We start from the raw sequence: 72089 nt of genomic DNA on the forward strand, positions 1-72089 counted from the left end.
GTTCAAGTTCACTGAAACATTACAGCAACGTTTGATGCTTTTAAAAAGTGCATGCATTTCCCAATAGCACAATGCAAAACTACATTTTGCAATAATTACAAATGTTTGACAGACCTTGCTAGAGAACTGGCCTGACGTGTCCCAAACAGAGAATATTTGGACAATTTAGATATAAATAATGTGACTCGTTGCCCACCTTAGGACATGTTTGCTGGATGGACAAGAAAAAAAACACACAAAAGGTTTCATGGGCTTCCTAATTCCAGAATTGTTTTTGTGTGTGTGTGTTTCTAGAAGGACTGGCTTCATGTCAAAATGGTAAAACTTTATTGCTCAAACGTGTTTTAGAACTTGTTGGTAACCAAATTAAATAATGTTTACAAAGTAAAACATGAAAAATATTGGACTTATACCATCAGAAACTAATAATTTGTTACATTTCCCATAACCTTTCCTGATTCAGGATTGTGAAAAGTCATGCTGTTGAAGGAACACCTCTATACTGGCCAAGTTAGTTCAAATTTATAGCCTCTGAACAGGAGATCTTCAGAAATTCTGCATCTTTTTTGCGTGTCCTCTTCTCAATAGCTTTCATTTTTCGTTTCACTTTTTTGCTATGACTTATTTTATTTCTTTCATATGACTTAAACACACTGCAGCTCTTTTAGACTATTTCTTTCTCATTTTCCCTTGCAGCATCTGTAAAAGACTAATAGGTATCCTAGCAACCCTCTCTTTTTTTTTTTTTTTTTTTTTTTTTTTTGCATTTTCCAAACTGGACAGCAAAGTGACTCTGTTGCTCCAACAGCCAATAAAACAACAACAATATTATCTCACTGGGAAAAAACATCCAGTCACTTTGTAGCATTTTGCTTGTTTGAGTCAGCAGGCCAGAAAGACAATGGTTGAGAAGAATGACCTGTAACCGTCTGGTCAACTGGGCTGAGGAGAAAGGTTTTTTTTCTGTTTCAAACCCTCCCGCCATTGTGCTAGATGCTTAGAAGTTAATCTGTGGGCTTTACTGTCAGGACAAACACTTCACTGTAGCTGCATGCAACTTTTAACCTGACATGTGAACGTTAGTGTCAGAAGCAGCCTTGTACCTGCACATATTTTTTTTTTTCCAGTTTCATTCTTTCTCAAGAATCCACGTTCTGATAATGTTGTGAGGAATGACGAGAAGAAAAGACTTGACTCGGACAGAAAAGCACAGCGAGTTCTTGCCAGCCGCTTTGGGTGGCCATACTTTTTATGCAGGGCACTTCCTTAAAGCTTCTAATGATGAGTGACCCTTGCGTGAAGGGACTCTTAGAGACTAGGTCAGGCTTTTTAGAGTCGGGGGAGTTCCTAGTGCACCCGTCTATCACGCCTAGAAACCAGGCAATCAGCTTGTGTATGAACAAACCCCATAACCTCACCGTTTAAACCCATGAGGAGACTATTGTTTTTTTTAAAGCAGCATGGGTTATTAAGACTTTATGACAGGCTGATCATTCATCATTAGCCGCTGACAACAGCACAGCAATGTTTTTAACTGAGAAAATTTGTTTGGATGGCGTACACGGGTGCAAAGTGCCTTTTTAGCAGGGACAAAAAGACACAAGTTGGTATGCTGAGAGCAAAACGTCAGGAGCAACTGCTCACACAAAGGAAACCACACTGTTGACATCAACCCATAAATCAAATGGGTCACTGCTTCTTTGAAGATTAGGGGAGGACTTCCCACAGGACTTGCATCAACACCTCAGGTAAAACACACACATAGTGTATATATGTGTACACACCAACATGTACACACCCAGAGAGATATGTTTGTTTTAAATATAATTATTGTGTATGTTCATATTTATTAGAGCAGCATATTTACAAGGGCAACAAAACTATATGATATTTTTTTATATAAACAGAACAAAAATGTTTTTCCTGAATAAAAACTGATCACCATAAATATGTGACTTTATTAGGAGCTGTAACATGAAGATACTGCAGTGAATGTAAGGTTGGTTGAGTTTGCTGTGTAAATAATAAAGACCCTCCAGTCCAAGACAAAAATCATGATATTCAATTAAAAAGAAAGAAAAAAAAAACTGTTGCACAAGCGAAAACTTCTGATAAGTTTCTGGACTGATGTATGAGCTGAAACCTTTTAATAACAAACGTTGATCTACAATATACATTTTTTTTTTAACTTGTTTTTTCTAACGACATGTCATCAACTACTTTCACGTGTTCTGCCCGTCTCCCCTCGCCACCCTGCTTCCTCTGCGCCGTGGTAACACTGGTGTGAGAGCTGCACTGGTTACCACATGGCTTTTATCCAAGTAGAGGCGCATGAGAGCAGCGCGCTCTCAGGGTGGGAGCGCAGTCGCAGGTTCTCCACCGGCTGGTGTAGACTGTGTACCGTCACTCTGCCACGTCTGGGATCATCCTTTATATAGACGCGAGACTCAACTACACCATCTCATTCAGTCCAGATTGTTTTCTTTTACTTCTTTTGTCCTCTCTTCACCCCCCTGATCAGGCTTAACCCTGCGTTTTTTTTTTTGTTTTTTTTGTAGAGCTGATTGTTGACGCGCACAATCGCGGGAGCCAAAAAAGAGGTTTGCCACTTTTCTATAGGAGACTGGTGAGTGTTGCGCGTTTGATTTCACTTTGCAAATTCAGTTGTGTCTGACACTGAGGGGTACTTTTCTGACTCCTTTTGGCTGCCAACGCAAACAAAGTGAGATAGGGCTGTTTAGCATATGTAATTCCTGTGCAGCCGATTTATAAGAGAGAGAGAGAAAAGTTAGCTGGGCATATTAAGAGCAAGAAAAGGGCAATATCTTTTGCAGTATAAAATATTTTATATTCTTGTTACTCTCTTATGCCTAAAGTTATTGAATCACTGTATAGATTGTAGCTTTTGAGGTATTACACCCTGTTCTGTGAAGATATTTCCTAATAAAATGCACAGATGTTTAAAGGGCATTGCAGCGGTGTGATCTACACTAAGTGCACTGCTTTCTCTTAGTTTGAATCTTCACATGCATATTTAAATGTTAGGCAGTTGTGGTTTTGCATTATTTGGACAGACATTCAGATTCAGATGCCCCTGAAAGAGGATTTTTTTTTAGCAGAAGGAAGATGAATCCTGTTTAAGGATTGATGTCAACGTTTTTGTCCTTTTCCTTTTCAGCAGGCTGCTGAGCGTCATGACAGCTGAGAAGAGTGGTCCTGTTATAAACGGTAAACCAGAGGATGGCAGAGACCCAGAAGGATCAAGCTCCAGCCTAGACAATGGAGAGTACAATGAGAGAGGCCACTGGAACAACAAGATCGAGTTTGTCCTCTCTGTGGCCGGAGAGATCATCGGGCTTGGCAACGTCTGGAGGTTTCCTTACCTCTGCTACAAGAACGGAGGAGGCAAGGTTTCCTTTATAACTGTAATTAAGATAAAGAGCATGGGATGTTTTATTTTTTTCTTGGAAAATGGAGCATCATAAAGTCTGTTGCAGGTTGATTAGAAAGGCACGAGGAGGAACTGACAGGAAACGAAGCAAACATAACCTATTACCTTTGAGAGGATGTTTAAGTAAGACATAGTGATGATGTGCAACGGTGTCAATAAAAGAGGCAGGGTACCTTATTAGGCCCCATTAAGCTGCGCAGTGTGGCGCTGCCTTGGTGTCTGAAAAGGTCATTCTGCTTTGTGAATGTGGCATCAGCAGCATGGAATAAGTACTTTCATCTTAGTTTTCTTGAGTAGTTCTTTATAATAAACTCGTCACATAGCTCCATGTAAACAAAGGCTTAACCTGCAGCCATGTCTGACACGTATGTATCAGTCACATATTAAAGTGACTACTATGTGTTTGCCTGTCTGTGCATAAAGGTGCCTTCTTTGTGCCGTACGTCATCTTCTTCATCTGTTGTGGTATCCCCGTTTTTTTCCTGGAGACGGCCCTGGGTCAGTTTACCAGCGAGGGAGGCATCACCTGCTGGAGAAAAGTCTGCCCACTATTTGAGGGTGAGTAAATGCTTACTTTGTATTCTTTTATAGGTGGCTCTCTGGATTCTAATCATTAAAAGAGAAAGTGGGAACATACAGAGATAAGAATGACACAAACAATAACATGAATTACTATGATATTGTCTTATTTTCATGTTATTTCATGTTATTTCTGCAATAAAAAAATTCTTCTTCTATTAATTCTTCTTTTCCTTTTCAGGTATTGGCTATGCAACTCAGGTGATTGAAGCTCATCTTAATGTGTACTATATAGTGATCTTAGCCTGGGCCATTTTCTACCTCTTTAACTGCTTCACCACTGAGCTGCCATGGGCCGGCTGTGGACACTACTGGAATACAGGTAAGAGGTGGCAACACTGTCAGGGTTCATTCGTCTAGTAACACCAAACAAGCATGCACGTGCAGAAAAGAAAAGAGAAAGTATCAGCTATGTATTGTCTTTAAAGCTACACATTTAAATGATTCTGTTAAATAAAGAGGACAGCTTGCTAATTATAACTGTGCATTTACAGAAAACTGTGTTGACTATTATGGAGAGAACGCGACCAACATTACAAACCCAAACGCAACTTCTCCTGTCATCGAATTTTGGGAGTGAGTACACTGTTTTTCCAATATCTTCCTCACATTCCTCTTGTTTGTGTAATCAAAAAGCACATTGTAGAAAAAAGTAATAGTGGTATTTCATCTCATTGTTGGCTGAATGGAGACACCATCTGTTTTCTAACGATTTGAACACTTTCAAAACAACACATCCCAGTGACAAATGACGCATGATTGGAAGGCTTAGTATTTGACAGCAGCCCCTTCTCTAACCTCACCCCCAATAATTAGTCAGCCCCTTTCATATTTGTGTGTCAGCAGGCCATGGTAAGCCGGCTGGCTCCCAGCTAGAGCCATGTGTGTGGCAGCGGATCAGGCCTTGTCAGTGTGTAATGCTGACCACACTTCCTGTCTTGCTGCCAGTAGCTGTGTTTACTCTGTTGGGTCAAATCTAATTTGCAAGCCATTTATGGACTTTTTAAAGGCTAATTATTGAATTCAAAATGCTTATGTTTAGATTTTCATCTGTCTTGATACATATAAATGAAAAACTGAGCAGTGTAAGAGCCAGGAAAACTTAAATTAGCATAGAGACGTAAACCTAACCTCAGAGAGGCTAGCCAAAGAGCCTGGCACCATGTTGTTCGTAAAAAATAAAAACTGAACAAGCTTAGGAAAGTCTTTGCCAGGAGAGACTGGACCATCGGCTGCTGTATACACAGCATAAGCAACTTTACAGCTCTGTCAACCTTCTATTTTTGCCATATGCTTGAAATTTTGGATCTTTATCGATATTCGTGCAATTTGTTTTGTGCAGGTATTCAATTTTTACACTTTGAAATACAAAGCTGGTGTCATAATGTTATATGGCAACATTAGCAGATAATCACATATTTTCTGCATTTGGAAATAATTAACACATATAGGGATTAAAGTGATGAGTACACCTCTAATGGGATGGAAGAAAAACAGTCCATAAAACATGAAGTTTTATTACATGTTTTAACAACTTCATTTTGAAAGTCATGCTTTTTACAGTACATCGACACAACTTGATTTACAATGTCTTGTTTGTTTTCTAGCTAAGCCTTTAAAAACAATGCGATTATATAACTTATAGGCGTGCTAACAGTACTACTAACACAAAACCAAATCCATACGTTACATTCAAGTTATTGAAAAAGCAAAAGGCTACATATATCTAAAGAAAACCCACACAAGCATATTTATGCAAACATTTTGGCCTGTTGGCTGTGCAGGGAGTGACAGGAGGGCTGTGTTGGACCAAGCTTGTGGCCCTTCACCAAGAACATGTCATGATGATCAATGGCTGGTCAGAAGCCCTGAGGGTGAACTCGGTGGCAAAGATTTGGCAGTGCCAGGTGGTTCTGTGGCTCAGAGGCCTGCTTCTCATTCTCCATCAATACTGTTGCCTGGCTATGCTTTAACAAACAGGAAGCGCAGTCTTGATTCAACAAGATCTGATGTCATTATTGCCGATAACATGCCCTATATGGTTCATCTATACTTTCAGTCAAGTCACAATAAGCAATGTTTTAAAGGGGAATGTGAAGAAGTAAGCCTGGACACAACAAGTCTTCCCCGCTCACTAGTTTGGTTTAGCCCACATTTAGCTGTGGTGCCAAACAGTAAAAGACAAAGTAATCAGAATGTTTGTAATGTTAAGACAAGTGAGTTGTTGGTATTTGCATTCTTCCTGATTCACTCTAGCTGGTTTTTTATTGTCAGTGGTAGCCAGAGCTGTTGTTCCAGTAATGATGATGAATGATGGAGAGGACTAGATCATCTTCATTTGCTGATTTATTGTCTGTCAGACCCACAGCCAGTCAGTGCGTTCCATCAGGATGATGTCGCTGACATCTAATGACTAAGCAGCATGATGGTCTGGTTGTTGTAATTTTAACCAACATTATGGGAAGTTTGGACAGTTGGTACAGTTTACTGAGGTCTGCGAGCATTCATAACAGCACAGCTCTCTTAAACGGGTGCTATTGGGGTATTTCAAGTTTTCTGAGCTTTCTACAGTGTTACAGTGTTGAATCCTCATCAGACATGTGAACGGCACCGGTTTTTATCACCTAAACCAGGGGTGGGCAACTCCAGTCCTCGAGGGCCGCAGTCCTACAAGTGTTGGGAGTTCCCCTGCAGAAAATCAGCTGCAGCAAATCAGTGGGTAATTAGCAGACTAGTGTAGTTGGATGTCAGGCTCTGCAGCAGTCTGCTAATCAAGTCTGATGTGAATCAGCTGTGTTGAAGCAGGGAAACAACACTTGTAGGACTGCAGCCCTCGAGGACCGGACTTGCCCACCCCTGACCTAAATGCATGTTTGAGGTTGAGTTTGAGTTCCAGCACGCTCTCCGTTCGGTTTCCATGGCGACGAAAAACGCATCATTTTAGAGAGTTTTTTCTACTTGGAAATCCTTGTGACGTCCCGGGGAATAAGGTTCGGTGATTGGTTACCTTCTATTGGTTAACAAGGGCATGTACAAATACATCAGGCGGGTGGAAAACATCGGATAAAGTTATTTCCAACGATGGCCGGTGAGTGTTCCAAAGAGAGACATCCTGCTGCATTCGTTGCTGTGGGTTGCTGTTTTCCACTTTGTTTTCAGGGTCTGATTCAGGTTCCAACATGTAGGGCTGTTTGCTATGTGTTGACATTGTATTTTGTTTTTTTATTGAGTTCATATTAGCCTAATCCTTCTGTTTATGAGATGTTACAATGACGGCAAAAGCAGTTGTGGTGCGCGCTCCCGATGTAGTGCAGTGGCAGGAGGCGGGGCTTAATGCGGAAGAGTCTCAATCCACTCGTTTTGCCCACAGGCTGATCTGACAGCCTACAGAGAGGGTCGGTCTGAAGTAAATAAAGCGATTTGTGACAATAACTCGATCAATCCCAGCCCTACTGGTCTCAGAAATAAAAATAAATTAGCCTGAAATGCACATAATAGTTCCACGTTAAAGTCCAACCAGAGCATTTCAATTGAGTTGTAAACTTTAAGTCAATGCAGCACCTTGTTGCATGACCCGGTTTCAGCAAAGTTTCTCTTGTCAGACAGATGATCTCGCATTTGACCACATAAGTCATTGGTATACATAAGTGTTCATGGTTGACTCAATGACTGAAAGGTTTCTGAAAAGATTGACAGCTCTCTAGAATGTTTCCCACTTGATGGGCAGTAACTATTGCTATTATACGTTACCTGCATCTAAGTTTCTTGCTTGTTAATATGTTGACAACAGTTAGCACCAGAAAAACCCTCTGCTTTTATAGAGGCGCTCATACTTGCTAATAATCAATTAATGAACTGCATTTGATTGGCAGCAGGTGTCTGTTTTGCTTCATATTTATGAAGAAGCATCAAAATACTGTTTTTTATTTATCTATTTATATTTTTACACTTTGTTTCTGTGTTTTTACTTAGTTTTTTTTTTTTTTTTTTAAAATAAAAAAGACTTGGTTTAATAGCTGTAATTTGCCATTTGTCTGATCTTATTTTTATGTAATTTCAAGAGTGAGCAAGGACAGGGCAAAGCTTTATAGGCAAGGCAAGTTTATTTGTATTGCACATTTCATACAAAACAATTCAAAGTTTACATTAAAAATCAATAGCATTACAGGTATAATGAAAATACAGCACAAATAGCAAAAATCACAATAAAATCAAATAATCAAATGAAAATAATTTAAAGTGAAAAGTTGCCGTGCAGATTTCATACATTGGTGCATGAGAAAAGAAATACTTTTAACGTGTATTTAAAAGTGTCTACATTTGGTGAACGTTAAATCTCCACTGGCAGTTTGTTCCATTTGTTTGCAGCATAACAGCTAAATGCTGCTTTTTCATGTTTATTCTGGTCCCTGGTCTGGACTAGTTGACCTGAGTCTCTGGATACAAGAATTTGTATGTGCATAAAGGTGCTTAATTTGTAAAGTCTTAAAACTGAAACAGACTGTATATTCCTTTCATGTATCCACAAAGTGAGCAGGCAAAGAACAGAAAGCTTAAGAGCTTATTGTTATCCCACTTTTGACCCACTTACTTTTTATTATCAGATGAACAAAAACAAAAAAAAAAAAAAAAAAAAAGAGAAAAATAAACGTAATAAACCAATTACCAGGTAATCCTGCAGTGGTCTGAGCATTTTCAGTAAGAGACAGGAAAAATTCTCAGGGTGTCCAATGGGCTGCTTTGCAGAAGAGGAGCAGTAAATGGCAAATAAGGCCTCTAAAGCTATCATGACACAGGGTGTGGTTTGCTTACATATTACAATAAAAAATATTCATTGCTTCTATATTCAACACACGAACATTGTTATTGTCAAAGGGAAACTGCTACACACAGCAATAATGAAAAGTGAAAGAGTTTAGTTGAGTGGATCCTAGAGATTCACTATCACATATTTCCAGGCATAGTGGCTGACCAGCAGAAGAAATGACATTACTATTTATACCACCAACTGCAGGCATATATTTATTTTTCATCAACCTTCTCCTTTAGAGTAGTAACTTATTTAGCACAGCTAAATGCCTGGAGACTGACCTCAGAGAGTCTGTGGAAGCTGCACTTTATGGGTTTAAGTCTGCTCCATACCAGGTTTTAAAGTTTTAGTGTTAAAAAGTAGTACGACTTCAATCAAATCTTGAATTAGTAATCATCTGTGTTCTCTGGGTGAAATCAGACGCAGAGTGCTGAAGATTTCAGACGGTATTGAGCACATGGGGGGGATGCGTTGGGAGCTGGCCATGTGTCTGGCTCTGGCCTGGTTCATCTGCTACTTCTGCATCTGGAAGGGTCCCAAGTCAACTGGCAAGGTAAGGCCAGGATATGCATCTTTAGTATCATAAATGTCAAACATTCTGTGTAATATAAAGGAGGAATGTGTGTTTTTGTAGCAATGAGTACACTTTTAATTTTATTGTCATGTGTTGGAGCAGTCAAAAGATAAAACACCTTCGCTTCTAATGCTCAAAACAGCACCCTCTTACAAGACACACTATGAATTCTCTCCTACAAGCACAGAACAGAAGGGTGTCTGTACCACCTTCTTTCTTCTTTCCTCCAATCACAAGTAATGTTTTACGTCTTTCCTTGAGCCTCCTCTAAAAGCCTTGAGGAGGACAGTAAGGACTTTCCGGTGTCCTTTGGTTCTTAAACCACCTTAAAACCTCACAGATTCAGTGAGCCATAACGAGTGGAAAGATAGAGATGGAGTTAGGAAAAGCAAAGAAAGGAGTGGAGGTGTGTGAGGAAAAATCAATGGGTTCACATTCTACATGATGGGGGGGACAACCAGGCGGCGATGCCTATATCTCCATGAAGTGCCTTTTGTTTGGTTGTGAAGTAAGAGAGAAGAATGCTTCTCCATGGCTGGGCTTTAGCAGCTAGTCCAAGATTGATTCCTGTATTCACTGGAGGAACGGAGAGTGTTCATGAGGAGCATGCAGAGTATATCCTCAGCCTCCACCTCTGCTGCCTCTCTCTATCTCTCTCCTGCTATGAGAAATTAACCACAGCTCGCTTGTTACAAGAGAGAGATGCTTTCTTTTGTACAGCTCATTCAGCTCAGACTCTGCTAAGCTGTTTGCTTTTGTTGGCCCAGTTTCTCACATTCAAGCCCTCCTGTTAGATTTACGGTGAGGCAGGAGCAAGTTTGACCAGGAAATTTGTAGGGGCTTAAATGTTGACCGTGGTGAGCGGGAAGGAGCATGTGGAGCATCAAAAGTTCATGGAGAGATTGAATATTGTTCTTTTCATCTGCAGAGAGATAGAGAGAATGAAGAAGAAGGTTTAGGATGCGTAATCATTTTGAAATTTACAAATTAAAGGAGGAATCTGCTGGGCTAAAGACAGGTTTTCCCACACTCTCTCTGCAGGCCTTGCTGGGATTAATGGGGCTTATAGTGGATAGCTGCACGCATGGTTACTGTTCAAACAAGGCTTTTATTGGGATTTTGTTCATCTTAAAACTTTCAAATCAGGTTTTAAGGGTTAAATATGTTCAGGACATTCATTCAAGCAAAATGTCTTGGGTTTCTGAATGACTGAGTAAATCACAGCTCCATGCTGCTTAAGTGAATGGAACTTCTGTGGAGTTGGATTAAGAAATTCACCGCATCAATACACACCCAGAAACATAAAAGGAGTATCCATTCATGAAACTACTGCAGTCAGTAGTACAGTGATGTGGCCGTAATGTGGACGGCAACTGCTTGAGCACTTTAATTTTTACGTCGTGAATGGATCTGTGTGTGTGTCCATTTGTGGATGCACACTCATGCAGATCTGTGCGTGCTTCAAAGAGAAGCACATTTTCCCACACTGCCAGCATCACTCCTCTAGGCTTCTCCTGTTAAAGAGATGGGGGCCAGAGGAGCTCTCTTTTCTTTTCAGGCTCCTGGCTAGGCTCTGTTCTGTCCTCAATTGGACTTTGACTGAGTGCCAGAAAGCCAGGGGATGTATGCTGCGCGCCTCTGCCTTCCAAGAGGCCAGAGTCTTTGTTCAAAGAGTCTTGAGATGTTGAGCACAGTTCTGTAAAACCTGAATGGTTTGATTAAAAGAAGAGTGTTGGTTTGAGGGTTAGCAAGTGTTTGCTACTATATGCATGGGGCTCCTAGGTTTGCATATTACTGACATTTATATCATTGCCATAAGCAGAGAAAGTGGAGCTTGTCATGCTGGAACACGATGGCCTTGAAACTAGACCATGAAACAGATGTTGTGAAATACATACCTATGTGATACCTATAAAGATGGGAGAGTAGTGGTTTCGATGACAGCCAATCATTGCAGCACTTTCCTTTGATGCTTTAGATTAGAAATTAAACATTGCTACAAAATTTATTGGAAAAAAAAATCGTTTACTTCCTTTTGTTGTTTGATGTTTAGGAATCTTAGGTTTTGACATATTTCACTGACACCTGACTCAGCTTTTTCATATAGTTAGCTGGATCACAGTTCTGAGAATCCATCTTTTTTTCCTGCACATATTTTGGGCCTGAACTCAGGAATTGGACCCAGTTAGGCACCTATACCGCCATTAATGCATTGGTCTTATAGGTATGACACCATCATCTGTGGTGGCTCCCAAATCTGCTTCACAGATCATTGCTTCTTTGATTACTGTCACGACCCCTGTCATTTATAGTTTTACAGATGGCCCCAATGTGTTGGTTTTTATTAGTTTATTTTATTCTAATTGAATGTTTGCTTGCAGGTCTTGTGGTTTGCATATAAGTGTAATTATACATACCTGACATTAGGTTCTGTTGTAAAAATACAAACGTAAGTACTTCTCTAGTTTGTTTCATCTGGTTAAAATATATGTATGTTTATGTCCCCAGGTTGTGTATGTGACGGCAACTTTTCCTTATGTCATGCTGTTGGTCCTGCTGATCAGAGGAGTCACACTGCCTGGAGCTTTTGATGGCATCAGGTTCTACCTCTACCCTGATATTTCACGTCTCTCTGACCCTCAGGTAGGCTTTCAGCCAATGTACTTGCTTTCTGCTGGTAACTTAGTGAACATAGCCTATTTAGCACATCAAGATTCACCAAAATATAATGTCACAAAAAGAGCAAGTAATAACTTCTCATGCTTCTGTTTTAACTTTTCAGTCCCATGTAGAAATTACCTTGCCTTTTTTCCAGCAATGCTACAAATTTTCTTGTTGTTTATTTTAGATTAAGTCCCGATCCTTTTTTTTTTTTTTTTTTTTTTTTTTGAATAACAAGGTATTGAAAATACACAAAATGTTTACTAGTTACCCATAGAGTGAAATTTTCCATATCTAGACTATATTTACATAAACTGTGATGATTAAAAAAGTTAAAGTAATTCCTTGCAAGTACTTATTTTTTCTTGCAAAGGTTGGCTCTGTTGATAGAAACTGAGAGAGAATTCTTTTCGGAACTCTTATGTTATTCACAATGTGGTGATATGACGCATGATAAGTAATTATATAAACCCTGCTCTCAAATACAGACTATTCCATGTGTTCTGTTGGTTTTTATTATAGATATTAGATATCTAATTATATGTCATCATATAACCCTGCCTCTTGCCATATGGATGACATTAAGTCAAATCAGTTGACCAAATTAGCATGATTGTCCCTACCCATGTAAGATAGAAGGTAATAAAATGAAGCAGAAGGCATTGAAGACACTCCTGTAGACATATGGGGATAAACATATACCTTACCTCACACCCACCTTTTTGGGTCTGAAAAGCTGCCAGGCTGACAGGTGGTGTTGTTGCTAGGGTAAATTAAAAAACAAATACAGTTAGACCATGATATTTAGTCTTTTTTTTTTAATACACATATTGCTTTTACTATTGATGTAAATTATGCAGCAAAAACAGTTTGCTTTATATTAGGTAAAATCTTTGTGGATCGTTTAGTTTGACGTGTTTGGCTGGATTGGTGCTTAGCCCTAGTGGTACTGCTGGTGATGGGAGCATAAACATCAGAACCTGCAGGGAGTAAAAGATCAGGATTTGGGACTAACAGGGGGCACATTAGCATATAATTAGCATTTAATTTATACGAACAAATACAGTCACATATACACACGTAGACAGGCTGAAACTTCTTGACCTCATCCAGAAAAAGGCATACTGCTTGTGTTGCTAAGCAACAATGTGCTTGAAATGTCAGCAGATGCAGTGTCATGACAACGTCATTTATTAAACATGATTAGTTGGAGTGAGAAACAAAGTGAATTCAAGCAGGTAGAGGAACACAGAGGAAAATACCTGCATTGTAATGAAGTTTGACTGCATTATTTTTCATAGACATTTTGAAATCACCATGGTGTCCATAATTCAAAGATTAATTAATGATCATTGGCTGGAAATTAGGAAGTAGCTTTTGGCATAAATCACAATGAGAAGTAGCTGTGAAACTATAAACTTATTTACATATATCATATACATGCCAGCTGAAAGAGCATAGCCCTTCAGCCACCTTGGTGACAACCAAACTGTCAGACTGTTGTCTAAACTGATAAAGTGATTTATTCTGAGCAGCTATAACCTTTTGAAGCATGCAGAGTTTAGCTTAGAATCAACTTAGTTGAGAACATAATCAATATATTCTTTCTCCCACCTTTCCACATGATGGCAACAAGCCTTCAGTTTGACATAATAACGCAGAATAAAATACTAACACATCTGTCTCACTGGGAGTACAAATTTTGACAGAAATTTTTTTAGTTTACATGTTGAAAAGAACATGTGAAGCTCCATATTGTACCGACATAAGCGCTGCATGCACTTGTATATATCCACAGTAGCAGGTAGTAAGTGAAACACCACACAGGCAAGCTGGAAGGAGGAAGTAACTAGAGCATCTGCACAGTAACAGTAAATGCGCTGGAATATTTCCTGACATGTTCACACAATGTTCACCTACTGATATCAGTTCCTGGATAGAAAATTTCTGTCTATTTTTAATTTAAGTGTTCAAGTGTTCTTACAACTCCAGAACATCTCTTAACTCCAATGCAAGTATTACATCTGCACTGGACCTTGGGTCCTTGAGGTGGGAACAGGTTCAGTTTTATTTGTATTTTTTCTTTGAGAATTTACTTCAAACATATAAACAAAATAGGGTACAAATTTTGTAGTCAAATGAAATCAGAAAAAGAACAATTATACATGATACTGAAAATATCGCATTATTTTGGAAAACTCAAGCCTCCATTTGGTAATTTTCTCAGTTTTATACTATCTAGCCTGATTTACACTCTTCATTGTTACAGCCGCTTCACATGATAGAATGGTATAAAAGTAATAGTAAGGAAACTTTGCTACCTCATAATTAAAATTCAATCCCAGATAGTGTAGACTGAGATAAGCCAGTCTGTTTCACACAGTTTAGTGGCAAGAAGAGATGTTTGTCCCTGCTGGCAATTAAACCACCATAAACATCCAATCAGTCAAGAGACATGAGTGAACAATATCACACATTTTGAAAGTTTTACCAGTGTATAAGTAATTTATTTGAACATTTTATTTAATTTAAAACCATGTTTGTGAATTTGATAAAGAAAGAGAGAGATGTAGATAGATGGTCAGTGAGGAAAAAAAAGAAACCAAAGTAGTAAACAGTGGCACAGGGAGAGGGGAAAAGGAGTAATAAAGAAGGGCAGCTGTTTTTTTTTTTTTTTTTTTAGAGGACATTACATCTGACACCAATGTTAAATTGGCTTCCTCTTGGACAATCAGGGCTCTGTTCTGTTCAATAGGTGGTGTAAAGTGTGTTTGGTTGGGTGTTGCCCTTGCTTTTTATATCCCTTTTTATATGCCTTTTTTTCCTCCTGTTTTTCTTTCCCCTGTCTTTTTCTTCTGTTCTTCTTCTGGCAATCTCCCTCCTCACCCTCCACCCTACCCTACCCTCATCCCTATACCTCTCACACTCTTGTACACACTTGCTTTCTTTCCAAACACTACAATAGGGAATGCGTGTTTCCTTATTTACTCCAGTTTTTCCAGCAAAGATAAAATCTTACTTTTCAATGTGAGGTTTGGTTCAACTTTTATGCCCCTCACCTCACCATGCCCACTACACCTATTACATAAGGCGCAGTATTTAACCTAATATTGTTTAACAACTCATTAAAAAACAAAAAACAGAAGAAAGCATCACACATTATTTTGAAAGAGTTTAGTTATTAGAGTACATTTAACCCATATTACTTACCTGATGGTTGTAATACATGACAGCCCATGCTCAACTTGGTAGGAAACAACAGAGACCTTAGCCTCAAGAACATTAACATTAGGGCTCTTCTAACCTAAAAAAAAAAAAAAAATGTCTAACATTCTATAAATACTGGTTCAATATCTGCTTTTGTGCAAAGTGCTTTCACTCTAATCTAGTTTGTAGCAGCTACTTATGTAGCGACAGGTGCTGTTATTTTGCATGAGCATGGCTTCAGTTCCATTTCTGAGGCAGTGATTCTTTATTTGGATCCCAGTTTACCTGGACAATGCTACTTTCTGAAAAGTTAAAAGCTGAGTATAGATCCATTTACCAGTAGGTCCCGGTATTATTGTGTGATGGTTCTTCACATACTTACTATATGTTTACTTGTTATTTCATTGCCTTGCCACATGAGGGACTATTGAAAATATTGTATGAACTCAGAATATATTTCCCACACCCTTCCATTTTTTCTTTTCTTTTTCCTGTTGTTGGCTTTCCTTACCTGTTGGGTACAATCAAATTTTACAAGGGTGCAACACAAGAAGGTGCTCATTGAAACAGTCTGCATGTATAAGGTTGTTTGTCTTGGCGCCCTGCTTATACTTTTGCTGTATTATGGTTCTTGCTTCTTCTGTTCACTGGGTGATCTACAAAAACGCTGTTTTCAGTTTAAGCAAATGTTTTAGCCAAATAGTCATTTAATCACTGCAGACAACATCTCTTTGTAGTTTGCCTCGTGGAGAAATGCATATCTCCAAGAAGCCACTTTTTATAGCGTGGAATTCAATTACATGTTGTGTTGAAGTTTGTAAAGATATCTGACTTTTATTTAAGGCAGGGTGGTAGGTGATTTTTTCCAGGAGCATTTTTTATTGTCACACCTTCACACCCTCATTGCAGCCAATATCCACAAATAAATTAATAATAAAATAATAATAATAATAATGAATCAAATGCTCCAACATAATAATAACAGACTTTGTCAATTGTGGAACAGCCAGGACTAAAGAAAATTACTGTCCAATCATTTCAACTGACTTATTAACTGTCAGCTAATTTCTCTGTTGAGTTTGTTATAAAGGTCATGAGAATTTTAAGGAAGCAGTTTAAGGAACCTGTGGAAAAGGGGTTTGGACTTTTGAATTGTGTATTTTCAAAATGTTTCCTTGTTCAAACCATTTTTATAGGATCTCCTACTCTCCCTTTAACAACAAATGTGACTGGGTAAAAATAAAATACAATCCTACATGGATTTTTGGTCATATATTCTAACAAGATCTCATCACTGTACTGATCAGCCTTCCTGTATTTATTTCCTCTCCATCACCTTTTAAAACCTCCTGCTTTCTGTAGAACTCTTTATTTTGCATTGACATAGAGTTCTCTCTTACAAATGGTAAACCTAAAAGACATTGATAGCAGGAGGAGAGACAGAGAAATTCAGTCTCACGATTGTAAATCTAAACCTATGTTTTTCATTTATAAACAGAAGGACGTGAGAGGTGCAGAGAGTGGTACATTTTGCTTTTACAGAGTAGAAAAGTTTCCTGGAACCACAGACTCAACATAACCAAACACAAAATGGCCAAATTAGGCACAACATCAACAAGTGATTTTCTCTGAGCCTGGGCCTTTAAGATTTCCCTGTGCTGTGCGGCCATCAGCCGGGGTTGAACTAAAGGGAACATTAATGAACATTAGGAGAGAAAGGTCTGTTCTTCCACAGAAACAGTCCTGTGTTTGTGAGGTCACAGAAGTTACCGTGGTTACTCCCAGGAGGGAGCAAAGACCTTGCGTTTGTTAATTGTTTTTCTGTGGGGAAATGAGATTAGTGGCTGAATGGTGATGTGAGAGAGTTTTCAAAGAGCCATGCTGCATTAAGTTTGAATTCGCTAGCACCCCATGCTATCCTGTGGGTTCCTGGTTCTGGGGTTGCTCTGCAAACCATGTTACAATACGGATTTTAATACTTAGGGAGGAATCTTTAATGTAAATAGATTTTTGTGTGTGGTAGATAGACCAAATGTGATATCCTTGTAGACCTGAACAACAAACAATTTTTTTATATGAATTTGACATCAAAGATTTAATCCAAATTCGGTACATTATAATTAGTCACACTTTTTGAGTTTATTAAAATTCATTTCAAACTGCCTTTTGCTGCTTTTAAAGAAAACAAACAAATGCATTTAGGATATTCATGAACAATAGCTGGCTTCCTCCTGAAGTCTATAAGTTATTTAAGTGATAAGCTTATAGCACATTTAAAATTACTAGTTAAAGTGGCTTAAAGGAAATTGACAAAAGTTGAATATTGTGTTTGGTTAAGATTTAAGGGCCCTTTGGGGTCTAAACACGGAGCTGACATCACGTGTTGGAAACATCTGCACAGTCTTTTTTGCGATGTTTGTGTCGGCCTAAGTCTTACTGGGCTCCAATGTTTTTGTGTTTTACTAACAACAACACATTTGTTGGTGTTAGACCTCACTCACAGGCTTTTCAGCATAGCAACTCATCAGTTTCATTCTGAAATGGCTCAAGCAAAGATTGCATGATTTTCATACTATTTTTTAGCATGCTTTGTACTTGTTCATTAAAACTTGTGTTTGAAGGTGCTTGCACAATATTTTGTGCTGAAACAGTGGAGTAATCTGGAATTCTATTGCAATGCTTGTTTAGTAAGATCACTGCTTTTTTATTTTTTATATTGCATCATGGGACTGCAGTTAATGAGACTTTACTCTTCCATTGAGAAAACTATACAAGTGCAGGCTTGTGATTGTTAAGTTTAACAATAGATCCTAGTCTGCATTAGCTGCTTTATTTTTTTAATGTTAACTTAAATTAACCTTGCCACAATTATTACTTAGAAGTTTTTCCTCTGCTGTACATAGTGAAGCATTGTCTGCACAAAGAATGGTGAAATACAATCCAGCGTGCATGACTGGTAATCAAAACTGCTGTAAGCCCTGAAAAAATGCCCAACAAAGAGCCTAAAGAGGTGCAAAAAGTTGCTAACAGCACTAACATTTGCACCGAACAGTCCTCTCACACACACACAAACAGAATAACCCCCCTTTCACTACCTGCCAATCACGGCTCCTCACTTGATGTATCAGCTCGCTGCCGTGACCGTCGGGCTCTGCGATCTCTATGCAGGATCAGAGCATCACTGTGGACAAAATCACTCTAAAAATGAGCCAACGTTAAAGTTAATATAAAAAGAAGAAATGCTGCACATTGGTGTTGCGCTGATGGAGTTCCAGAGATGCTGGAGCTAACCCTACAAAGAGGAGCACTTAGCTTCTCACAAAATTGGGGAAAATCCAGTTTCTGACATTTTGCTAGCACACTGTAGAAAATGTGTTGGCGATGGACACCAGTCTAACACCACACATACCAATGCAGTGCTGTCGACATTTTCATATGGCTTTTCTCAGATTTTTGCTTTGACACAATGCTGTTTTGGTTTTCACTCTGCATTTTGGTCAGTTTCATCTGTTTACATCTGTTGCACAAATATCAACTGATAGAGATAACTTGCACTAGAGCATAAATATGAGAGTTCAAGCAATGTTCCATTTTTGTGGCAGCATATGAAATAAAAATTAGAATAATTCACTGGATCAGTAAAATGTTGCTTTTTTTGAGGGAATAAAAGAAAATTCTGTCAAATTAATTTCCTGTGGATGATGATTTATTGTGAAAACTTGTATTTCTCTCTTTTTGAAAACTCACTGAATCAGACTGCAGCTGCCAGTGACTCATTCATGCAGATTTTTAGCAATTTTAAGAAATCGTTACATTTATTTTTATGACTTGAGTACAACACAAAACACTGAAACTTCATTCTATTGAATTAACAATTACATTTCTACATTATTCATGGTAATGTTTGAAAGAAAATCAGTGGAAAATTGCAAGAAACTGAATCAAAATTAGACTTGACTACCTATCTACTAAATAATTTAATCAAAACACTGATATCATCCAAAGAGAATAAAAAAACAGTCAGTCTCTAATTAATCATCCCATTTTGTACCATTAATCCAAATCAACCAGTATAAAGTGAGGGATAAGTCAAATTTAATATGAATATTTACTGGAAGAGTGTATATTTAGTTTTAGCATTTTAATCCATAATTCATGCTAGTGCACTTTGCGCCTGTCAGAGGAGAAAAACATGCAGCTTAGCTAAGCCATTATTGTATCATTGTCACTGGGAAAATAGAAGAGATTTCATTAAATTAAATAAATTCCCTTCTCACACATCCTAACATGTGACTGTTCATGGAAAATTAGATTGATTTTTAATTCTGCAGTTAATCACTGAATTAAAGAAGTCAGAAAGAAGTGACCCTTTCAATGATAAGATGAAAAGCTTTGATAATGTGGTTGTTTAATAAGCACAGGTTGAATCAATAACAAGACAGCGGATGAAAACAGAGGTTAATAAAACTGTGTTATCATTCTAATGTTCTCAGCCCCCCATGTGGGCTTGCATGATGTCTATATAAGTGATTGCCTTCTGGCTTGGCTGTTATTTAACAAAAATCCTCGTAATATAAAACTTGACGGAACTGCTTTTAATGCTACGCAAATTTATGAAATTAAAAGAAAGCAGCAGTCGAGACACTTCACACAGGTTAAAACATTGATATGAAGAACAGACAATACAGACAGCCTGCCTAAGATCCAGTATAAACGCGTGGTGGAGAATAACAAACCACTTCATCGTCATCATCCTCTTATATTTTTAGGAATTAACTTTTTCATGTCATCTTTTTCATCAAAGATCAAACTGTAAAAAAAAAAAAAACTAAAAAAAAAACTTAGATTCCTCAATATACTTTTTATTCCGTCTGAGTTTCATTGACCAGATGAGCGGCTTCTCCACTGCAACCAACGAAGGGTTTCTTTGAAAAGCTGTGTAGTGAAGTATAATAGTCCTGCAGAACTGAAGCCACGTCAGTAGTTTACTGAGACACACATGCAGTGTTAATTTAGCCTTTCTGTTTACATTTGCGTTCTCTTTAAATCTATTAAACACAAGGTATGGGTGGATGCCGGAACCCAAATCTTCTTCTCCTACGCCATCTGCCTGGGTTGTCTCACTGCTCTTGGAAGTTACAATGCCTATGACAATAACTGCTACAGGTAAGGATGGACATGCAACGGTACTGGATGATAAGGGAATCAATAGAAATAACAAGACCAGCTGCATTTTGTACTTTGCTTGACTTTATGATCAAATACTTTTTTATATAAAAGCCAAACATACAGGTAAGACTCTCCTGATAAAGGTTAATTAAAAAGATGATCAATCATTTATGCATATTTCCATGCACGAGACTAAATAAGGGAGACAGTTTTTGTTTCTTATCATTTAATGCCCAGTGAACACTCTGAGACTGGGTGAGACGTATTTCCTTACTCTTTCTATGTTACTCCCCAGGGACTGCATCATGCTGTGTTGTTTGAACAGTGGCACCAGTTTTGTGGCAGGTTTTGCCATCTTCTCTGTGTTGGGCTTCATGGCCTACGAACAAAATGTCCCCATTGAAGCTGTGGCAGAATCTGGTGAGCAAAATGTATTAAATAAAGTGATTTTACTTTGTAGTTTTCACAAACTTTCAGAGTTCTGATGTGACTGTGCTATCTTGCAGACTGCAGATGCAATAGACCAGAAAACCAGGTTTTTGTGTCTCATCCTTCATATTGTGCTAAAATGGATAGAGTTTGCCAGTTATATAACTCCACACTCCTCATCTAGGCCTTCAGACCACTACATTATGATTTATTTAAATCTATATGAATGATTTAGTGAATGTGACAGAGCAGGAGATTTGAGATGTTTGTCTTAGGCTACAGTAAGGAATGAGTTGAATACATTAGATAATGTGCTTCTACAGAAGTACTATCCCAAAAATGAGTTCTAAAGCTCACAATCGCATCACCTTTTCTTTTGAGTCAGTCAGCCATATAATCAATCCAGAAAGACCTTTATTTTTTTGCTGTTTATTCGTTCAAATTTTTCTTCTGAATTCCTTAAACCCTTTGGAAATTCCAGTGGATGGGAGGAGGGATGCTGAGAGTTCTTTTAAGATTGCAGGAATAATAATATTTTACCCCTCCAATATACTTATGCATAATAATCTATATTGTCAGAGGGGACTGAAGTGTTCAGGTCTTGTTAGCATCATCATCAAAAACTGATTACCGTAATTAACTTTTAAGTTACGCCATGTGCTTACATGATGTTGAACTGTTGGCTTTCTTTAACACTGCTCAGCTGATCCATTGAGAGCAAGCAGCAAGATGTCCCGAACCACATCAGAGAGGACAAACTGACATCGTTTTGTTCTTGTGGCCTTTGTTTTTTCTAAAATACGGTTAGGGTTTAAGGAGTTAAGAGTGCTTTAGCGCTTTATACTCTTACTGTCAAACAGGTAAACAGCAACAGTCACAAAGCAATACATTTATTTGCACGTACATTGATACATCTAATCTTTGGAGAGCACTAAGTGTTGAGCTCTTAACACAAAACTGATATGTTACAGCCCAGGTTCAACCTAAAACCTGACTTAAACCCAGGAACTCTTGTGGTTGAAAGTGTGAAAATTTGCAGCTGTCAACCATTATGAAGGTGCGTCCAGGTAACTTTTCCTCAAACCACCAGCAGGTGCTGAGTAAGCGGAACTAAGAGATGCTTCCTGCTAGGTTTTTTTTTTTTTTTTTGTAAAGACAGTAAAGCTGAGCGGTTTAAAACTAAATAGCTTATGAAAATATGTTCAGGTATTGAGCAGAGTCAGAGGGGGAATGCAGAACAATGAGGATTCATTATGTTTTCATAGCCACAGAGCATCTTTTCACAGTGTGCGTGTTGATGCTGTAAAAACAGTGTGCATCAACACATCAACATCAACAGTGTGCAAAAACAGTTGCTGATGCATTACAAGAAATAAAGGACATCACACACAATTTGAAAAAGTAATGCCACTGTGCCAGGGGACACCAAAGCAATTCAATTCAATTCAATTGAGCTTTATTTGCATAGCGCCAGTTCACAACAATATTGTCACAGGACACTTTACATACAAGAATCAACATACACGTCATTTCAAGCCAATTCATACATATCCTATAATAGAAACCAACTGATTGCATCGAGTCATTACTTCGATCCAATCCCCCATCCTGAGCATGCACGCGGCGACAGTGGGAAGGAAAAAACCTCCCCTTTAACAGGAAGAAAACCTCCTGCAGAACCCGGCTCAGGGAGGGCAGCCATCTGCCTCGACTGGTTGGGATGGAGAGGACAGGAAAGACAGAACAACATGTACAACTGCACTTATTCAGGAAGACCTGTGGAAAAAAGGAGAAATAAGTTATAGATGACAATATTGTCAGAAATTTATACATTTTTACATTCTGTCAGGGATCAGCATGGGAGAAACCAGATAAGTAAAAAGTTTTCATAACAGCAAGACCTTCACAGTTAATTTCTGCTGGCTTAAAGGGAAGAAGAGGGGGAGTGAGGGGTGTTTCAGAGCTACTTGAGTAATTTGTGGATATCACTCATGACTTTTTTCATCTCACAGGTCCTGGTCTTGCATTCATTGCTTACCCCAAAGCTGTAACTATGATGCCCTTGTCTCCACTTTGGGCTTGTCTTTTCTTTATGATGCTGATATTTCTCGGCTTGGACAGTCAGGTTAGTGACACAGCTGGCAGAACACTCCACATGCATGCCAATCATCAATAGCTGAGACACAAAACACCAGCAAACCACGCAGAGTTTCTATCAAGTTGCACAGACTTTCAGACAGATAACTAGAATTATGTCAGGAGGTAGCACTACCGACAACATCTAGCCAGCAGTTTTGCAACTGAAGGATGAGAATCTCATCAAACAATGAAGTAGAAAGAAGAAGCTAACAGCCTAATAAAGATCTACAAACATGTTTCTTGCAAACATATCCAATAATGTTGAATGTCTAATCGCAGCCGATTGTAATACATTTCCCTAATAAATATATATTTCATCTTTTATAAATTCTTTAATTTACCGAGTCATAAAATGTTAAGTCTTAGTTCAGTTTGATACTTTGTAAAATCTAAGCTGCCAATATTTCCGAATGATATTACTTGTTTTTTTATGTTTGTTTTTTTTTCATGTTGGTTGTGTTTCTGTTCCCCATATTTGATAATATCAGGTGTTTATTATTGTTAGTTCCATTGGTGTCATTATGTATTAGTGTTCATGACAGACTATAGTTTATAACCTGGTAAAACACCGGCTGTATAACACTTAAAGAAATAATTGACAGGAATATGCTTTAATAATCCTTTATTATACTATTCTGTATCCTTTAAAGTGAAAATGTTCCTGAAAAATTAAATTTGTGCTTATTACATCTGAGTCCAGATTAACGATGTCCTAGGGTGCTTCTGTCCAATTTCTTAAGTAACTGTACTAGATAATACACATAGTTGTGAATGTCACTGATTATTTTGTCAAAAGAACATAATGTATGGAGATGAATTGTTACATGCATATATTTATGTCTTCTGTTTAGTTTTATTGGACAAAACTTGTGCACAAAGAGAAGCATTTGATACTTTTTAAAAAGGGTTTGCGCAATTGCAGAGATTTTACAGATTAATACAAGACCTTACCTGAAAATTTGGAGAAGATTGGCTCCTCAACCATAATTCGTGTCCCTTTCACTTATCATTAAATGTCACTCATCCAGATCCATTCAGATTTTAACTACTGATTCGAAGTAATTTTATCATTTCAGAAAAGAAAAGAAGTTTCTACTTTTAGGAAAACAGTTTTAATTTCTTGAAGTTGCATTTATTTAGCATGAGAGCAAAAAGTGTCTGTGATCGTTTGTGATATTGTGATAATATTATTTAAATTGATTTATTTGTTTATTCATTTATTTGTTTTTTGCCAGTTTGTATGTGTGGAAAGTTTAGTGACGGCTGTGGTGGACATGTACCCAGACACCTTCAGAAGAGGCTACCGCAGAGAGCTGCTGATCCTCGGCATGTCTGTAGTCTCCTTCTTCATAGGACTCATCATGTGTATGGAGGTAAAACTCAATATCATCGCGGTTTTCTAGCTGTGTGTATTTCAAAACATGTTGATTTTTTTTCTCCAGCTTGCACGTAAACTATTTAAACACAAGCATGTAGAATAGTCTCCAAATATTAAAAAAAAAACATCTGTGATATATTTTATTGCTTCATTTTTTTCTGTTTCACATCAGGATTCATCCTGAATAAATATGTATTCATTTCTGTGCAGGTACTATATCACTGTCATCATGACCATCATCATCACCGTATAATCACGATCTTTGTCATCACCTTGATGCTCATCATCCACTTCTTCACTTTCATTGTTTTCATCATTGGAATATTAGTCTGAAATGAATCCAGACAGGTACATTGTATTCATCAGCATTTACAACTGATAGAAATAATTAAATTACAATTGACTGACTAAAGATAATAAGATTTTGTGATAGCTATTCCCACAACTCCAAGATGTGTAACATTTTTGTTTCCAGGCCTTGAAGTCTGTAAGAGCATCATCTGCATCCCTGCTGGGCTTTTAGTTCTTTTAACCTTTATTTTTCAGTCGTAGAGGAGAACCAAGTTCCTCACTGTATCAAGACTGTCTTTCATCATTACATGTGCTGCACTCCAACCACTCCCAGTGTAAAAGTACTGTACAGTTCTCTCGTGTTTCTAATGGTCATGAAACACAGGAAGAGTTTAACACCATGTGGACATGTTGGACTTTCAGTGTTCAGTCTTTTGGTGGTTTGTCTGTCCACCACTACCCTGGGTATTTTACCCCCTTCCGCTGCCAAACAAAAATGGAAATGAAACAGATCTTTTGGGAGTGAGAATCAATACTTGGCTGAATTGTTGAAACAGAACATATTTTGATGATGTCCTTAGCAGTTAAAAGGACATTGTGATGTCAGATTCATGCAAGGTCTTTAGTAGGATACCAGACCCTACTGTATGTAAACATATGGAAGAACCATTTCAGCTGTGACATTTATACTTTTCTCTGCCTACAACCCAAACTACAAAACAGCGTTTTATAGTTTTATAGAAGGAAAAGCTTAGCTTGAATCTGATGGCAGCAACAATTTTTAAAAATGTCGGGACGGTGCATTGTGTACTACTGTGTAGCTTCTTTTTTTCCTTCAACAACAGTTCATAAATATTTTGGAACTAAAGATGACTCTCTGGTAGAGGAACATTGTCCCCGCCGTGCCTGATGTAGGACTTTCACTGCAGTTCTCGATTTCCGTGTTTTCTTTGTCATATTTTAGATTTGATTATTTCCAAAATCTTTACAGCCGGAACCTGGAAGTGAGCTTTTATTGCTAAGTTCTCAAATTCTCAGATTCGTTTGATGATATTATGTATTCTGATACAGTATAATGAATTTCTTTGTATTTTAACATTGAGTACAGCTGTACTCCACAACTTATAGATTTCAGTCTTTCTGCCTGTCTGATGTGCTCTTATTACATTCATTGTATCTTTTTACTGACCTGTTGCCATTTTTAAAAAAAAGTCTAAGTCTAAGTAAGTCTAACCTAATTAGTTGAAACATTTTTCCACAGCTCTTCAATGTTACCACTCTTACGCTTTTCAGCCTCTTATTGCCTCCTTCTCAACCTTTTTAGATGTGCTGCTGCCACACAAGTCTAAATCTGCTTCTATATTTCATGACATTATAATGTCTTACTTTCAGCATTTTATATTATTTATATATATATATATATATATATATATATATATGTATATGTATATGTATATGTATATATATATATATATATATATATGTATGTATGTATATGTATATGTATATGTATATGTATATGTATATGTATATGTATATGTATATATATATGTATATATATATATATGTATATATATATATATGTATATGTATATATATATATATATATATGTATATGTATATGTGTATATATATGTATATGTATATGTGTATATATATGTATATGTATATGTGTATATATATATATGTGTATATGTATATATAGTACATGGCATAACTCATCATTCAGCAAGTCTTAGAGATAGTATACATGAATAAATGAGGACCTGTTGATTATAGCTTTAGTTAAGTTTTTTTTCCCATAAGGTTAGACTATATCTTCAATGTTTCTTCAGGGACACCCTTTGATCAGCACTAATAAAAGCAGGTTATAAAAATACAGATAGTAGATAGGCTACTGCTGATTATTATGAAACGGAAGGTAGGGGTTTTGTCTAATTTTAGAAAAAAAAAAAAGAACAATCTAGGGAAGTTATTCAAAAAAAGAAAAAAAGTAGACTAAATATTTTATATTAAAATGACTGTCAGAAGTGATAACATAAATATTCTGTGGCAATACGATGTTTTGTGAAAAAAAAGAGAGAAAAAAACCAACTTAATGTATATGAATATGTTTTGCAGTGTTTTTATGCGCTATATTCCTTGAAATCCCAGGTATACATTACCAAGTACACCTGATTAACTTAATCTTTCCTTGTCAAATTATTCTCATGCATATGCTGTGGCAGAGAACTGACACCTGTCCTGTCCCATTAGGGAGGAATGTATGTCTTTCAACTGTTTGATGCATACGCTGCCAGCGGGATGTGTTTGCTATTTGTGGCCATATTTGAGTCCATATGCATCGGCTGGGTGTACGGTAAGACAGTAGTTTTATCTTGAAAATGCTTCCTCACAGGTCAGAAGTCAAAACAGCTTTTAATTCGTTAATATGTCAGTTTAAGACAATTTGCCTTTATTAGCTGCTCAACTGTCATACATGCAAGTTCAGAAATTAGACAACTGTATTAGTTGTATAAAAACTGTGTGCTATGTAATTCTGCCAGTTTCCACTTTGATGGAATAATATTTCTTTTATGCCCTCTGCTGGACAATGGCTACAAACACATGAGCCTTTTAGCAATGAACAAGGCATATGATGGATACGTGGATGTTTTTGTTGGGCAGATTAATAGCAGTTTGTCAACATATACAATTAGCTGGACCATTGTAGCATGAAACATTACAAAATGCCTTTGGGTCCCTTGACATGAAATATCAGACCTGATTTTGTTCACATCCAGCCAGTAGGCATTGCTTAAACTGGCATAAATTGTCAACACACATCAATCACATCGTTATTTTGGCGATAGGTGCAGAAACATTTTACTTTGTTTCCCTTTCAGGTAGTGACAGATTCTATCTCAATATTGAGGACATGATTGGCTACAAACCCATCTTCTTCATCAAATGGTGCTGGATGATCCTAACTCCAGGCATCTGTGCTGTGAGTCCACAGTCAACACAGAAATATCATCAAACAACATGTAGATAAAGACAGCCGCGATAAGAGAAAGATCTAGATTAGTTTACTGGATGGATGAGTTAATGTGGATATTGGGCCTTAAAATGATTGAAAAAAAATGTGCAGCATAGCAGTTGTTTACTCTCTCAGTAGTTTTGATTTGTGGTATTCCTAATGTTAAAAAGTGAGTTGTAGCTATTTGTTTAGATAAAAACAAGGTATCTTAAAATGCAATAGTTAGGCTCATTATGGGTTGTGGTTACTAATGTATGTATTATACACACAACATCACAAATATGTTAAAAAGATTAGGGTTCAGACAAAGACATACCTTACCCCACTTCTGTCTCTTTATTTTCTAATGCCTTGTGTGTGGTGGAAGGCAGGTATAGTACTACTCTACAGCTCTTATAAGCATCAACACTGTGCTAAAATTATTTACAATAAGTTGATTATTAATTAAAATAAAAGTATCCGGGAGAATTTTTTCTGTGTTGTTAGAAAACACAAAATCTGCATGCCTTATAGCTGAAGTCCAGGTCTTTGCTTCACCAGACATGCGACTTCATTAACAGTGTCTTCAGTCACAGTTGCCGAGGTAACAAGTCTTTGATGACATGAAAACTTTAGAAAACTGATGCATTTTACATTTTCTTTTATTTATTTTATTAACAGACTATGCAAACAGCTTTGGCTTTAATGGTTAACAAGAAAAAGCAACAAACATTTAGAACTTGGTAATAACATTAGTGAAAGGGCGTAATGATCTCGAGACAGCGTTGTGTATTAATTTAGCAAATGACAGATTAAAAAAAAAAGTAGAAAAATCACAAATAAAGCTTTTGAAGCTGCTTCCTGTCATTTAATAAAATACCCACTTCTGAGTGGGTTTCATTTGTCAAACTGGGATGCTTCATCCATAATTTAAATTGAATTATGAAATCATTTAGAAAACAGATTATGCCTGTTATATGAATCAAAAACCAAGATTTATTTCTAAACAAAATAAAATGATATTTGCAAACGGAATTTGTCTCTTTGTTTCAGGGAATTTTCCTGTTCTTCTTGATTAAATACAAACCTCTGAAGTACAACAACGTGTACACTTACCCTGACTGGGGCTATGGTATCGGCTGGTTCATGGCCATGTCGTCCATGGTGTGTATCCCGCTGGGGATTATCTGGATGATATGGAAGACTCCTGGCACCTTTTCTGAGGTAAAACCAAAGTTCATTAGAATGTCATAACTATACCTACTATTTGTACCTATAGTAAGTATTTCAATCCAATTTGGACGTCAGTGTTCTGAATTGTCTTTTTGGCTTCCTCTGCATTTCCCTACCTGTTCCAAACTTGAAAAAGTCTTCAATGAAATAACAATTATATCCAACCTCATGACTTTTTTTCCTGTTTGAGAACAGAAAGCACACCAGTTTGCACTCCACCGTGTTAGGAAAGAAATGCTTCTCTGTTTTTTACAGCACAGATCCTGATCATCATGTGCTCCTCCTTTTTGATTTAAAACAATACTAGATATTGTTAAAAAAAATTGGAAACTATAACCTTTGCGAAGGACTCTTCTGAACTCTTCATTACCTTTTGTGCAAAGGCACAGCTCCTTGGATGTGAACAAATCGCTTGGAGATTTCCCTGTGATACTTTGCATTAAATGAGACTGAAGATAAAGCAGTTTGTAATGCAGCTCTTTGATCTCCCACCATTGAAGGAGGTTCAGATAACTAAATTCACTGGATATGGTCAATAGAGGCCTCAGGGTCCAGCAAACCAATGTCATAATGATAAAAAAAGGATAAAATCAGGGCTCGTGGTTGATAGTTGTATTCCAGTGTGATTTCACTGATTCACTTTTGATATTAATGTATTTTTATTGTTTTATATAGTCACATTATTTATATTCATCACATTATATTAATACTGAATATTTGGAGGCTGCACGTTGCGTAGTGGAGCACTGTTGCCTCACAGCAAGAAGGTCACTTGTTTGAGTCTTGACTCAGGGGAGGTTCAAACAAGGGGCTTTCTTTGTGTAGTTTGCATGTCCCATGCAGGGTGGGTTCTCTCCAGGTACTCTGGCTTCCTCCCACCGTCCAAAGACGTGTGTTAGGTTAATTAACAACACTAAATTGTCCCAAGGAGTGAATGTTTGTTTGTCTCTGTGTGTTGGCCCTGTAATTAACTGGCAACCTGTCCAGGGTGCACCCTGCCTCTTGCCCAGTGATTACTGGGAAAGGCTCCAGCTTCCTCAGAACTTTGAATTGGATTAAGCAATTAAGAAAACAGATAGATGGATGAATATTCAGATGCTTATTGTGAAATATTTCTATCATTAATGTCTTTGAATTCATGAACAACCTACTCTCACTCAGCCATTGTTGATTTCCAGATGGAAAGTGACATTATTTAATCTTTTTTAACGAGCTAACACGATGTTATAAGGTCTAGATGAAATGTATGTAATAAGCTTCAGTCAAAACACACTTCAGAGGCTCCTTCCGCTTCTATTAAGGTACTACACTTTTCAAACACACTATTTTAGGGGCGTGGAGTGACCCATTTGACTTCACTCTGCCCGTCTTCGTTGGAATTGACCTATTTTGAGATACATCATAGCCTACTAAATATATTTTCAAACATGTTACATTTATCCATCAACCCACCCATTCTCTTCTGGGTCCAGTTGAGGCGGCAGTCGCCTATAAGCAGAAACTTCCCTTTCTCAAAAATTTGGCTAACCATGTTACAATTATGGTAAACTAAATGTTTTGAAAGCTTAAACAAAACAAAAAAAAAGGAAGAGCAAATCTCCAAGTGAAAATTTCCTGCAATCCAATGAATAGGCCAGCTTTTTTTATCCAACACTTCAAGCAAAGTTTACAAAACGGCTTTCTGATTTAAACAAACAGCAACTATTCTAAATGATCACAGTGGAAATGAAACACATAACACTCAGATACGTTACTTCTTCACATCTTAAAGGTTAGAGCAAACGTATCATCATTTTAAGTCGAAGTTAGGTAAAGATAAAGAATGAAGCTACGTAAAGTAGTTGACCCATTTTCAGATACTGGGTCCAAAAACAAAATCTTAGGTTTATGTTTTTTCTTTGTTTTAAATAAATGGTGTCTTCATGTCCTCCCAGAATATAAAGACAGATATGTTATATGATAAAGTAGCAAGAAAGCTGATTTTGTTGAAGGAGTTTGAGAAGGAGTTACGTTTTTAGATACATATTTTTCCTGGTGGATCATTCCCTAAACATTACGTATCGAAGAGAGAACGTAACATAATTTTCATTTCTGTGACTTCTGCAGAGAATGAAGAAGTTGACCACTCCCAGCCCGGACCTGAAGATGAGAGGCAAACACGCTGCACTCAGTCCGTATGCTGCCAATGACGCAAAACTTAAAGTCGACGGCAAAATATCCACCATTTCAGAGAAGGAGACACATTTCTAACTGCCAGCCTGACTGAATGACCAACTGCTTGTTGTCTTAAAAAAGAGTCCAATAAATGAAAACCACAACATTATCAGCCACTATACAGAACAGGAAACAAATTGGTATTTTTTTCCTTTTTTTTTTTTAAAAGAAAAAAAAAAAGAGATGGGAGGGGGAAATCATGATTGCGTAGTCTGCTTTTGTTTTGCACAAACTTAAAATAACACATTTGTTGTTTTCAATTAACATTGTGACTAAGCAGCTGATTCCATCATTTATAACCATTAATATTTGAAGATGTGTTTGATGACATGCAGTAAATGGTTAAAACTTGTCCTGGTACTTTGTTGGTGATGGTCACACTCGTGTCTGTGCCTTTAAAACAATACCAGCATGTTGTGTTGTACGAGTCTTACTCTGTACATTTACTGGCAAAGTGTTGTGCCTGTTTTAGGTGAGTCACAAGCAATGTTTCGGCTTACCTGTGGCTACCACCCCCACCCCCCATTTGGGGACTGTGCTACATACTTGTGCTTGCTAAGGAAAGATACTGCAGAATGTGTTAATGCTGAGGTGTTAGGAAGGCTCTGAATGCCCCTGCTTGTAAAACTTTAGATGCATACAAAGAATTTTACCATTGAAAATCTCAGATGCAATCTGAACCAGCTGTGACTGTGAATGCTGTTGAACTTTTATGCACCTCTTTAGGTCAGCATGATGAAAAGCTGTGCTTACTAGATTTAAATTATTAGCTCCAGTAGGTTGTAGATTGTCATATTCTTTAAAGATCTGGGTCATTTGGGGGGGTTCGAGATTTCTGCCGCACCACCCATTCTAACTAATTTGGAGATTTACAGAAAAATTAAAGCTCAAATGAAGAGATAGAAGGTTGAGGGTTTAAACTGTGTAAAAAAAAAAAAAAAAAGAAGAAAAAACTAAACAAAGAAACAAAAACATGATTAAAGACATATTTCATTTTGCAGTTTTAGCTACACATCTTCACACTGCCACAAATAGATGTGTTACTCACAGGCTGAGACTAAAACACACCTCTTTCTCCTCTAGCCGCTCTCCTTTAAGTCATGGATATGTCATTTCACAGTAATTATCCTGAGCCTAACACAGACTGACAGACATGCCTCCAACCCTGTATTTTTATTCCGTGCTCCGCCTGTAGAGGAGAAGATGGACACCCATCAGATGAGCATTTCAAACCTCATCTGTCTTCTTATTCTTATTCTTTTCTCTCATTTCTTGCCCCTTTTCTTTCATTGTCCTTCTCACTCAGCCCTAACTGCTGCCTCTTCCAGTTTTTATTAATCCATTCTGCTTTTCTTTGCATGATTGGCTTGATCATAAAAGTTGTCTTATGAAACCATAATGCTTCTCATTTCCTCCCACATTTACGCCTCAGCCACAGTCCCATTATTGACTTCCCTTTTTGTGACCTCTCTCTTTTAACAGTGAGCAAATCCCACAATTAATTTTGTTGTCAGAGTCTCTGCGGGGCTTAAAGCACTGTTCCTGTCATCAACATACCATGCTTAAAGACAATGAGCTGGATTCATTGTTCAGATCAGTCCACCTTACCATCAGCACTCAAATTACTTCTCGCTCGTCCTCGCTTTGTCCAACTCTCTCACTTCCCTTCTTTTCTTTCCCATGTTTCCTGTTGAACATGTAATGAGTCAAGAGCATCTGAGGGAAGTAGACATTTTATTGCAGTTTTTCAGGAGGAAGCAAAGAAAGCAGGTGAAGAAATAAGGAGCAGGCGAGTGGAAGAAGTGTGCGACTGAGGAGGAAATGAGAGAATAAGCTGAAGTTTTTAGTGATGGAAGCTCCTCCTGTCTGAGCTGTGACATCCTCTTTATCAAGTAATTGGTCCCTCTGGTGTGGGTGCACTTTGACATTATCACCTCCTCACTGATGTTTGTGCAAGTTAATAGCTGTGTGCACTTGAAATGATAGCCTGCTGTTTAACACTGATCACGTTGGTGTATATTTTTACATCTTTGTAGAAATTTGTCGTATATTTCTTGAGATGAAAAATGTTTTAAAAGATTGCTGTAATAAAAAAAAAAGTTATTTGTTTCGACTTTTGATATCTTTAAAAGATGCTGTTATAGAAATATAATTGAGTGTTTTACTGTTCTGTACTGTTCTACACACATTTTGGTATTCACAGGACACATGAACTGTCTGCTTACTCATTTTTAAAAATAAATATTATAAAAGAAAATGGAGTTTTGACTCTGGTCTTTTATTCAAATTAATTTTATTCTGTAAACCTTTTGTCTTTCTTTGTTTGAATATGGAAGTGCTAAATATCTCTTAAGACGTCCCAGCTTATTTCCATTCACCCATTTTTTTTACCCTCTTTTTCCAGAAGAGGATCTCAGGGGGCTGGAGCCTATCCAGCAGTTACTATACGAGATGCAGGATAGACCCTGAACAGGTTGCAAGTCCATCGCTGGGCCACTGGCTTTTTCTCATTTATAAATAATAATATGCATTGAATTTAAATAAAATGAAGTATAATTACAATTTTTAGCCTGGATAATAATGGAATTTTAATATAAGCTAAAGTTATGTTGTGTGTTAAGAACATTTCCTTGTTTTCAAGAATATCTGCATCACAGGTAATACTGTAGGTCTGGTTAAAATGTGTTTTCCACAAGAAATGTCTTTGAGGAAAAACAGCTACAAAAGAACTTCGGAAAAAAAAAAGTCCTTGGTTAAAACCCTCACTTGATATTAAAAGAAAGAGATTTTCATCCTAAAAAAAAGTATAGGTTTTTATGTCTAATTAATACATTTATAAAGATTTTAGATTCATTTTACTGAAAGACCATCAAACAGATCGCCAACCTTGGTAAAAAGAAACTACATCTCAGCTCCTGTTCATGTGAGGGAATGAAACCAAGATTCTGTTTTGGTTTTTTTTATTTATTTTTTTTTTTACAAACTGGGGTTGATCTTAATTTTAATCGGTTTCCTGTTTGCCCTTCCTCTTTCATTAAGTCAGGATTACCGAAAACCCCAACGAAGGATCTCAGACAATAACATCAGACCTCAACTCAACTTGACACATAAGGTTTTTTGTCTTGTTTTACAGTGTCTGAGTGATGTCATGTGAACTGACATAATCTGCAAGCTCAAAGATAATCTCTGCACTGCCAGGGTGCCCTGACCTCAGCATTAACTCATAAAACCAGAACCCTCTGAGGTGCATTAGAACATCTTCAGACCTGATTTTACACTGACTTGGATTCCCAGCAACACACCCAGATAGATTTAAGCAGTATTTGCAGAGATAAGGGAAGAACGGACAGACAGACTGAGATTCCTTTAGCTAATAAATTGCATGTTGAGGACTTTTATATCAGCAGAGTAAAGATTTGATTAAATCCTTTATCAAAACACTATGTTTATGAGCTTTCTTGGTGAGTATGTGCCAGTGCGTGTGTAACTGCAAACAGCCTCACACACACGGACTTGTACACATAAAAAGAAATCTGCTTTTGTTTATTTTATGTCAATGACACCTGCATTGGATCAGGCACATGATAGGTCAGAAATCTTTTGGCTGTCCTGTTGCAGCTGCTTGAAAACTTCTGACAATTTTTTTATTAGCTAAATAAAGCTTCTAGACTCTATACAGCAAATCCATTCAGACAGCCTTGCAAGTTTTTAATGGCTTCAAAAGGCTCTCTAAACTGAAAATCAGTCTCTCTCAAGTGCTGTAAAATCACGGTTTGCTTTGGCTTTTTTTGCTCATTGGAGATAAGGTTTTATAAAATCCAAAGCTAAAAGGCATGCACTGCACATAAAAAGTAAAATTCCTTTTAGGGAGAAATGTTTTCCAGTTCTTTCTCTGATGGTAATAAAATATGTTGGATGATGGAGTCTGAGTCGAGTTTTTCTGGAAGCTACAGCAAGTAAACAGTCCATCGGAAAGATAAGGAGATTAGGGAAATATGTAGCCTGCTGCATGACTGATATTAGAAAATGTTTTACTTAAAACTGATTCTTATAGGACTTGGAATTTGAGTATTGATTTAGTTTTTGGAGGACTGAGGGATTAAGGTTTGAAAAAAACTAGTCATTTTAAATCAGAAGCAGCGCTATTTGGTTGCAAAGTATCCAAGCTGACCAAAGCCTTGTGACTCACACTTTAGTGAGAAGTAAGCAGTTTATGCAGGTATCAGGCTCAAAAAAACTGCAGTCATGTTGTTAGTTATCAGTTATGTCAACTGAAAACAGGTCAGTACAGAGCACCAGAAGCAGAGTCTCTCGGAGGTAAAGCAATGCTAAGGTTCAGAAATTGTGTTTATAACTTGTTGAGCAATTTTAGAATAATCTTCCTCAATGTAAGACTTATTTCAGCATCAAAATGAAAAATATTCGCATCAAATGATTATTGGAAGCTGGGGACAGCAATCTGACATCAGGGTATCAGACAAGACGATGGTAAAATATACATGAGTCATGGAAATCACTAAATGTACTCAAATATCTACCAGAAACTATTGTATCAACACAATTTATAGCACCATCCACAAATGCAGGTTAACCTTCCAAAGCAGGGCTATTGAACTTGGTCCCACAAGCTCTGTTGTCCTGCAGTCTTATCTTGTCTCATACACGGCTCCAATTATTGAGTCATTGTGCAGAACTTAACAGGCTGTTTGATCCATAAAATTTGCGTCAGGTGTGTTGAGGCAAAGATATATTAAAAGGTGGCGTGAGATTTGAAGTTCTTTTGGAAATCATGGAAGTTTCATAAAGAGGAGAGGAACCATCTGGCTTATTATCACTCCCAAGCTCGAAAACCAGTGTCTGTGCTGACTTGGTGTTGAAGGAGTATCTATGGAACTGGCATTCTGCATATCTGGAAAGGCACTATTAATGCTGAAAGAATACAGGTTTTAAATAAATAATATTCATGCATTTATCTTGTCGGTGCCTTTTTGATACTCAAAGTAACCTTACAGGAACAAATTAAGATAATATAGAATACATTAAAAAAGTCACAGAACACTGACAACAGGCTCTAGTCAGGGTGGCCAAAGTTTGTAATTTCAAAGCAACAGACGTTTCCATCCAGGAGCTGTTTTCTCTTTTTTTTTCTTTAGGGAAATTTCCTTTCAAGTCTTTCATGTTTCACAAGACAATGCTGACGATTTAAGGAATCTATGGCAGCAGCATGGCTTGAAGGAGTTCAGGTGCTGGATTTCTCCTGTCTGTAGTCCCGGCAGTGAAACCAAATATCCACAATGCTGGAAAAGAAAAAAGAAAATGCAAAATATAATAAAGACTCAAGACTGTTGACTAGTTGCAATCCTAAGAACATGGAATACCATTCCTTTGCCAAAAGTCCAGCATCTGATCTGTAAAGTTCCCAGACTTTACAAAACTGTGAAGAGAAGAAGGACTGCTACTGACGAACACATTGATTTACACTGATGTGTCAGACAAGTCAGCTTTATTTGTGCAGGTTACCTCAAATTAACTGACATAAAACAAAGACATTATAGCAAAGCACAAAAGAAATAAAAGAAGAATTAAAAAAGAATGAAAAGACTAAAACAGTAAAAAAAAAACAAAAAAAAACAAGAATTAACTGAAAAGACAAAGGAAATGACAGAAAGTAAACAAGCTAAAATAGAGAAATACAAATAAGGTGAAGAGACATTTTTATCGTTATCGTTATCATCGTTATCGAAATCATTATCATTAATATCCTCACATTGTCATCAACACATTATCATCATTTCCATTTGCAAAAAAACAACAAAAAAAAACTACCTTAATGAAAAGCAGCAGTAAATAATAAAGACAATAAAGAACAAAAGTCTGGAGCATGGTAAGTATGACACAAGCAACAGAGATGCAAACAGAGATAGAAGTGATGGAGGCTGAAGAGAGAACACAAAAACACACGATGGTGGACAGAAGCATCTGGAAGAGAGATTTTAGCAGAGATGTTGCATTCTTGTTTTCATTATTATTAGAGTGAGCAGATTAGTTGAGTCACGCACAGTGTTTTGGAGCAGTGCTTCGGGACAAAGCACAGATAGAAACACAATGTGCCGTGGCCAAAAGACCGCCTCGCCTTGAGATCATATCAGCCCAGTTTCTTACCCTGATCTTTTGATGGGGAGTGAAAATAAATGCACAAAAATCACATTACTGTAAAGGCATAGATGGCAGAACAAATGTTAAACCACATCACTGATTACCTGCTAATAGATTTCTGATTTCCATCCTGTTTTGTATGTTCCTGACACTTAGCTGTGACTGCGCAGTGACCTCATACAAGTCTGTGTGCCTTTTCTGGCTTTAATCTCATGCAAATTATATCACGTTCTGCTGATAATCACCCAGAGGCAAAACACAAACGTAAGCAAATAATTATCAGATAGAAGAAAGATGGAGAGATCTGGAAGACTGAAAAGAGATTAAAAAGATGGATAAAAAGCAAACTGAAGATACATTTAGGAGAAAAGAAAGAGAAAAAATACAAAGATTTGAATCTAAGGTTCATGTATGGGGAGCATATTTGATTAAACAGAGTTCTGTAGAACAAAACACAGAAGAGATAAAAGGCAGCGATGATCCGTGCAGTTAATATCAACCATGTTTGAGCCATGTCTTCACATCTGACCCATTTTTATTAAATTTGAATAAAGGGATCAGTAAAAACGTGACATCACAGACTTAGTGTTATCTTCTCACAAAATACGATTTCACTAACAATGGCTTTTATGATATTACAAAGAAGTTAATAAAATATCTTTTATCAGATTTCATTTACTTTTAGAACTCATTGCTTAAAAAATAGCCATCAGTCAGATTATTGCTCTTTTGGGAAAAAAAGATAACTGCAGGATTTAGTCAGTTTGTCTGGCATGAAGCTTAAGTTATTCTATAAATTTCAGCAGGGGGCAGCAAATTCAAAACTACCTTTATTGAAGAACTTACACCAGCTGAAAATGTCTGCATTTTGTTCCATCCTCGCCATATGTTGTATCCTGTATCATCAGTAGTGATGGTTTACATCCTCACAGTCCCTGATATAGCCTCATGAATCTCTTTCCCTGGTTCATTTTTACATGCTGACCGAGGACAACCTTCATTCTCCTTAAAAAAAAACATGGAATATTAATGGGAGATAATAACATTGTCAAAATTTGCTGTGTTCTCAGCGTGTTTATGCATGCAGAGCATTTGAGAATCCATGCTGTCCAGTGAGATCTGCAGTCATGACCTCGCAGGGTTCCCATGTTGGTGGACAATCTTACCAACACCAAAAAGAGAGAGAAAGATATGAAGTGGGCTGGATGGAATGTGGATAAGCATTAGTAGTAAATACATAAAAGACCTGAAAAGAAAAAGCGATGAGAAGAAGGATTGGGAGAGGAAATGGACAGGAAGAGGCTATGAGTAAAAATAATCCGATGTGTAATGAAAGGAGGTAACACATGAAAAACATGGCTTCTGTATCTGGTGAGGGTTGAGAGGAGAGAGCTTGACAGGGAACTGAGGTCAAAAAAGGTAACAGACACATGCAAATACTGGCTGATTGAAATGAGAGCTTTTTACACCTGAAAGAAATTAGTTTTTAAATCTGTTTGTACAAATAGTTTTATTTTTACAGGCATGTGGTTGGTGAAGTATCTGGATTCTGTACGTATAAATTTAGTTACTCTTCTACATCTGGTTTTATATAGTGAAGTTTTCATTTGCATTTCTAAATGAAGCAATAAATCTTGTTCAGATTTTCAGAATCTTTGGGATCAAATCCACCAAATAATTATGATACAACTTAATGTTTGTCCTGCATTAGAAAATATTAGTTTTGAGTGTTATCGGTTGCTAAAAGTAATTCTCCAGATTCTTTAAATATTACTTTACAACAAAAGGTATTGCTTTGTGCAGTTTGGGTAATTAAATTTGGTTTATCACACCTGCAAATGCATGCATCAGGAAGCATTGTAGGATCTACATAATCTACATCTGCATTCAATCTATTATCATCACCTTAATGGAAAAGGGAGACGTACATTAATTAACCAAAGGCTCATCAACAGGTTGGATGTTGCAGGCCGCAACATTAAGATAACTTTCAAACCAAAAAGACATAAATGTGGCGAACCTACTCGCTCTTTTTCTTTTTTTCTTTTTCACAACATCACTGCTTTTGCATATTGATCTGTAACATAAACAGGATCAAGAATTCCTACCAGTGTGAAACTAATAAAAACAAACTAAAAGATTAATAACTCTAAAATGACCAAAATTCTGCTTTAAAAGGGTCACATTCTGTTGTGTGTGAAGGTTGGAAAGGAGTAGATGCTGGTCAGACTGGTTTAGGCTTGCTTTTAGGTAATTTATGATGCCAGTGTAAAGCTTTCAGCCATCATCAACAAATTTGTCTTGGGTGATTCGCTACCATCAGTTCGGCAGTATCTATTTGCTATTTTATGTGTGTGTTTATATTGAATTACATTGAGGTGTTTTTAGAGCACAAACAATGACATTCCAATCAATAAAATGTGACATGCATGGGCAATTACAATTTATTTGCAATACTTTGTTATGTGTTTGTGATCTTATGACCATGTGTGCTTTACGGAATATATACACACATAGATGTGTGTATACGTGCGCCCTAATTCATGTGTATTTGCCTCACTGAGTGGTCTGTGCCCATTGGGTAGGCCCTATGCTGTGTGATTCGGCAGTAATAGGTTTTGGCAGCTGTGTAATTTCTGTTTATTTCTCTCTGACCTTGGAAAAGTCTTCTGCAACGCAGGTGCCATTGGTAACACACTAACACACACACGCACACACAAAACAAAGAGGAAGCTGAAACAACTATTCTGTGTACACAATTTCTCTCACACTAAACACAGTGTTTAACGCATGTAACCACCAGGTCGCACATGCAAATTAAACCAGCTATCGTTCACAAATCACCCCCTACAATCCTCCATGTGCACACACACGCGCACACATGCACACAAGTGGAGTTAGTAGGTCAAGTCACCATTCAGGGACCAGCCAATGACAGTGTTCCCAATTTCACTGTCGAGTAATGTGGTGCAATGGGTCACTGATTAGTTAGGACACTGGCTCTGCAGTATTAAAAAAGGCTCAAATAAACACAGTTTATTACTGTCATCATAAATGTTCCAACCCTGATTTACACAAAAACACAAGATTTCCCCTCCAGCCACACTGATTGGAAATGCTGTTTTATTTAATAGACCTTGATGCAGTGAAATACAAACTGGTACAGTTTTTTTTTTTTCTGTTTGTGTGTGTTAAGGTGACACTATTAGCCTAATCATCAAATAATGAGGGTCAAGATTTATTTTAGTGCATCTTACGAGCAGAGAAAAGGTTGCTTTAAAGTTGATTTGAAAGGTTAAAAGACCACCGCATTGCCTTGCCAAGGGAAAAGTAATTTACTGCTAAATCTTACTCTCGTTTTTTCTTTTCACCAGGACATTCAATACTGTCTCACCGCAATTATAACACCTCTCACTGCTGATGTGACATCAGAGTGTATGTCATAAAAAATATGATCAATACAAGTGAAGACAACAACAAAAGACAACAATATGAAGGATAAGCTTTATCTGGACAACCATTTTTTTAAAACTGCTACATTGTTTTTCTTTATACAGGAATATTAATCTCATTAACCAGTTTTATGAAATAGAGACCGAAATGTCTTCATTGTACATGGGTGCAGCATTTCAGACATAAAAATGAGCTATATCCAGAAATGAATGATCGCATAGATGATCCAACTAAATAAATACACACATTTACTGTTTCTTAATGTTCCTAAACAGCCAAAAGTTCTGTGTACGAGATGATGAAGTCCAAGATTATAGATCTGTTGCTGTTGGTGGTATTCAAAGCTTGTGTCTTTGCTGCCATGGTTAGTGTCTCTGTGCTGCTCTTCACGTTACCCTAGACAGTGGCAGAACTTGTTCATATCTGCCACTTCAGCAATCTGTCGATGGGACATAGTGGATGATTATTTGCAGGTTTTTCCTCCAGTGGTGTTTTCCAACTCTTCTTCTGGTTTCCAATGCCTGAGTCTTTCACAAAGTTTCTCATCCCTTCGTACAATCTTTCTGATGCATTCTAGGAGCTCTGATGCTCAGCAGTCCTCTACTTCCCATTCATATTTGAACACTGAAATTTGGATGGAACCCTAAATGCATGGTGGGCAGCTTTTATGTTTCGACATCTGTGGGAATTAATCCTTGGGCCAGCTTATGATCCAAGCAGGGTATCTGATTACTGGCAGGGCAAAGGCTTTAACTGTACGGATCTTGTTCTTGCCTCTGAGATGACTTCTCAGGCTTTCCTTGTAACCACTTCATGGTTACCGTTTGCCTGTGATATTCTAAGCTTTCCTAAAGATCTATATGGATTACCTTCACTCTTTTAGTCACCATTCAGCTGCATTTCTCCAGTCCAATTACCATTCCGATGTCCCTGTTGTATATTCTGATTGTGTGCATCAGTGAGTTGAGCTACTGAGACCCCAATTTGCGAATAGTAATTTGTGTGTGCAATCCAGAATTTTTTGCATGAGGCGGAATCACGGTTTGTGAGTGATTTACTATGAGTGATTGCATAAGTAGGCGGCGGTTGCAAACGTGTTTGAGACTCCTGATTTAAATGAGGGCTTTGCACACGTGGTTTGAATCATGGTGAGTTTGGAGAGAAAGCAAGACCTACAGCAAAGATATCTGACTGCCACATCCATAAACACAATGTAAGATCAAATTCACGAGAAAGTCAACGCGGTAAAAAAAAATGCGAACAGTGGATCAAGTAGAAAGAGTAAGAAGACATTGGAAGGTGAAACAAAGAAAAATCAGCATTTAATAAAACATCTGCAAATAAAACTGATGGGAGCAAAGGGTGTATGCACTGTCACCTTAAAAATGAAAGAAAACATGAATGAATATGACACAGTGTCTTGTTTCCAATATAGAGCAAATTTATATTTTAAAAGGATTTCAGAAACTGGCCCACCAACAAGGCTGCCTTATAAAAACTCACCATTGTAGTTGAGGGCCATCCATGCTCTATGTCCCGTGAGGAAAAAATTGCAAAGAAAAGAAAAAAAAATAACCGGGAGAAAATGAGAGTCAACATCAGTGTGGCGTATACCAAATGGAGAGAATTCATGAGGGAGAAGAACTTCAAAATTGATGAGTAGGATGCAGCCTTTTGCTAAACAGGTAAGTTAATTGAATTTACCGGTGAACTTTATTATGGGCATTATGTTATAAACATGGCAGGTGGTCCAGCAAAGGCTTTATCCTCCCTTTTGAGTCAGATAATTTACTGTTACTTGCTAAATAAAACAACAGACATGACTACCATCTTGGTTAGCCTGCTAGGGAAAAGCTCTGTTCCAACAGTTTTTAGTTGCTGCTACGCGTCACAGAAGTCACACAAGCAGGCAACCATTTGCTTCTTTCAGCCATATTTTCAGAGAGTTTTTCCTCATGTTTTGTAATATGTCAGCTGATCTGTCAGGGGGGTGGGGACTGATGTCCTCCTTCTCGTCACATTAATTCACATGATGACATTAGCTATTAGCATTAGCTTGGAGGTCATGCTTGTACCTTATCAACATCAATAATGAATCAGAATCATATCGTTCTGTACGTCAACACCCAACGGTACACCCAAAGTTGTGCAAGATGTTGACATTTTCACATTTGCAACTCTGCAACTGACTTCGGCAGTCGTAATATCGTCTTTAAATGGTGAGGTGCCAGAGAGCACTACTCAGTTGTTTGCATTCAATTAGCGCACCGCTAGATGGGAGTAATTCTCACCAACTGGGGCTTTAATGCTTTTTTTATTGTCACATTTAATCTTCCAGCTCCCTAAGGAACATAAACGAGCTCAAACTGTGCAGGCAAAGCTTTCAGTGCCTTAAGTTAATGATGCTTTCCACTTGCAAGCACTGAATGGCATCTTTCTCACCTAAAAACTAAATTCTGTTCAACAGTCCCTGTGCTGTTCATTTGTTTTATAGGATAAATAAAAGAAGCTAAATCAGTTGATGTATCTTTAATTGATCAGCATCCATATGCAAAAACTTGAAAATAACAAAAAAAAAAAAAAGAGTATATAACTGCTAAAAAAAAAATAAAAGGAACATTAAGTAACACGTTGTAGATCTGAATGAATGAAATATTTTTATTAAATACTTTGCACTTTCCATAGTTAAATGTGCTGACAACAAAATGACACAAATATTATCAATGAGAATCAGATGTATCAACCCATGGAGGTCTGGATTTGGAGTTATACTCAAAATTAAAGTGGAAAAACACACTACAGGCTGATCCAACTTTGATGTAATGTCCTTTAAAGAAGTCAAAATAGGCTCAGTAGTGTGTGTGGCCTCCGCGTGCCTGTAAGACCTCCCTACAACGCCTGGGCATGCTCCTGATGAGACGGGGGATGTTCTCCTGAGGGATCTCCTTCAAGACCTGGACTATAGCATCTACCAACTCCTGGACAGTCTGTGGTACAACTTGGCGTTGGTTGATTGAGCAAAATATGATGTTCCAGATGTGCTCAATTGGATTCAGGTGAATGGGCGGGCCAGTCCATAACATAGATGCCTTGCAGGAACTGCTGACCTCCAATCACATGAGGTCTAGCACTGTCTTGCATTAGGAGGAACCCAGAGCCAACTGCACTAGCATATGGTCTCACAAGGGGTCTGAGGATCTCATCTCAATACGTAATGGCAGTCAGGCTACCTCTGGCAAGCACATGGAGGGCTGTGCAGCCCTCTAAAAAAATGCCACACCACACCATTACTAACCCACTGCCAAACCGGTCATGCCGGAGGATGTCGCAGGCAGCAGAACGTTCTCCACGGCATCTCCAGACTCTGTCACATGTGCTCAATGTGAACCTGCTTTCATCTGTGAAAAGCACAGGGTGCCAGTGGTGAAATTGCCAATCTTGGTGTTCTCTGGCAAATACCAAATGTCCTGCACGGTTTTGGGCTGTAAGCACAACCCCCACCTGTGGACGTTGGGCCCTCATACCACCCTCATGGAGCCTGTTTCTGAGTGTTTGAGCAAAAGCATGTACATCTGTAGCATGCTGGAGCTCATTTTGCAGGGCTCTGGCAGCGCTCCTCCTGTTCCTTCTTGCTCAAAGAAGGAGTTAGCGGTCCTGCTGCTGGGTTGTTGCCCTCCCATGGCCTCCTCCACATCTCCTGATGTACTGGCCTGTCTCCTGGTTGCGCCTCCATGCTCTGGACACTACGCTGACAGACACAGCAAACCTTCTTGCCACAGCTCGCATTGATGTGCCATCCAGTATGAGCTGCACTACCTGAGCCACTTATGTGGGTTGTAGACCCTGTCTCATGCTACCACAAGAGTGAAAGCACTGGCAGCATTCAAAAGTGACCAAAACATCAATATATATATATATATATATATATATATATATATATATATATATATATATATATATATATATATATATATATATATATATATATATATATTTATATTTATATGTATATATATATATTTATATTTATATGTATATATACTAGTTTTGCAGTGTTACATTTGAAGAACAGCCATGAAAAATTATTGGCACAAAGTGAAGCTGTGATCACAATAGTGATAAATTGAAACAAAAAAAAGGATAGACAAATACAAACTGGATGCATTAATATATGAAATGTCCATAAATTTTGTTTGGTGTTCCAGCTAAGTGGAAAAGCAAGCAGTATTATCCCGACTGAAGATTATCAATTGATGTGTGGTTTAGCTGCTGTCATGAACACCCCCCCAAGGGTGGCATGTCAGGAAAAGAGAAAGCACAGAAGCTGTCAGCCACAGCATCCAAGACAATACCTCTACAATGGGGATACCTAGCTCTGGTGTTTAGGGCAGCTGTCCTGCAGGTTTTGGATGTTTACCTGCGACAACAAATTTAATTTAAATAAACAATTTTTTTTTTTAAATTTAATTTATTAAAGCATTTTTCTACCAATTTTCAAAATATAATTTACACACAAAATGTTTTTTGTTGAGATGATGCAAACAATTGTGTTCAACACAGTTTCTTTTGTCTGATAATAAAAATACAAATTTAAAGATTAAGATTAGAACACAATTTTCTGGCTGCTGCTGATTTGAGAGCAGTGCACATCCTATTCACTTAGCCATGTCAGGTCTTACACTTGAGGTGTATTCTTGTGGGTATTCTGTTTAATTAATTGAAATCAAATGACATAGCAAGGTGGAAGGCAACACACACACACACACACAAAGCTCACTTTGGTGTGACTCTGCAAAAGGACAACTTTAGTTGTGAAACTTGAACTCTGAAAATCTCTTGACCTCCGAGCCAGTTAACTGCAGTGTTTCACCTACCGGGTTTGTTAGGTCAAGTGACGAAGGGCAGCACGAAAAGAAGGGATGTGTCAGGGAGAAAGAGATGCTATCTGTCCAAAAGATCCTCTGTCTAGTCTAAAATGAAACTCCTCGCCATAGTGACCGTTTGCTCCTTTTGTAAAACACACTTAATTGAGGTTAACAGTTTAATTTGACCCCTGAATCTTCGACAGGCTTCAGTTCCTGATAAACTGTGGAAATATAAGAAACTGCCACCTTCAGAACTTCTTATCTACAACTCCAGATAGATTTGTTGTGTGAATTAAATCCATTCCACAGAAAGCGAACATCAAAAGGGGAGGGGCAAATGGTGCAGAAAAATAAAAAGGACCATGAACTCCATTAGTTATTAATAGGAAGTGCTAAGCTTATACCCTCTTATACCTTCACATGAAACAACTCAGCATTTAAAGTTATTTTTCCACAGCAAACATGCATATCATGGAGTATTTGTGAACTTAACCCCCTTCACACAAGCTTCATACCCTCGCTTTCACTTTTAACTCCCCCAAGAGAATATATTAAACCACACTTTGAGGACAGTGGAACAGCAGCTTTAAGCATTAGGACAAGTAACCAAACACAGAGACACAAATGTGCCCAGATGGATGGTTCACACTTTCAGGAAAGCACCAAAGAAAGACAAAAAAAAGGGGAAAAAAAACAAAACAACATCATTGACTGTTTGGCACAAATTACAAAGACACACACTGATGCAAACATACAGGCATCTTTGGAGTTGAGACCTGAAAACATGCATGTCAATAAGTTTAGCTTCAGGGGGATACGCTTCCCTGTGAGCCACTTCAGTCCCTCCGCTCCACACCTAAAAGGTCACCATATAAACTTAGCAGAAAGGGAGAGAGAAAAAAAAAAAGCAAAAAAAAAAAAAAAAAAAAGATCTGTTCCTCTGATAACATCCATCTTTGGGTTTAGCTTGGAGTGTTCATGCGTGCGTAATGATGGGCTTTGGTGACCCATAGTAAAAGTAATCCATCATGCTAAAATCTAGGCTTCTCTACAAAGAGCTGGAATGCTGAATTAAAGGTATACATGTCACAATCAAAACAATTATCCAACGTATTAGCTTTTTAGATGACTTCATTTTGCAAATATTAAAAGCTCCTCCGCTAACCGCAGTGTTATTAAATGCTTTGGTTTGTGCTCTTATAAGTTATTGTAAAGGAGTTCATTCTCACAGACAACATTACTACTGATTCAGAAAATATGAGAACAGCTTTGATTATCTCCCATTTTGTCGCCTTGCATCACCAAAGTCAAAGATTTCACTGAACCTGCTGAAATTTGCCCACAGCTGCTGGCTGGATATGCTTTCCTCAGGCAATATTGATTCCCAGCCAGTTTCTGATGATGACTTTGGTGATATCCTGACTTTCCCTCATATGCCTTCAGGAGGTTGACCCAATTCATTCTAAGAATTGTGTTTTAACTGCTGTACAGCTGTAACTGAGTTGTCATGAGCGTCTGAATTCTACCCAGCCACCAGATTGGACCACCATTTTTTTTCGTTTTCAAATAGGCCTTCCTATGAAACAACTATATTTACATCATTTTTAACAATAATTAGTGTGTATTCTTATTGCTAAAATGCTATAAATATGTAAGGTCCTCTTTATATGTGATATGAAACAGAACCTCATATTAATGGCATGTGTTGTGGATCTGAAATTAAATCAGAAATAACCGGATGCAAAAGGAGTTTGGAGTCAAAACATTTCTCATTCCTTGTGTTATCTGGTATTTTAAAATTTACACAATTTTACTCATTAAACCATCATAAACAATGCTGATAATGTGCTGCTTTGCACACATTAATGGGAATCTAAGTCTGAGGTAAGGCCTTTTTTATTTTACTATTGCCGTCTTTCCACAAGAGTTTTACTGCCAAAAGGACTCCCTCTCCTTTAAATGGTCATCCTATCTATTAAATCACTTTTTATTCTCCTCATTTTGTATTCTGCTCTGTCTCTGTGAATAAAGTATGAAATAAATTCATATTAAGGGGAGAATACATCCCTCAAGCATTTGGTAATCTGATAAGACTTCCAATTTTAGGAAAAAATAATTTCCCTTGCAACATGCTAAAGTGATGTTCCACAGACCTAACTGAGAGAAACAAAGAAGCTTTAATTTCTCAAACACATGGTCTGAAGCACGTTTAGCACTTGTTTAAAGGATGAGCTTCACTAGGTTCCATTTTTGGATTTGCATGCTGGGACATGTCTGGTAAATGAACGTTATGTTAATTATGTTAAGCAAATTGAAGACTCGTATGAGAAGCTTTAAAGATGGTTTTGAAGAAGCTTTAAGCCTGTCTTTTGGGGGATTAAACATTAAAAGAAACTGGCCAGTTTGTGATTGAAACTTTCTCTCCAACCAGCATCTGTGAAAGCTCAAACTAGGATGTGAAACAGGAAAGCAATATGGTGCAAGTCTGTTTAGAACAGAGTGAAAATGGATCGCCTTCCACAGCTGAATTCGGCAACCATGAAATGTAGTCTAAACATTACTACCACAGTGAAGTATCACTGTATTCATCTGTTAAGTACTTCAAGGTGAACACTGAGTTTTGAAGGACAAATTCCTGCCACATTCCACCCACCCACAACAAGGCTTGTAGAACTGAACTTTTTTGGAGTTTTCGGCATCTAGTATACATCAGTTTAATATAGACAAAATAAAACCAACTTAACTTCTGTTCCTCAACAGGGGCTAAAACTTGTCATGGGATTCTGATTTAAATTAGATTTGTTTTGCGTTTTACAGTTTGAAAATAAACACTGGAAAAAATGTCTCAGCAAAGTGAAATGTGTTTGAGTTGTCTTTGTGCTTCGATGGAAGCAGACCTCTTCTGTACCTCTGCAGGTTAATTTTACGCTTAATTCATTTCCTCTTCTTTAGCTGCCTCGCTCTGACTTGGTCACTTGTTTTGTTTTATCTCCTCTCCCCTCTGTCAGTGCTTCATTCTTCCTTCTTTTCACCAACTCTCAACCAATTTGCAGTTTTTGTCTTTGTTTCCCCCAGTTGCTTTTTGTCGGATATCGTGGCGAATCACTTCATTGGTTGATTGGTTGTCTTCTGTCATATAACAATTCACCTATTATTAAATTGGAATGATGAAGGATATTAGTCATTTTAACAATGCATGCTTTAATAAAATAAGCATGACATCTAAAGTTCACCTCTTCAGTCCCCATTATCTCACTTGCTTTCATATACTGTAAAGCATGCAAGATGGGAAAGAGGTCTGTGAATTCACAAACAACCTTATAGCACATTACTCAAATCCCATATGCCTCACGGTGTGTCAGCATGGATAGGCTATTAACACATAATGATGTGCTTTGCAATAACGAGTAGAGTATTTGGTTTACTGTGCCATGAGAGGCTACAGAGAAATAACATGAGGGGGTGAGGAGAAGAGGCTAATTCAATGCTATAATTCAATGCCCAAGGCAATCTCATCTGTTTTGTTCTTGTACTGTATGTATGAAGAGCCTCTCCTCTTCTGTGAGTGCAATACAGTGGAAAGCTATTTTAGACTATGTGGAGTCAGTGCATAACAGTCTTTCAGATTTATTCTGTGCTCATCAGAAGATAGCATATTCTTTCTGCTTATCTTTGCAGCACACTGCTGTCAGTTCTGGTTTGTGTTCTAATGGGATGGTATATGCTCATGGGAGGATATACGTTAGGCCTATCTGTTTATTTTTCATTCAGTTAAAATTAACATCTGCAAGTGCTGATTCATCCCTATTAGACCAAATGTGATGTCTGATTCATTGGATCTTTATTCTATATTTAACTGATCCTCAAGCTCCACTGCCCTGCATGTCTTAGACACGTTCCTATACTCCAACACACCTGATTCATATTAATGAACCTCCTCAACAAGTTCTTTGCAAGTCTTTTAATTCTTTTAATTAAACAGCTTTAAAGTTCACTAAAACAGGGCTGTGCTACTGGAGGATCAGGAGCAGCATCATTGTGACTTTTCAGGAACTGATATCAGAAACATAAAACCCATGTGTTCACTATGTACTTTCCTTTGTCTGATTATAAAGATGAAAAACTGCTAATATTATGATAATGCTCAGTTAATTGTTGCATTATATAAATATATATATATATATATATATATATATATATATATATATATATATATATATAGATATATATAGATATATATATATATATATATATATATATATAAATATATATAGATATATATATATATATATATAGATATATATAGATATATATATATAATTAAAACTTTAAACTTTTCCAAATCATTAAGTGTGACACAATTTACTGCCTTATGTGTTTTATAATTCATACATACAGTTTCTGAGACCTTCTTCATTACTTTATGGTAAAAATTACGTTCAAAACACGTTGTACACAAAAGTTGGACACAATCTGTGTCCTGGTGGGTACTATTTGCTCTTCACTAATTTGAACATTTCACAAGATAATGTGAAATTGATACATTTTGTTAAAGGGCCAAATAAAGAAGCTAAATTTAAAAAAAAAAAAAAAAAATGCAGCATTTCTTTCCATGAAATTCTTGATAATATAAATTCTTTTTCTTACCAATTTATAAAGTGGTAAAGCTTTAGCCTTACTCCAGTGGGTCTTTGTCAGATTTTTTATTAAGGCGGTATGTTCTGACTAAAATTTAATGATTGTTGGAGCTCAGCACCTTATTAATTTATTCAAACATATACACAACTTCAACACTTTTATCTTTTAATGTTAATTTTTTTGAGTCAGAAATTGTTTATCGACACATTTTAAAAACAGTATTATCTCTAATATTTATGACAGCTGTGGTATGATGGAATGACTTGTGAATGGAAATTATATTGTGAAGGTGCCGAGTTGTGATTGGGGCAAAGCTAAACCAAAATTTTGGGAAAGTTTATTGTTTTTATTTTGTACATTATGTATGATTGCAGTAGCAACCAAGCAGTCATACATTAATGCATGATTCTGCACTCATACATGATGTTAAAACCAGTCACATTCTATCTTGAGAAGGCATTAAAAGAAAGGAGATTTTACAAGCTGTGGCTATATCCTGAAATTCTTGGGTGTATTTTTAACAAAACCTTGTCTTGCTATATGTGGACTATGCAAATGCATAGTCCCAGCAATCAGTAGTAGAGGCTGAATGAACAGCCTCATTGGAGAAAAAAAATGTTCATACTGATAACACTAAGGGGTGAGTGAGCACAAGCATTCTCACATGCAGACAGGTAATGTTCTGGAAAGTTGGCTACTACATTTGTACATTGTTTCCGTACCTGATGTCTTGGAGGGGGCACTTGATACACAGGAGAGGGCTTGATGGAGTATCTCCAGAAGAAATCCTAAGTGAATAACAATTACAAGCCACTCGTCTGGAACATCAAAATTCCAAATAATTGGCGTGCAAACAGCTGTCTCATGATAGCATGTTTATTTTCTAACACGCAGATATATCATAAAATGATAAAGACTGGATATGCAAAGGCTATTAACTGTTATTTAGCAATTGGAAATTGTAGTCTTGTTGCATTTTCCCTCCCTTTATTTAAAATAACTTTCTAATTGTGTACATTTCACACACACATTAAACATGCAAACTCTATGATCTATTTCTTTCTGTATGTGTGTGTGTGTGTGTGTGTGTGTGTGTCTGTGTGTGTGCACTTGTTGATGCTACCGAATATAGGAGAATCTTCTTGCAATAAGGAGCATACTGCATGACATGCAAAAGTCTCAATCCAGTGTTAGTAATGCTAAAGAAAGAACATTTCTCATACACAAGTTGCCCTGCGTGGTTTTTAGCTGGGAAAAATGCCAGTTTCTTCCACTTATGGCCCCCAGATTAAAACCATTACTCCAGGACTAATGAGTCAAGATGATGCAATCGTCATTGGTCAGCTGCAGTCTTTGTTACCCATCTCTTACTATTTTTGACATTGCCGTCTCGCTCTCTCTCTGTTCCTTTATTGGATTTCTCGTCTTTTTTTTTCATTTTCGTCCTTTTTATTTGTCATCCCTTTGGTCTGCCCTTTTTCTTAATTTCTATTTCCTCTGCTGTCCTCCTTGTTCTATGAGTAAAGCATGCCGTTGGAGCCTGGTAGGCAGAACTGTCAGTATTGTTCACGGTAACCTTTCAGTGAAGTCATGTAATAGTTAAGCCAGCAGCAGTGCCCAGTTGTTGATTATTTTAACTTGGTCCTGTCCCTCCAACTATTCCTCTTGGTCTATATTATTTTGTTTATTTTTCCCCTGGTTCTCTTGTCTTAAACCAGTTTGTCTTTGTCCTGAGTGTCTCAAATTTCATTTTATCATCCCAGTTCTGCAAAAAAAAAGTCTGTTCCTCTCAAGTAGCTTCCCAGTTTTTTTTTTTTTTAATGAAACTTTTCTTTACTCTGAGCCAATATTTTACCTCTGTCGTCTGTTCTTTTCTTCAGCTGGAAATCGTTTCTATCAATACACTCTTTTCATCACTTTGACTCATTCCAATTTTCTCACTTTTCTGAACCATCCATTACACTCGAGGGCCACCGACAGTGTGAAGATAGTTCGCATTCAGACAGAAATGACTTCCTTTATTCAGTGACCGCCTTTTAAAGATGCATATTTTCAAAAATCTGACAAAAGAGAAAAACTCAGAGAATGTATTTTTGAAAATGTGCTGCCAAGCATTATATCATTATATCCTCTCTATCCAGGAGGGCTGGACCAGAGACAGCTCAGTGTCACGCACAATGAACACACACTGAACTAGCGAAGTAAAACATGACACATTGTAATTCTATTCCTCATTTATTTTACAACAGCTGGTTTTATGGCCAATGAATTTTCAAGAAAAAGGACATGGGAAGTGCATTTTGTATTCAATGACAAATTAATCATATTTATATATTTGTTGGTGAAACAAATAGAGAAATTTTGGAGTGACGTATTTTAGCTGCTGAATCATTAAAAGCGGTGCATTCCTTTCTTCTCTTTTGTCTTTATTATAATGCTTTATGTGGTTTGCAAAGATTCAATGCCCTTGTCACCATTTCATGTTGCTTCACAATGCTGACGCTACATTCATTACGATTAAAAAGAGGTGTGATCATGTCACCCGAGTCTTCTCGTCCCTTCGTTGACTCCCTGAAAGATTTTGGACTCCCTGAAAGATTTTGGAATCAATACAATCCCTGTATTGATTCCAAAACGTTCAACTTTAAAGCCTATAAATTTCTTCTTGTTAAATATATCTGACATATTGACCTGTTATGCATTTATTACCAGGTTATTACAAGGTTATAGCTTGTCACAAAAGGAAATTTGGCTTTTGCTGTTTGAAAGCCCAACCCTACACTGTGGGGTCTCAAACAGACACCTCCTTTTTGACCAAATGCTGATGCTGAACTAGCAGTAGAGACATTTTGCACTTTATAATCTTCTGCTTACTGGCCACTTTTCCTAAAGCCATCATGCCGTGTCATATGACTAATGTTTCTTAGATTGTAGCAGCACATGCAGACACAGTTTATGTTTTTTTTTTTGTCTTGTTTTCTTTGCAAAATATTGCCGTGTCACCAGTACTGTTCATAAACTCTCTTTTCAGCAAAACAGCTTGTGCTTGTGAAATGTCTTTACAACACTACCTACCATAACCTGATGCTAAGAAATGTTGATGAATTCTACAGCAAATAACTGACAAGCTATGATCAGAATCTATACATGCTCACTGAAAATTTTAAAACAGCAGTCGCTGTTTATGAATGGGGCTGCTGTTTGTAATGCTGTTTGTTTTTTGTTTTTTGTTTTTTTTGTTTCTTTTTTGTTCTGAAAGTGAGGGATTGCAAATGTATTAATATTAACTGATCATTACAACTTAAATATTCATTTATTGTTAAAAAAAAAAAAAAAAAAAAGTAAATTTTTAAAAGCAATCAGCCAATAATAAATGTCCATCAACAGCTGTTTAATGAGGATAATCCTGTGTTGTATGGCTTTCATCACTGCTTTCCAAAGATTTGTGTTTCATGGATAGTGAGAAAAACTTTATAAACTGAGTTCCTCTTGTCCTTATTGCCCTAGGTAACACTGGTGAACTGAAGTTTAATGAATGCTACATTTAGACCAGTGGTTCCTAGACCCCATGAGGGTTCCTCAAGGAGCACAGAAGGCTAGGCTTTCCTTGTTTGAGCCCCATGTGATTTAAATGTCCACACAGAGACAAGTTGATGTGTATTCACAAATGTTTTATCACTTCAGCGCTTCATTCCCATGGAACCAATGTTTTGAGAGTCTGACAACTCTGAGAAATGCCACATTTGTCCATATTTTGAAAAAAATTGAAAAAAAAAGTCAAATTATATGTGGCAATTATCTTAACTTTGTTTTTTATCAAAGGAAATGAGTCACCCAGAATGCATCCTTTTTGATTCATCCTTTCTAAGCAAATAATGAAAGCATAAAACCAAGCATGGTTCAAACATGAGGCAGGCGGCGGGTCCCTCTAATCTAGATCATGTTTGTGCAGATGCAGAATTTATGGAACATAAAAATACATTACGTGTTGCATTTACTTGCATTTGGGTAAAACTGAGGTTTACCCAGATTAAGGTCAGTCAAAAAATAAACTACTTGATTAAAAATGTTATCTTTTTTTCAGTATTGTAACTGTAGCTGAATTATTATAATAGCTTGAATCACAGTTACTGTACGTACAACCACAGCTGAAAGATAACTAGTATGATCCAGTACTGCGTAAGAGATTTAGTGGCAGTACATGGAACAAGAAAGACGGGAGATGCAGTCTTGAAAACTACATTGTCAGCATAAAAATCCCTTTTAAGTCATTCAGTATTGTGCCTGAATGCTCAATGCTTCTTTGGTTCAAACTGAATGGAGCCTCGGCCAGGTACCGCTTTTACTCAAGACTGGTGGTCTCATTTACACCTGAAACATTTACCACAGGTTTAATGTCTTTTTCTTTATGTTATAAGCAACAATGAGGTCTCGGAATTTCCGCGCACACACACACACAAACACACACACACACACACACACACACAGACAAGTATTTCAAAAAGGTAGAGGATTTTATTGTTGAGGATGGTGAGAAGAGGGCGTTCTCTAGCAGAGAAGAAAAGACTGGAAAGAGCTTGAGTAATGCTGTGAGGTGAAACTAGGAAGGTAAACCCAGGTGGGTTGAATTAGACTGACAGGCACATCCATGGCAAAGCAGGGATGGGAGCCATGACAGTTTGTTACAAAATGCTTAAATCAAATCAGTAGGAGATTAAGTGGATGTGTTTCATGTGAAGTTTTTTCAACATTAACAACACAGAACAGCTTGGAAAAGAAAACTGCTTATAAACAACTGTAGTTTTGATCAAATATGACTGTTAATAGGTGTGTTTAATTTAATGGACCGGGACATTTTCCAGAGCGGTCCACAGATGTCAAGAGACAAGGTGTAGTTCCACTTTTCCTTGACAGGTGACACTTCATGATCATTGTATAAAGACTTGTATTATGGATGTTTATCAATTTTTTAAATAAAAAGAAATAGTTTAACACATCATCAAGCATTTTCAACTCCGCCTACTCCACAGGCCTTCAGGTAGCCAACAGTAAAATATTGAGATGTTTTTATTTGTTTGGGTTTGGACTTTGCTTTTATAAAATGCATGACGTGAGAGAGAGAGATACATTATGGGCAATAGTACAAGCATTACAAGTAAAACTACTTTAATCTCTAAAGACAAGCCTTACATACATGGTAGAGATTACATTGATAGTTTGATTGAGCTACCTGAAAAACCTAAAAGTTTGACCTCCTTTGACTTTTCACTTCAGTGTCATCCATTTCCAGTAGTTAACACTGCTTAGGCTCCATGAAGATGAGGTGTTTTTTGTTTTGTTTTTTTTCTTTTTTTTGTGGTTCTGCTGAGTGATTCATTCATGTGAATCAGATGTGTTCAAATAGGGAAGGTTTGAGAGCCTGGAGCACTGCTCTCTAGGACATAATTTGCCATGCTCTGTTCTGAATTCTCCCTATTGACTGTGGGGTGTATGGTTATTTGCCTCGTCGTGTTGGTCCTGTGATGGACTACTGACCCGTAACGGTTGTAACCTGCCTCTCACCTGCTGCGATGGGCTCCAGCTTTCCCATTATCTTGTACTGGAAATGGCAGTATGGAAAATGGATGGATGGATGTGTGGATGGATGAATGGTATGTAGGTGTGTAACGTAAAACAAAATCACAGTTTGGTATGTTGATTGATTTTATTATTATTTATTTATTATTATTATTTATTTATTTGTTTTGATCACTCAAGTATTTTTTTTTCTATATTTCTATATTTGTATATTGATCAATTTATATATATTGTTGATCTGAAAAGAGGGTGGGGAAATGGAAAGTAAACCGTAGAGAAAAAGAGTGAAAAGAGAAAAAAGAGAGAAACAAGCATGAACCAGATAGACATTAACAGCATGAGCTGTTCAAACTAAACGGGAAAAGCCAGACAACCACCTACACCTATAAGAAAATGGGGAAAAAAAACAAAATAAACACCTGCAACTTCCTTGATAGAACAGAAAAAACAGTCACCAGGAGCACCTATGAAAAGACAGACAAGCTGGAAAAATAATCCTTAATCACAACAGCAAATGCATCAGCAACACAATGAAGAAGATTAACACATCTGTGGTTGTTTGTTATTAAACCCACAGGATGCCACACTGGATCCGCATGCAGGACAGTAAATGTGTGGACAAAACATCAAGAATGAAGAGCAATCAGTGATTGCAAAGATCGACAGAAGACCTCAGGCCCAACAGAACCTGGAAGAGCATACTTTGGTTTTATGGTCACGTTTCAGTTCTTTTTCTGTACTATAAGGGGAACAAATGCAAAAAATAAAACTGCTGCACTTTGGTGTAAAGAGGAGCATGTTCAATGACATTTCAATGAAACTAAAAACGAAGAAATCTGCTTTTAGCAAATTTTCAATAAAACATTATTAAATGAAAGTATGGCACAAAGATATTTTAATGACCATATCTACACATACATATTTCAATTAGGGAGGTATTTTGTAAAGACAAAGATAAGTCACAAAAACTTGTATAAATATCAAATTAATATACGGTTTAACATTTTCTTTTCAATGTAAAATTAATAAATTCATACTATGAAAGATAAAGTAACATGAGTTGCAAAGCTATGATGTGTTTGGTCAATAACAGTTATTTAAATCAGCACAATTGCCTTACATGAAAAAAAAAAAAAAGGCATTCACACTTTCTATATTTCTATGATCTTGTGGTTTGAGCACAGGTCATCCAGAAGAAGTTTTTAGTGAGTGTTTGCTTCCATGTGACATGGGCGGGGCTACAGGAAGAGCTGATCTGAACTTCGGCACAAGGACTGCTTTCATCTCATCCACTTGTGTTTGATCATTGACACACTTCACTGGAAAGCTGAAGTGCTTCCAAACAGGAGATTACCACTGTGGACGAAGATTTGCCAGAGGCTACAGCTTTAGTACAAGCCAGGTACTCTTTCATTCCAAGACTCTTCCAGTCTTTTTTCCACAATAAACATTTCTCACTAAATACAGATCCATGTTGCACCCCTAATGGATGCATGGATAACACTGAACTGAATTGCTCAACTTGACCAGCATGTCAATGGAGGGAAAGCTTGTTGGTGCTCCCAATTATTTTTTCACGTTAAGTTCATGAAATCATGTTCATTATGTTTCGATTATGTCAGCGTGAGTCGTAAAATTTGGAACATGGAAGAAAGGTTTAAGGACAGATGAGTACAATAGAGATCTAGTGCAGCTTAGTCGATCTACGTCTTGAAAAACTGATTGCTAAGTTCCAGGGTTCAGTGCTGTAATCTATAAGAATATATTAAACTTAATCTGGCCAGGCCCCTTTACAAGGCCCCTTTACAAGCCTGTTGATTCTTCAGGCAAGGTTAGGTCAGTCCCATGTAAGATCTCCTTCAGTGGATGGCTCAACCAAAAAAACAGCCGCTGGAACATTTTCACTTGTCATTGTCAGTCTACGTCAGAAGCTAGCCAAACAGGAGTCCATCCTAAGAGCCATGTCACAACAGATCTGCTCCATATACTTAATGTCTACTTAGAAGCTTCAGTAATGACTCCCTTTTCTCTAGGACAGCTAAAAGATACTGCAGCATAGGGAGAAGGATCACTGACGTTAACAGATGTCTTGTAATTGTTTTTTGGCACTGAGGTGGATGAGAAAAACATATTTTTGCCAAAGGGCAACAATGAGCATAAATATAAAATGACATCATTCAGTAGTCTTCAATCTCTCCAGATGAAGTCAGAAAATACATGGAGTCCTTTCAATGTGTCAAGTGTGTCACTGGTAAATTCTGACATTGCTCTTTAAAAAGCCGGATTTTTAGGTAAGATGGTTAAACTAGATCAATGCGATGCATACAACGGCCCAAACATAAATGCAACCTGTCAAAATTTAATAAGACCATTAGAATGAACTTTCCAAAACCAAAACAGTGTTTAAAAAAAAAACAATCTGAAAGCTTGACAGCATTCCCCAAAACTTTTATTTCTCTTGTGATGATGAAAATGTACAATTTAACAGCCTAAACCAGGGCTATTCAATTGGATATTCAGGTGGGCCAGATTTTCAAATAAAAAAAATTATCAGAGCCAGTAAATAAAGTAAGGGAAAATAAACAAATAAATTTAAAACGGACACATTTACATTTTAAAAAATAAGAAGTTTATTAATTTTTCTATCACAAATTCAGTCCCACAAGACAAGGGCAAATGCACAAAATAAAATAATGAAAATTCCAGTCAGAACCTATTTTTCTCCTACCTTTTAACATGAAAAGGTCTTATCAAACTAAACTCTTGATGTGGTGCTGTGGTGGAAAATACTCTGGCCTTGAGAAGTTGTAATACATCTAAGAGTCAACTGTCTTCTTACAATGAGTATTTATTATAAACTAATACAAGCACACGCTGGAGCTTGGAGAGAGAACTCTCTCTGCAGATGCTGAAGTAACACCCGATTATAAACCATGCTTAACTCCTTCTAGTTGCTGGGCAGACCACAGAAAACAATCATTCTCTCTTTCAGAGCTAAGCTGAACTCACTAAGCATCAGTCACTCACTATATTACTTTATTACCTTTAACCTTTAAACAATTGGTCAACCAAGCAGTTGACAAAAACACTGCAGGAAACGCTTCCTGCCTCAAACATTACCAGCACATTCCATTGAAAGGTCAAATATGAGTTAAAGAAAGTAGTTCTCAAATGAGTACAATGTCTATACTTTATCTACATGGACTACAAAACACAACAAATCAATGTATATATGTCTAATATCCAATACAAACCAAACACATAACAATTTTCCTACACAGTGCCTCCTCACATTATAATCTTTAAACACCGCCACACACTCATTGCATGTTAAACACATTGGTTTGGCACTCAAATGTGACGGCAAAATAAACAAATACTTATCAGTCAAGGCGGGGTTTTTGCGTTTTGGCACAGAGAGCGACATGCTTGCTAGCGCTACTCTTACAACTTCAAAACACAACAACATGGGCTGTGGTTAATGTTGCCAGGCAACCAAGTGCTGCATTTATGTCTGCACAACTGTAGGATTGTTAGGCTACTTAATCAGCGAAGGAATGACTGAAGGTTATTGATTACATTTAAGTATTTTAAACATGAAATGTTTTTAAAATTGTTGTTAAAGCCTCATTGATAAACTAAATAGAACTTCTGGCAAATTATTACACTATGGTGCTCCTTAGCAAAGGCTGATTCCGCATCCATCATGTATCCGGTGTCTGAGCCCCCTCCAACCACTCAGCCTAAAGGGACTTCTTGCTTCTTCCAATAATGGCCTCGTGTGTTTCTTTGATGAATCAGACATGGTGCACCTTCAAAAAAAAGTGATTATTCTAGGACATCCAGGACTCAAAGCACCGATGGCAGTTAGTTTTGGTCAGTGGTTACACTTGTTCCTTACCTCCATGTTTACTTTACCCTAGCGCACTAAAGCCTGTTACATACTCCACGAGAAGCAAGAGCTGAGTTCTTGTTCTCGAGGCTGCAAGAACAAGAAAAAACATCTTGTTCGGCAGGTCCATACATACTACATGAGAAGCACGTCTGCAGTGGGGAGGGATCACTGCTGGGGGCAGATGTCTGCTTTATGTGCAATGAACCCGGTTGTTACCTCCACCGAGGAGGTTGTTTTCCCCGGCGTCTTTTTGCTTAAGATAACTTAAAAGGTTACGGCGGGATTTTATAAATATTTCAAGAGTTGTTGCAAATGTAAAAATGAAGAACTGATTAAATTCTGGTGGTGATCAGGATCACCGTCTGGATCCAGGAATGTTTTAAAAGGATTCTTAAACATTGTGCTTGGTGGAGGTTTCCGCTCTCCGAATTTCTAGTTTCATATTTAACGAGCAGCTTCATCCACAGCAGGGCGGGTCGTGCACGCGGCTGGGTCCGAGTGCTTTATTGCCACATGTAAAAATGTTCCTACTTTCTCACCACCTCGATCAGCTGTTTTATCAAAACAATCCGTTTTGCCGGCAACAGCAAACACACGGAAGCAGCAACTCCGCTTCATGCTTTCTCTGTGTTAACGACGCCCACCTCCAATGTCCGACCAATCACACGATACTTCTTGCAGCCCCGCAAGAAAAAAGTTCTGCCAGCCCGGTGTGTCAAGAACTGTCCTCAAACACGTCCGCGAGAACAAAATGACGTCATTTTCGTCTCGGAGCCTCCGAGAACAAGAAAAAAGTTCTCGCTTCTCGTGGAGTATGTAACAGGCTTAAAGTGGGGTTTTTTCCACACATGATTTTCACGAGCAACTTATGCTACAATAGTGTTTCAATGTTAGATGAGTGATAGTGGTTAATAGCATTCACACAGTCTTCAGTGTGGGTAAAAAAAAAGGTAGATATCAATTACTGTAACAACATTATCTTTAAAGTATAACAGAGAACCAACAAGTTTGGTTTCTAAAAGGCATGGAGAACTTCAACAACAAGAACCAAGTTTTGAAAACCCATTTTGTAACATACTGCAGTGACACTTTGAAGGATGAATATTTAAATGTCATGTCATATCGCTTTAGACAGAGGAGGAGATATAATTTAAAAGGGAAACTAGATTTAAATATGTAGGGGCAGGATGACTGTAAAAAGCCTCTGTGTTTCATTATCCGTGAAACAAATATTGTGTGGTGGACATGAGAACCTAATTGTAGGATGACAACAAAGGAAACAGACAGAACGCAGAAATAAATAGTAATAACAAGAACAGACTTTAATTAGACAATAATTAGGGAAACACAAAGTATGATCTGAGAAAAACTGACTGACACCATCAGGTAAGAGGAACACAATGAATGAGAAGTAGATGGAGCTAGTTACAACCAAGATCGGGTAAGTTAATGAACAATAAATAGAATGTAAAAAACAAGGGGGAAGACCTACAAACAAAACAGAAAAAGGAACTGAAAATGACAAGACAAAAACCCCAACCGCGACCCACAGACAATGACAGTTTAACAGATAAATTATAACAAAGAAAGAGCATCGAACCCTATGAAATACAATCTTTAAAAAAATGATATAATCGTAAAGATGAGCAGTTTAATCCAGGACAGTCATGACAGTATTTAAAGCTGGAAATATTGTGCTGTCCTTTTGTTTTGTTTTTTTTGTTTTTATTGATAAATCTTCAATTGTAAAATTGCTGGAGAAACTGAAATAATTGTGTTTTCGAGTGATGTGTTTTCGTAATAGAAACATTTGAGTTTATACTGCTGCTTCATTTTAAAGCATGTGATGGAGAAGGAGATGTATAGATATTGTAAATGTAAGAGTTAGAATATGACTGAAATAAACCATCTTTTTCAAAACAGATTTACTGCATTTGCATTACGACTTTATGAGGTTAAATACTAAACTCCAAGTAACAGATAACAGTTGATGATCGGATTAACTATTGCTAAACCGTCTTATAAAGATGTTTCTGGAAATGTGTGTACAGTTTATTTTTTAAAATGTTTTATGAGCAATTTATACTCCTAGGATTTATTTATATTTTTTGCTTCTTATTCATTTCTAAGTTCTAAAGACAAAATCCTTGAGCTATAAACCAGAAGAACTTCAAAGAAACAATGCAGCGGTCACATCTACCTTTATCTGACAGTGATCTCTCCTCGCCATCTATTAAATGTAACAGCCAACAGTTATCAGTTCCATAACTGATTATCTGCAATCCCATTTCTAGCTTCTGTTCGTTTACAACCTTTTCTCTCTCTGGTTACATCTACTTACCTTGACAACAAGAGTACTTTTCACATTTGTTGCCCTTGAAAACATGCAAATATTATATCTACATTGTGTTTTCCATCTTTTGTATTACTGCGTGTTTTGTTTTGTTTTGTTTTTTTTCACTTGTTTTTTTTTTTCTTATAGTGCTGTTCTTTCTTGGTTGTTCAGAGTTTGATCTACTGATGGATGTTGAGATTGCATGTTTTATCTCAATAGACATAGACATCCTGACATGGTCATCATGAGAACGTCTGAAGTCTATACTCTAATTGTCACATATGCTGACAGTTTCAATTGTTACAAGAAGAACAGTGATTTTCTCTTGTGAAGCTGTGTAACCTACAATTCCATGTCCAAGATGCAAAGATGGTAATCTGTCCTGAGATAACTGATGCCCACATGTCTATTCTTTTTGGCTTTTTGGCTTAAAAGTTGCTCTTTTATTTTTCTTCATATTTTTCACATGCAATATTTTACTCCCACAAGCATGTACAGACATTTTTTTTGTCTTTAATATCCTTTGACTTTGTATTTAGTTTATTTATATTATCTATTCTATAGAAATATTTATAAAATAATATATTATCATATTTATATCATAGAAATATTCGAGAAAAATGCACTAGTATAATTTTCTTGTTCTGTTTATCACTGATGTAAAGTTGGTAATTAAATGTGCGTGTATAGATGAAATTTTAAACTAGCTTTGTTTATTCTTCCGTGAGTGGCAGTTGTGTTGGGCGACTCTCCTAATGTCCACTGAAGGGACTAAATATACCATCCTCCCTTGTGAATATAATAGAAAACAGCCTTTAAATAGATGTCCACTGCAGTGGACATGATGTATCAAAGTATTAAAAGTGGGATAAAAGTTTCAGGTATTACCTAAGAGTCATCAACAAATGCTACTATAACTATTGGGTCTTATTGTCTTTACTCAGGTTAATCTAGTAGATGATGTTAAAATTGCTAGATATCTCTTATTCTTTCTCTGATTTATATTCTTACCAGACTGCTGAATTAATGCTAAAATAAAAACACATATTATACACAGTGACAAGGGAAACTTAACACCTTCATGTTATCAAAGATATGCAGGAGATTGAGTCAACAGCAGAGGGACTTCCTTTAAATATCAGGGTGCACCTATAACACATTTTTTCAAACCAATTACAAGTACATAGATTTGAATACTTGTCATTACAGAGTACCGATAGAAGTGCTAATGAATCCCATTTAAGTTCACTGGTAAGAAATGTGCACCAGAATGTCAGATGTGATGACTGAGTGGTTAATTGAGTAGAATATCAAATCTCTATGTTATGGAATCTGTCATGTACCTATGTACCAAAAATCATCTTATCTTGCCGAGATGATGTGAAATTCCAAATTCTAAAATAGCACCAGTAATAACTTTATTTTCTTGAAAAAAATTGACACCTTTATGACTGTATCAGCTGCATAGAGTCGTTGAATATAAATGTCTGAAACCATACTTTGACCGTGCTCTAGTGCATTAAAATGGAACAAATCCCAACAGTCCTGAGTTTGCTGAGCAAACCTCGTTAGTCATGTATGCTAGGTATCTAGTAGTTGTACGTGAAAAGTACTTTTAAACTCTATAGTACTGATGAACCCTTCTATTAATGTGCAAAGCCCTTTCTTAAAGATTTGTCTGTAGAACTTGTTAATCAGTACAGCGATCTAAGTCTGGGTGTCCCTGTAAAAGTATGCAATAACCTGCCCTCATTTATGCAGAAGAGCAACTGCATTTTTCATCAGGAATAGTACACTAGAAGCTGCTTCCTGTTTTTTTTTTTTTTTTTTTTTAAAAGAGACATATTTTAAATATGTCTCTTTCTTTCTTTTTATTTGGCCATTAAAAGGAAAAAGATTGTGTGTGAAGTATGACCAGTCAGTAATGCAAACTGGGAATTAGTGGAAGTTCAAAAATGGCAAAAACTGGAGACAGAAGTTTAAAATCTCTAAATAATGTGCTTCATAAAAGGCTTTGCTATCTGTTAATTTACTATTATTTTCTTGAGTGGGTGTCCATTATGAGACCAATAACTGGTGGATTGGCACCAATCAACCATGTGGCAATCCATTCATAGGTTACCATAGAAACAGCCTGGGTGAATGGGGGATAAGTGGGAGGGCATGAAAAGATTGCTGACACCTGCTCTCCTTCCCTTCCTATCACACACAGATACTGTAAAGTTCCTCGCAAACATTTGTGCGTTATGTAAATGGTTCTGCAGACACACACACAGACTCAAAATCTGATAAAACACTAATGCTTCTTTACAGGACTTTTATAGCAAGATTCAAAAGTTCTGTTTAGTTTATAGCCTTTTTTCATTCCTTTCAGTTTATTTGTGGAAAAATTGATAAAATTGTGTATCAGAAGAAATTTTAGTAAAGTAGCTTTGATTTAATCTTTTCAATGAAGAAAAGTAAATAAAGCTCAGTCTAACTGTAATTCAGTGTTATAAAGTTACATACTTTAATATAAACTTTTATATATATATATATATATATATATATATATATATATATATATATATATATATATATATATATATTCTGTTAAATATTCTGTTAAATATTATTAATTACAATCAGTATTCTGCTGTTCCTACAAAGATGATTCGTTTAAAAATTAAAGGACTTCAAACCTTTCATTTGAAATGAGAGTTTTTATTTATGTCATTAGGTTTTTATGCCATTCAGAAATAGCAGTTATAATTAGCTGTGTCACAATAATGCTGCATCAGCTCAGTGTTATACAAGTCAATAGTATTAATAAATAAACAGAAAATGTCTGTTATTATTAGAGTAATCATTTATAAGATATGTCTAAAAGATAACTGTTTATAGGAGCATTTAACTCATCTAAATAGGTCCAACTGTGTAATGTAACTTTAACAAAATTCCTTGTTTCAATTTACTGAGAAAAATAATGATATCCTGAGGTGTGGTGTTAAACTATGATGAAGTGAACTCGAACCGCAGAACAAGACAAGCAGCTGTACCAGCTGAGCCCCTGCTTCATATATTGTATATATTTTTTCCTTTTCCTTTCTGGGCTTTTTTCCTCCCTTTCTCAGGTCAAAGTGGATGGATGGTCCTCCATTTCAGTGGGAAACGACAAGTTGAATGATGCACGACTGTCCCTGATGCAACAACACACAGGGATTAAGTTAAAACATGTAAGGCTAGCAAGTTTGCTCCTTTTCTGCTATTCTATTCATAGATGTCGATGCAACATGGCAGCCTTCTGTAGGATGCACTGACACTTGTGTATACATAAATAACTCATTCTAAGCTATTGAAATGCTTTCATTTGGATTCATTCGTGATTACACTTCTGTAAAATACACATTTATAAAAGCAATACTTGATTTTTGCAAATAAAAAGCCAAATTAGTCCACACTGTACCTTTTAATGCATCTCGGTCCCACTAGGACCACAACCCTGCAGGTATTCAACATATCCCTGCAACAACACAGCTGACTCACATAAGTTGTTCAGCTAACCTCACAGGCTGTTGGATCCATTTAGTTTGGGTCAGGTGTGTTGGAGCAGAGATGCATCAAAAACCTGCAGCTCTATGGCCCTCATGGGACAGTGTTGAACACCCCTGCTTTAATGTGACAGCTAAGAAGGCTGAACAAGGCAGCAGAACACCACGTTTTTGTTTGTTTGTTTGTTTGTTTTAGTCTATTTGAAATTCAATACTGCTCATGTTGACACATTTTGCCTTACTGTTAAACAGTTATTTTAACCAGCTGTGTGGAAGTAAAGCACAAGAAAACTTTGGCTACCCTGTTGAAATATTATATAATCTACTCATAAGTAATCATTTAATTATTACATCACAGAAAAAGGTTTTAGCTTAATTTAACCTTAAAATATATACCACCTGTCAACACACTAAATGGAGCAAAGTTGGAGAAAGGTGAGCTGTGAGCTTTCCCTGAAGGATCAAGTGGAGCATAGAAGGTGTGTGATTGGATCATTAAATAACTAATTATGCTGAACTAACCTACAGAAGAAATCTGAGTGACAAGCCCTTTGTCTGTCCAGGTTAACAAGGTATGAAGGAAAGATGAGACGCACTGTATGTACACACAAAACACACACACACACACACATACACACACAAATCTCTATAAGATGGACATGGACATTTGATTCATTGTAAATTTTTGTTAGAATGTTCAACATCTATTTACATAAAGCCAAAAATGTCTAAATATCCAGCTGGGATAATGGTGTAATGTTGGTTTCATGTCATATCTGGGTATTTTTAAGCTAAATTTTCAAGGAGAAGCATTGAATACTTTTCTTAACATTTATTCATTATACATTTTTCAGTATGCATCCGTTGCAGATTTCAGAATGATAATCAGCTAAATCAGAACGAGTAAAGAGTAGTGTTATAACTGTATGTAAAAGGCGTTTCAGTTTCTCCTTCAAGTGATACACACTCCTCTTGAGATGGTTTTTTGAAAGGTTGTCCTTGAAATGTCAGATATAAATGGCAACCAAGATAGACTGAAGAATGTCCATGTATGCACATACCACACCATACCACACTTTATTTAAAACGCACTTTAAAACAAAGTGCTGCAAACAAATAAATTAATGTTTGATTAAAAACAAACATACAAATAAAACTATGAGACACAAGAAAATATCAAACTAACACAATAAAAACCAAATAAAACAGTTTTTTTTTTGTTTGGTTTTTTTTGTTTTTTTTTAAAGATTTTAGGGAGGAGCCCTGAAAATGGACAATAAAGGAGCTTTTCTGATGTGTACGTAGAACCTTAGTCTGAGTTTAAGCTGTTTATCTGAACCAATTGCATTTAATCTGTGCAATAGTAAAATGATCACACATCAAATTAAAATTACTTATTAAAATTTTTAAAAAAAAAATGCAACAGTAGGAATGCACAGTTACACTGTTTAATATCTATGAGTAGACTATAGGTAAACAGTCATATACAACATAAAACATTATATCATCAAAAAAAGTGATGTAAACTAAATATCTATTGCTTGTGCAAGATGGAAATAGATGGCATTCAATAAAGAATGGCTTAATGTAGAATCAAAACCAGTGTCCCCATATCCTTTCATAAAGTATATTAAATAAGGTTGACCTCAGTTTATTACATTTAAGTCTCAAATCATTTAAATGCCTCCAGTGTTGGCATATTTATTATTAACAGCTGCCATAACTGCAAGGGGGAAAAGTTACCAAATTTATTTCCTTAAAGAAAGCCTTTTTTATTTTTTTATTTTTATTTTAGTACATCAAAATTATGAAATTATAAACTTGCTTTACTGGACCAATTATCAACATGGCTGAATGGCTGTCAAACTGTTTGGATTGAATACAGCAGCAATCATGAACCATGAAAGTCTACAAGCTCGAAGCTGGAAAACAACATAAAGCATTTCATGAAGCAAACCAAATTTAAATTAACCCCCTGGAACCTCAGCTGAGGACCCATAATAGGGATTCTATAAAACTTAATGAGGCTTTTACAGTTGCAGCCCACAGGACTTGGAGGAATATTGTTGCAGAAAGACAGACTGATGGCAGCCTCTTTTTTCTCTCTTTTTTCAGCAATTCCTGCACAACAAATGCTTGGTTTGCTCCTCTGCCCTAGAACCTATTGTCTTGCTTCATTGATGAACATCGGATTATTCTTTTCTCTCAAATTAATAGCTTTTTTTTTTCTTTTTTTTTGGTTTGGATGCTACAGGCTAAAACATCACAACATTGGAGAGGTCGTGTCACAAAGCCATGCTTATATTACTTATCAGTTAGTGATTAATGCTGCAGTTCCACATAACAGGTTTATCCACGTCTTACTTTTAGGTGACCTTTAAGTAAGACCCCTGCCCTCAAAGTGGTCCAGAAGGATGTGACCAACCAAGCAAATAGTCTACTGCAATGTTGCCTAGCAACAGACCATGCATATTTCATTTATCACAGCAGGGATTTGCATTTTAACTGCTGTATGATTTCATTTAATTTAACCTTCGGTTTATTCACAAAATGTTTTTACTGTATGCTCAAAAGTCTTTCCAAATTTAATGGAGTTGATTGGTGCCATTCAGAACTGAAGGCTTATTTCAAAAGATGGCGAGTGATCATTGTTCAAACTTTGCAGGAGAAAATGATGAGAGCTAAAGGAGATTCCATGACAGCGTCCAACCACACTCCCAACACATTCGTTTTCCCGATGGTCCTAACATCGGCCAGCCATGTGTCGAGTGTGCAGGTGGCAGCAGATGCAGATTCTCTGAAAGCCATTAAGTCTAAATATCAGTCCTGACTCCCGGATGGCATTCTGTCTGCCTCAATTTGTGAGTAGAAGCAGCAAAAAACAGATTGTGAAACAGTGTTGAAAACCCTGGAACAGTGGAACAGAAAGTAATCTTCTTTCCACTCATTTGCATTATTATTCACACACACGCACATATACATACAAATATATATATGTATATATATATATATGTATATATATATACATATATATACATATATATGCAAATATTTCAGTAAATGTTTTAGTGATTCTTGCATTTACCTTGACTTCTTTTCTTTGCAGACAGTGTGAGCTTTATTTCATTTGTTAAAAATTATGCCTAGATTTTGTTTTTACAGTATAGGTCTGCAACTCAATTTCATACAAAAAATACAAAAACTGAGTATGAAGTCTTATTTCACATCCACAATGTCAAACATCAGTCTTTAAAAGGTTGACTGTGTAAAAATCAAACAAAAAAGTTTGTTGCGAAATGTGTAAAAGTTGTTTAAATGTTTCAAAACATCTGGCCTCTGCAAAGTCTGGATTAGTTATTATGTCATTTTATGTCATTAAAATCAGATAAAAACATTTTCTTGTTTTGAAAAAAATGGGCAAACTAATTACTTCCAAACTTGAAAGGCATTCTGCTCCATGAATACATTAGGTCCCACATCATGTATCGTTGATACTGATGCAAATAGTTTTTTTATAAGCTGTCAAATTTAAGCCATTAATGCTAAGCGATTAATCTGTGGAATTAGTTATTACTCCTACCATTAAATTCCTAATTTGGCATTATCTCAGTAAGAGCAGATGATTTTGGCATGTCAGGGCTTTGTCATGGCTGTGAACTGTCTCCACCAGAAACCACTTAATTCTCCTTATTTATTATGATTTTGACCGTTTCAATGTTATCACAATGTTATCATGATATTATCACAATGTTTTAAGTTTTATTTCTTTATATTCCTCCTGCATACATGTGAAATCAGACATGACTGTCTTCATTTTGTATTTATGGTAAAGCACTTTGTGATACTGGCGCTATACAAATTAACTTTATTGTTTTTCTGTTTCTGTTTGGTTTGCAGCCATCTGCTATTCTAGAAGTGTCCTCCAAACATGTTTTGTGTTAAGTGAGCATTTTGACCTTCACTTTTCTGTTGTAGCCCACATGGTTCTCAAAGTTGTTGCTATGTTGAAGGATAAACTTGCTCGGCTGGAACAATTTGTCTTTGCATTTCCTCTACAAACTCTTCAACAACTTTGAAATTCCTCACTTGCTATGAGAAGAGTAAGGAAAGCATGGAGAGGGGCCAATATTTGTTTTACTTTGCTTCTGTGTTTCCACCCTCCCTTTTATAAAAACTCACCCAGGGTTCCTTTTGTCTATCACCTGGCAACAGACACATCACTTTGTCTCCATCTTTTCAGTGCAAGCGGAAACGTCGCGCCAAAGCTCTTCTGGAGAGGCCTAGCCAGCATCCTACCTGACTGTCTTACCAATGAAGAGCCAGAATACATTCTCTAGGCCTGAAGCGTTACACATAACTGGTCCTGACAACTGGTCCCTCCCTCTCTGCATCACCCAAAAAGAGGAAGTTTTTGGAATTAGAGGCAACTCTCAGTGCAGGCTGTTTGCTTTCCTAGATTCGCTCACTTTCTGGTCTGCATCTCCTATCATCTCCTATCATCCATGGCTAAGTTAAGAATGTTCTGTGACTTCATTACACCATAACCCTGTACTGGTATGTAATCTCACTGAAAACAACAAAGAGTTGTTTTGCTCTTTTTCCCAGGCTACGAAACAAACTGCAATGATTAAAAACTAGTTAAAACAAACTTTTCCATAAGTTCTCTGATTATCTGATTTGCTTTTTACTTATATCAGAGTATTGCCACTGGTCTTATGGTTTACTATAAGAGTCTTTAACCTGTTATTTTGCAACACTTTTTTTTTTTTTTACCTTTCAGACATAACAGCAATGTTGTCCGTGGGGATTCTGTTAATAGTGCAGGAAGATAGTCATACCCCTAATTTCTGATCAACTTTTAATAGAACGAAAGATATGCCAAAAGTAATTATACATTGTCTTGTAACCCTTTCTGCCTAACCTGAAGGAGAAGGTATTATGATAAAGCTAACATTTGTTTTAGAAGAAAAGTGTATTTGCAAACAAGGATGGCCTAAAGGTTTAGACAACTAGTTAGGTGTTTCCAGTGAACTAGCTCTTCTTCCTTTAGCCTCTGATCAAAGACTCATTTTAAATTACTTTTAATTTTAAGCCCAAACTTAACCAAAATGCAGTATCTAATTTAGGTGACAACTGTCAGATAGAGGCAATGAGGTTATGATCATGCTTACATTTTTTAAAGCAGGGGTGGGAAACTCTAAATCTCCAGGGCCACAGTCCTGCAAGCATTAGGAGCTTCCCTGCTGCAACACACCCGAAACACATCAGACTTAATTAACTTGTGTAGAGTTTGGCAACAAACCATTTAATTAGTTGCTCTGATGTTAAAATAAAAATATTTAGTTACCTGTGGAAAGGACCGGACTAATAAAAAAAAAAAAAAGCACAACTGAATAATTTTAACTGGCCCATTATTAATGTTTAGATGGTGATATGTCTGTCAAATTTGAGTGCCATTTGTCCCTCCCCCCTCCCCCCATAAACCATTGGGTGTTTGTAGCTGTGTCCCAATTCAGTGTCTGCACACTTCTCCCGTACACTAGGTTAGCTGTTTCATTTCACTAATGACAAGCTCACTTCAGAGTGTTCAGCTAGTGTGCTTTGGAAGTGTAGCTTTGGGGGGAAGTCTGACAAAAGGGGTTTGGATATTTGACTTGTGTATTTTCAAAATGTAGCTTGCTCAAACTGTTTCACTAGGCTCTCTTACACTATCTTTATGAGGAAAAAAATGTTATCACATCAGAAGAGGTTTAAAAGCAGGTGAACACAATGCTGAGTTTAGGTGGGTATAGTAAGTAAAATCAGAAAACCACTTTGAGACTGCAGACCTCCAATGAGAAGCTCATTTCTATCCACTATTATGAAGAATCCTTTTAAAAATCCCTGTGTCCATAAGTCCATCATGATCACTCCCAAAATTTATAGGAATTATTCCAGAAAAAAACACAAAAAAAACACATAGATTCACCTGGTAGTTTTTACATAAAACAGATAAAAGCAGTAAACATGACAGACAGACAGACAGACAGACAGATGGATGCACTAAACATGGTGGAGGTAACTATGCACACTCCTCAGAAAGCAAGAAAAAAAAAACAGGAACATGTAATTATTACCTTGTACCTCAAAGTCAGTCGCACTTCTGGAATGCCAGCCTGTCCAGTCGTAAGGAAGTAACACCTGCTTTTGTACAAACAGAACAGATAACAGGTGGAACTTGAGGCACGTAAGGAAACATCTATAAAGAAATGGAAATGAGCAGTGTATAACCTGCTCATATACTGTCCACAAAAGGTTACACATGAACTAAAATATTGACTAAAAGTAGTGTCAAAATAAACAGCAATTTGGGCTTTATTTATTCATCTACCTTTACACCATAATAAAACAAATCTGTGATCTGTTAAACTTAAGCAAAATTACCTGTGTTCTTTTATTCAACTCAATTTTAAGTTTTAACCCTGATGAACTGGTAACCCAACCAAGGTATTTACCCTACCTCTTGTT

At 36.9% G+C, this 72089-nt stretch overlaps 1 protein-coding gene across 1 annotated transcript; it reads left to right on the top strand.

Annotated features, from left to right (window-relative positions):
- Positions 1 to 3194: 3194 nt before the first annotated feature.
- slc6a11b (solute carrier family 6 member 11b) lies at positions 3195 to 31169 on the top strand (the record flags this gene model as incomplete). Its single annotated transcript, XM_079241652.1, has 14 exons — positions 3195 to 3405; positions 3875 to 4009; positions 4212 to 4352; positions 4525 to 4606; positions 9261 to 9393; positions 11923 to 12057; positions 20345 to 20448; positions 20747 to 20871; positions 22893 to 23005; positions 24255 to 24392; positions 26945 to 27047; positions 27574 to 27674; positions 28740 to 28910; positions 31026 to 31169. 14 exons carry the CDS (start codon positions 3195 to 3197, stop codon positions 31167 to 31169), a joined length of 1836 nt encoding a protein of 611 aa, XP_079097778.1.
- Between the last annotated feature and the right edge of the window lie 40920 nt (positions 31170 to 72089).

This window comes from Telmatherina bonti (assembly GCF_933228915.1).
Source record: "Telmatherina bonti genome assembly, chromosome: 6".
Taxonomy (NCBI): Eukaryota; Metazoa; Chordata; class Actinopteri; order Atheriniformes; family Telmatherinidae; genus Telmatherina; species Telmatherina bonti.